Raw genomic sequence first — 68,520 nt, forward strand, 5'->3', positions numbered from 1 at the left:
ACGGCTAAGTTTGTTAAGCTTTAGCTTGAGCGATGAAAAACCAAATGTATGTCCAATCTGCCCACACACGAGGGTGGTTCTGTTGCGGTGTTAAACGATTAGAACCCAAGGAGACCCATTTAGCTGATCGCTCTACCAGTCCGTGATGGTCCATACAACTGGTCATTTTGTACCAATTTGGTGTAAAACTCTCAAACTTGACAACAAAAGGTCTTAAATGGGGCAGCACGGTGGCTAAGTGGTTAGCACTTCTGCCTCACAGCGCTGAGGTCATAAGTTCAATTCCCGACCATGGCCTTATCTGTGTGGAGTTTGTATGTTCTCCCCGTGTTTGCGTGGGTTTCCTCCCACACTCCAAAAACATACTAGTAGGTTAATTGGCTGCTATCAAAATTGACCCTAGTCTCTCTCTGTCTGTCTGTCTGTGTCTGTGTATGTTAGGGAATTTAGACTGTAACTTCCAATGGGGCAGGGACTGATGTGAATGAGTTCTCTATACAGCGCTGCAGAATCAGTGGCGCTACATAAATAAATGATGATGATGATTAAATTGATTTGGCCAAACCCAAATCTTGATTAAAAAACTCTTCCTATTTGTCCCAAACTTTAGCAGGCATCTTCAGTGTCAAATCTGCTTTAGCAAAGCTTGTGGCAGGGACAGGCCGGAGTGTTAGTAATGGGACGGCAGAATGGCAGGCCTCTAATAGACCCAGTCTATATATAACACTTATAGATTTTTGGAGAAATTGGTGCCTGGGGAAATAGGTTGACACAAGGTCAGAGAGCAGCTGAGCAGATACCCATGAGAGGAATGCGGAGGCCCGTGTTGAGCTGCCATCATACCATCAAAGGACTGCTCCTACGGCAGGAGGAATTGTTCTGTATTTCTGCCACAATGACAATTTAGCCGCTTTGGATGTAGATCAACCCAAGAGGAAAGTAAAAAACTGCATGCACGGGGGTGAGCGGGAAAACTACTGTTATTTATTAAGGAATATTAAGGAATCAATTATCCTCCAGTACTATAAACATGGAGTTATATTACATGTATGCTCTTTCATAAGTGTTCAGTAAAATATAGAGGCTAAATCTCTGCAAATCTTCCTGTATTTAGCTGAATTAGAGCTGCCACATCACTTGCTCTGACAAAATATCAGGCAAAGAACTTTACCAAGGAATAAAACAAGTGAAGAGAGCGTAATACTGTCATGATCATGATTTCTGCTATAAGGAGAACATTATATTAAACTATACTATGCTGTATGAGCTGGAAAATGTGCAGCCAATATTTGCATCAGGAAACATATGCTACAGCCAATCAACCAATGGCTCTCAACGCAGCGGAGAAATTCCTAGTGATTGGTTATCGTGGCGCCGGCAGAGTGGGGTATGTGGATACATATTATTTGGTGTTTTAGAGTGGTTTCTTTAACGTGGCATGTCTCTAACACTGCTTTAATGGGCATCACCTATTATTATAATAAATCATATCCATCACCTAGCCTCTATGACCTAAATGGCCACCCCCTTTCATTGGTAATCAAAATCATTTTTGGAAGGGTCTATAATAAAATATAATATAATAACTGCTGCAGACTAGTGGCCAAATACAAGAATTCAGAATAAGGCAAAGGGCTAGATTTACTAAGCTGCGAGTTTGAAAAAGTGGGGATGTTGCCTATAGCAACCAATCAGATTCTAGCTATCATTTATTTAGTACATTCTACAAAATGACAGCTAGAATCTGATTGGTTGCTATAGGCAACATCTCCACTTTTTCAAACCCGCAGCTTAGTAAATCTAGCCCAAAGAGTTATGTCATTCCCTTTGGGATGGAATAATAGACCAAAGGTCATGGGTCCCATAGATTGTGAGCAGGGCCCTCTTACCTCTCTGTCTGTCTATATTACACAGCATTGCTTTATTACTGTGTTTTCTTCCCAATTGCAAAGCGCTACGGAATTTGATGATGATGGGTTCCAGCCTAAGAAATACTGTTTTGTGAAAGTATTGTGAGAAATAATTATATTACACTAATGGCGCTCAGTAAAGAATGTTCTCTTAAAAGAAGACATTTCTATGATTTGTGCTCCCTATGAGTCTATGTAAATGGGGTGGTGTTTATATGAAAAGTAGCGAGGCTAATTGACGTGAAGCGCAGTGTGCCATTTACAACGTAACAAAACCTATGCTAATCATCATCATCATCACCATTTATTTATATAGCGCCACTGATTCCGCAGCGCTGTACAGAGAACTCATTCACATCAGTCCCTTCCCCATTAGAGCTTACAGTCTAAATTCCCTAACACACACAGACACACACAGAGAGGGAGAGAGAAACTAGGGTAAATTTTTGATAGCAGCCAATTAACCTACCAGTATGTTTTTGGAGCGTGGGAGGAAACCAGAGTACCCGGAGGAAACCCACGCAAACACGGGGAGGACATACAAACTCACCACAGATAAGGCCATGGTCAGGAATTGAACTCATGACCCCAGCGCTGCGAGGCAGAAGTGCTAACCACTTAATCACTGTGCTGCCATGCTATGCTAATCATGCACTTGTCCAACAAAAGCTCAGAACTTACATATGATAACAGCATTGTGCTTTTGTGGGCACTGCCATATTTCTACATTTAAATGCATACAATTTGCTTTATGCCCAAACACTTTCATCTGTTCTATTTTGCACAGTTGGTCAGAGATGCAGTGCACTTTGGCCTTGAAAAATGTTTTGGAGAAATGCACTATATCAGCAAGTCAGAAACATACACTATATACGGTATAGTGTATTTTCCCTATTTGGAACGAATCCCAAATAAAAAAAACGTTTAATTCGTTGAAATGCACAAGCTGAGCAGGAATAACACCAATCTGATAACTAACACCAGGCTTGTTTTGGTATCTACAGGGTTAAATCAGTGGCAGAACATTCTCAAGTGGAATGTGAACATTTTGCATTTCAAATAGCTGGTAAATTCTGCAGCTGTGCAGCCATCTTTAAATCCTCCGTCGCCCAGTAAACCTTACCTGTCTCTTCCCATAGTCCTAAAATCTGTCCCCCCCCCACCCCTCCCTGACTGTTTCTAAGATATTCTGGTTTGGTTATGGCAGGTGTACGGTGTGAGGCACGTGCCCTGGCTTTGGGTCCCCAGCAGCCGCTGGCACATCACGCAGTCAGCTTCATGAATATTACATGAGATGAGGAGGGGGGGAAGATGTGCCGTGGAGCTCACAACATCTGGTGAGTCTCAAGGGGAACCCAGCTCTGTGCAGCAAGGCAGAAACTGTGAAGTATGAAAAAAAGAAGGTAGAAGAGAGAGTGCAAAGAGACTCGCTGAGAGGGCAAACAGCGCGTGCGAGAGAGGAGGGGGGGGGGGCAATTAACGTTGGGGAGAAAAAGAGGGGGGGCAGGAGAAGGAAATAGAAGCTGGGGAGCAAGAGACGGAGCTGGTGCAGATGCAGTACTATGAGAAAAATAAGAATTAATTGGAGAATATCCACACTGATGTGTGTATCAGGATAAATAAGGGACATATGGAGAAGAAGAAAGGTTCAATGTTAGACAGATGAACATGGATTGCTTGAGCAGTGTAATGTGTAAACACACACAGATATATATATATATATATACACACACACACATATATACTCCTATACACACATATAACAAAACTGTCCCCTAAATCTATCTCTGGGTTGCAATGATCATCTATCGTTCACTACTAACTAGCACTATTACATAAATGTCATATACTTTTGTACGTTAATATAAAAAGTGAATCATTGCTCGCAGAACTACCCCTAGACTTTATATGCTTACAGACCTATAAATTGAGGATGAGATAACAACTTACATGCACTATATCACACCAACCTGCACCCAGACAATGCATATTAAAAACACATATTTTACCGCAAGCCCTAAACTGTTTGATTGGGGATAAGTCAATGAGAGAAATGTGAAATAAACAAACAAACTAATTTCTTTAAAGAGGAGAAGAAGCTGTGGGGGGGTCGGCAGTATGCCAGGGGCAGAGGGATCGGATACCCTGGAAGACGGATATTGAGAGTAAGATGTGCAGCAATCTCTAACTCTTGTCTGCTAGGTCTGAGCACTGCAGGCAGCACTGAGCCACTCTTTAGTTATTCTTAAACATCTCCTCTTCCCTATAGCAGATTGGTACTGAGCAACCATGCAGTAAATATATTGGCTATGTAGATGGAATGCAACGGATGCATCTGGGTAGGGTACAGACATTTCTGCATTTGACAAAGACATTGCTGGAAATGATATAATAAAACAGTAGATCTCTGCATTATAACATCCACAGTCTCAGCTCTGCCGCCCTACAGGTAAAATATATTTACGTCTCCCCCATCCTCTGTTTCTTTCTAAAGATTCAATGCAAAAGGGTAATAGCAAAAAAAAAAAAAAAACAACAACTAAAAAACAACAAAAACCAGCACCAGAGTTATCACCTAAAAATATATTTTAGTAGATCTAAAAATTAAATTTTTGGTAGGATAAATCTGATGCTGTCATTTTTTTGAGGGGAGCAAAAGAGCGTAACAGGCAATCCCGACAAGGAGAAAGCTGGCTGCTGTGGCACGTCCGCCATGGTTGCCAGTAAGAGACGCGACGGGGGTGACGCATCCTTGTTATAATCTAGCATCCGATATCTATATCCATAAGACGAGCCACTGATGGTCCCCTCGGAGGAATAAGGTATATCCATACACTGTGAATCCTAATGCAGAAATTATCTTTTTTCGCATCTGGAACATGCGGCCACTTCCACAGTGAGTCGCAGCGCTTCCGTGCAACACAAAATGTCGAGATACGGGAACCAAAGAGGCAGATGGGAATGTCTGGGAAAAGTGCCCAAATCCGGAGATATCCCTCTGTCTGGGTGTTTAAGAGGCCACAGAAAGCAGACACCCCGAATCCAAAAAGCGTCGGCGCCACCGTGCCGGTCTGCAGTGGAGAAAGCCCTTATCCATTTTGCAGCTGCAAGGAACGATTGAAGCAGAATCCCTTTGTATACGTAGGTTGCCGCTACCTGCTGATATGTCCATTATATACCTGCTTCGTCTCCCCCTCTCTTCCGTTCTGTGTCACTCTCTTCTTCCCTTCTAACTCTCTCTCTCACTCTCCCTCTCCTCTGTCTGTCTCGCTCACGTTGCATGTTGTGTCATCCTCAATGGCGCCTGTGCCAAACCACCCTCCCGCCTGCCTGGGTTCGCCGTGCCAGCTTCCCTGGCCCCATGCTGCCTGAGTTGGCACCTTCTCAGCTCCAGCTTTCTGTGGCATCTGTCCATCTTTGCTTCTGTGATCTCCCATCCTCCTCCCTGTCGCCTCCGGACCTGCGGTGCCAGTGCCAGCTATCTGCACAATTGGCAGCGACGAAGCCAAGTTGTTTTCCCACAGCTGCTGAGAGTTGGATTCCGTCAAAGGAAGCAGCAGAATTGGGCAGAAATGGAGGAACGGAGGCTACGATCCAACCAGGAACATGTCGCTCGAACAGGAAGGATGTGTAGATAAAAAAAAACTGCTACAAATACATAATCACACAGGCAGGCAATTTAGCTTGTGTTGCAGACACACACACAAAAAATACCCCACTAACTTCATTTTATACGCTGTTCCTATCCAGTGACCATAATCAGGCTTTTATAATTAGGAGACACCTGGCTGAGCACGGTCACAGAATGGACAAACATGGTTCACCCTGAACTTGGGCACCTGTCCAAGCATAGAGCAGGCGCACAGTCCAAAGTGCAGATAAAGTGGAACGGTATTTCTGCAAACCTCCCCGGCCACTCATGGGTTAACTCCTGCATGTTTTGTTTTTGTTTTTTTAAGTGTGAGATATTTATAACCAAATGTGCATAGACTAGTGATGTACAGGTATCCAACGTGTAACCTCAGACAAGAAGGGGAGATATACCCTGGAAGAATGCATCAGATATGCAGTGCAGGAACAAGCAGAGAGGCTCCAGCTCACTGCCTGGTGATGGAGGCACCTGAGCTGGGCTAAGTCATGTGACTCGACTTTGTGGTTTCTCTTGTAACTTCAAGGGCAGCAGCTGCAGAAAGCGGAGCAGGGAGGGGCATTTTCAGATCCCCACACCTGTGACTGTTGCCTAAAAAGGGGAATCCCCATCATAGCGGAAGAGAGCAACACAGTGCCCCAGTGGCCACAACCTGTATTTAGCAAACCCATGATTGTGGATACATTTTTACTCCAACAGGCCATGCTTTCAGGTTATCCCCGCATGCACACTAGGGGCTAGATTTACTAAGCTGCGGGTTTGAAAAGTGGAGATGTTGCCTATAGCAACCAATCAGATTCTAGCTGTCATTTTGTAGAAAGTACTAAGTAAATGAAAGCTAGAATCTGATTGGTTGCTATAGGCAACATCCCCACTTTTTCAAACCCGCAGCTTAGTAAATCTAGCCCTAGGGCTTTAACCTATCGATCTTAGATAGAATTCTCTTGGACGACAGTTTCTACTTTAGTGCAACAATGCATTATGTTACATAAATGTGCCCATTTGTCTGCCCATTTTTCACTTTGAGAAGTGCCCCCATGTAAGCACTCTACATGAACATATGTGGGTCAAGGCCAAGATGGGAATGCCCATTGCAACAAAAGAAAGTTACTGCCTATTATGACTTAAATATGACATTTCTTCACCTACAATTTTGCTCATTGGAGCCACGTTCAGGTCTTTATATGTCAGTGTTGGCTAATCTGTGACACCCTAGGTGTTGTGAAACTACAAATCCCAGCATACCTTTCCAGCAATAAGCTGCTATACATTGGCAAAGCATGCTGGGACTTGTAGTTTCACAACACCTGGAGTGTCACAGGTTAGCCAACACTGATCCATGTCATGAGAGTGAGGAGACATCGAACCCTCTTGTTACATTCCGACATTTTAATGTTTTTATGTAATTATTTATATATATTGTCCACACAAATGCGCGTTCCTGATTAAGTACACCGGGCTTCTACAAAAGACGCCGCATGGAAGATGTAGCAAACAATGGTCCGACCTGCTGAACTCCTTTCAGGGCAAGGGCAAAATGTTACAACCTCGTAGAGGTCACTAAGCCATTTGCGCAAATATAAGCGTATTTACTGTATATATTATATATTATATATATATATATATATATATATATATATATATATATATATATACACACAGTAATATATACAGTATTACAAATCTGACAGGTATGACATACAATGCTACAGACCAAGCCATTTCCCAGGCTGATGTTATTTCCTATTATTTTAACCACTGATTTTGAACCAGATCGGGGGCACGGCCTTGTTAATGGGGTTCCGGGTATTGCTGATCTGGGGCACGGGTGACAAGTATGTGTCAATTTTTCTTCTATCTTGTGATGTTGGGAGATATGCAGAACTGTTCCCAACAGGATTTCTCCACTGTAGTTCTCAAGTACCCCCAACAAGTTTTCAGGATTTCCCTATTGGGGACCAGGTTGTACGATTACTAACTCGGGTGTATAAATTCGTTATAGGCACAAGACTAAGGAGATCCTCACAACATTCACCGTTGCTGTTATATGAGGACTTATATTTAGAGACTCTAATTTAAGGTACAGATACGCTGCATTTGTTTGTGCATTTTGCACAAAAAGAGACAACATATCTTGATGCAGGTGCCTTACAGACAATGCTATTTTTCTGCTTTTGATTCCCATTGAAGAGAATGGGGAGTTGCTAGAAAAATATATAAAAAAGCCTCAACATGCTGCAAATAGATAAACGAAAGGTCCATCTGAGTGTGTGCCCTTAGCCCGATTCTGCTCCCTAAAAATGAGCACACAGGCGTCGAGCATTTAAGGGTATTACTGCTCCTCAACAGACGAATAGTCCAGAGGCTCATTAACTCCACTGTCACAGATTTTATCTATTGAGGATGGTTCAATTAAAAACAACAACAACAGAAAGCCATTAAAAACAGTGAGCCGCAAGCGAGAAAAAAAAAAAATACCCAACAAAACAAACAAGCATTAAAAACCAGGGAGCTACGGAATGCTTTCTTGTTTTCTGGCTTTTAAGTGCCTCTGCAGGGCCTGGTGTTGGCTAATTTCTGCTATTCTGAACTTTAATGAAGACTCCCCCCCGAAAAAAAAAACCGCAGCCTCATCTGAGCCCTTCCTGTGGTTGCTCTGGCAGGTGAAGGGTTAATGCCCTAACTCCAGTTTTCAGGCTGTTCAAACTGTTAGCTCCTTTCATTTCATTATTAATTATTCACTTAAATTGTCTTTCTTGTAATTCAGTGAGTGCGAGGTGGCAGAGTCGTTAACAGACTGCTGCCTTTAACAGGTATTCTTTTAAGTGGCTTTTGATGCTCCCTCATTATTAATTCATACTGAAGCACTAATGACTATAAATGCATTGAGTATTAATGGGTTTCCAGGAGCCCTTCTGGTGGAATGCAGCGTTAATTAACACTCAGATGCCAGGCAGGTCTAGCAAAGCAATAAGTTACAAAGTTCTCCTCCTTGCACCCCGGGCCTGTCTGTCTGTTTAACCCCATTTGTCAGCAACGCATCCCTAGAAAAAGATAACGGGACGTTCCACTTGGCCCCCTCTGATCCTTTGTATATAACCTGACTGCAAAGGGACAAGCGAGGACAGTACTCAATCATATCACAGAAATCAACTGTATAAATACAGTCAAGTAGTATTTAGAAGACGTAAGATTGTTTCGCTTTTTTTGGAGCTCATCAGTGAAGGATAAGGGTTTCTGCTTAGCACGTAAAGTGCTATATATAAGCAGAATCGCTGAAACAATCAGGAGAACACAACTAGGGACAAATATGCGAATAAACTGAGCTCAGGATATCAAGGTCAGACTGGGACAAAAAAAAGCAGCTTTAACATATAAAAAACACCTGCGCACTCCGAAAGTTTAAGACAAAATTTTGCTCTGCCTAATGATTTCACAGAAGGCTCCATTGCATCAACTGGTGCAACAGCGACTAAGTTAGTATCGAAGGTCGAGTGCAAGATTGTGCAGTGGCTGCAACATGCAACGATTTCATAAAAAGCTAAATGTTTAGGAACCTAAGCCAGTCCACTATTAGTTGACAAATTGCCAGGCTTGCTGGGAATTCTTTTTACATGGTGATTCAGTGCATGTGTGGAGACAAGATCCAACCTACCAAAAACAACTTTTTCACTCTTGAGGAAGCTCATCAGTGTAGGATACAATTTTCTGCTCATCCTTTCGTCAAAAACAACAAGCAGGGAAGCATGGATTTACAGTTTAGATCAGTGTTCTCCAACATGTGAAGAGGACCACGTTGATTATTTTACTATATATTTGCAGGAAGGTATATTATATACTACTCTATAGAGATAGATAGGGAAAGGCTGCAACAAATCCTAGAAGATTCCATACATCCTATAGTTGACCAGTGGAACAGAACTGTTTTAGATATCCATAGGCATGGATTTATTAATACCACAGGCACTTAAGCCATATTTCTTTATTAATATTTATACAATATGCTTGGTAAAAATGAATGAAGTTGATATCACTGAATATCTAGCAGGAAGTAAATTGTAACTTTAAGGGGTAGATTTATCAAACATTCTAAACAAAGAAAAGTAGAGGTGTTGCCTATAGCAACCAATCAGATTCTAGCTATCATTCTCTAGAATGTACTAGATAAATAATAGCTAGAATGGGATTGGTTGCTATGGGCAACATCTCCACTAAATAAATCTACCCCTTAACCAGGGAGAAAGTATGTGGTGAGAAAACATTCTGGCAACAGCCTTAGCCCACAAGAACAATACAAGTCATAGCTAAAAATATTAAGAACAATAGGATTAAAGAGCTAATCTAAAACACTAAGGGCTAGATTTACTAAGCTGCGGGTTTGAAAAAGTGGGGATGTTGCCTATAGCAACCAATCAGATTCTAGCTGTCATTTTGTAGAAGGTACTAAATAAATGAAAGCTGGAATCTGATTGGTTGCTATAGGCAACATCCCCACTTTTTCAATCCCGCAGCTTAGTAAATCTAGCCCTAAGATCCTGGATCGTATTACCGTAATAGACCAAGGAAAAACAGGGTCAATGTTTAAACCCAACATCAAAAGTCGTAGACTAAAATGAGCAGAGTTAATGTCACATAGCTAGACTAAAATTCAGTGGCAGTGTATACCCATAGAAGGGGTAACACAATAGGAACAAGATTAGTGACAATCCTAGACCAGCTGGAAACCCTAGCCCAGATTAAGAGGGTCAAGGTTACAATGAGTCTACCAATAGAAGATTCACAGCTGCTGACTAAAAATCTACGTTTTGTTTTGTTTTTCTTTAACCTGTCTTGTTGGTTTCTGAAGCATATTGCTTAGTTTCATGTCAGTGTGATTGCTTTTCAGAAATGGATTTGGTCTGAAGACATTAAAAATGGCAGGGGAAAGACCAAGGAAATGAGATCAAAACGATCGTACTATAGTACAGAGATAGCAATGTGTAAGTTCTGGGACAAACCATGAATCAAAAGTCATCTAGCTGAAAAGAAATCCAAGATCCAAAAAGTAGCACCAATGAAAAAAATCCCAGACACAGACTGGTGTCAGTTCCAAAACACTTAAGCTGGGTACACACTACAGAAATTTCGACCAACTTTTTATGCAGAGCGATTTTACAGGCGACCGATGGTCCGATCGCTCGGTCCATGGACTGCATACACACTAGCCTTGTTTAGGACGATAAAGGGAAGAGCGGACGTCCCTTTAGCGACTTTTTACAGCCATGTTGTGGTGAGCCATGTTGTAATTTCGTACTCACTGTTGTGGATCGGTCGGAAGTTTATACACACTACACAGCGGAAACGAGATTGGAACGAAAATATTAAACAGTACGACCAACCAAATGAGGCGATAATCGTCCATTTGGGCAGATTTTCGACCATCGTGTCACTGCACACACTGACCCGACTTTTGAATGAGCGGTCGTATGTCGGCTGTTTGAGTCGATTATTGGATGAAAACAGTGTAGTGTGTACCCAGCTTTAGAGAAAAGAAGACTTCACAATCTTCACAGAGGTTATGGACACTCTCCCAATAGATAGTGCATGTCACACCTAACAAATCACTATACTGCTCGCCTACTGTGCAAGTGAGTAACGAAGCATCATTTACAAAACTGCAAAAAGGGCAGCATAAATGCCATTGCATGTTATCATCCACATCACACCACAGCATTTGTTTGACAGGCATAGATTTACAGACCAAAATAGCTGCACCTGCAGGGGTTCAAAGTGTGGGCTATGTCATTGAAGAAGTAGGACAGACCATGGGTCGCCCTTCCTAAGTGCAGATCAGTCCTACGGCTGTACCTACTTTTGCACTAGAATGCAAAAACAAGATTTTGCAGCCAGGGGTTATTTAAGAAATGTATTAGATAAAGGGGTGTGAAAGGCACATTTAGGGTGGATTTCCATGGCATACAGCCTTTATCTTCCTGCAAAAGGATTCTTCTACTATCACCGGAGATTGGACCTCATCCTATACTTTTAATGGGATGGCTTTTGCACCGTCAAGCCGTGGAAAGCGTATTCCTAAGTAATACAAACATTCACACACAAAAGAGATGCAAAATAAACAGTCCTGACATCCCCCCACTCTCACGATTAAATTAACCTAAACTATGTAGTATTTTAGGAAAGATAATTAAAAGTTGTAATGAATTAAAGGGCAGTTACTAAAGTTGCAGTAGGTTGGAATGTGAAATGACTTTCTTACTCTTTCCACTATGTGCATTTTCAGGTAGATCCACAAATCTGCAAATCTTGGCTTACAATGAAGACCGTGCGCCTTCAAATGCGCTTAGCAGAAAAAAAAGCTCACTTGTGCAATGATTCAGTGCGAGCACACATGTTCGTATACCTTAAGGGGCCCATTCAATTATCCGTAACGTTCCGTAATAACGACAAGAGTATGTTTTTGCGCGCATTGCGATAATGAAAACCTTGCTTATTTTTTTGCTTGCACCTCTATAAATTGAGAGCAGAAATAAGCGTAGATAACTTAGCCATGAAGTTACTACAGAGCCTCGTGGCTAATTGGATTGACCCCTAACAGTCTTTACAAGTGCATGTGTTAAAGAGTATCCATCATCTACACAGAGGAGGGCTAAATCAATATTCATGACAATACGTCCCACCAATTCACTAGGAGTAAGTGACATCATCGAGATGAGACACACTTCGGAGGCAACCAGTTTTTGGTCTGAACCAATACTCCCGAGTACACAGATGATCAGTTTCGCTAAAAACCTGACATCACTGAGGCACGAGCTACGTATTGTGTCAGCGGCATGTATTCTCTAATGCAAGTACAAGATCTGACCTACAGCACTGCAGCTGGGGTGTCAGGTTTTAGGGAGATGAGACGTTTGCCAGCTTGAGGAAGGGTCGAGGACGGATAAGCTCCGATACCCCCTAGTGAGATGCCCTGTGTTCACACCCCAGACGCTTCATTATCATCATTAAAAGTGCAACCGAGTTATTAGGCTGGGGATTAGGTGTGAGAAGCGACGGGAGGGGGGGGACAGAAGGATCTCCAGATGGCTCGGGGCCAAAAGAGAAGGGGCCCAGTCACAGTGGAGTTAATTTGTTAACTCTTACTCTGCCACAGCCTGTCAACTACTAGATCAAGAGACCTCTTCACTGCCAGTAAGAACATGTAGTAAAGAAAAATAGTTCAGTCCTCGAAGAACACAGATAAAAAGTACATTTTAAATTAGCATCCACATAACCCAAGATGTCGTAGGCAATCTGTTATAAAGATGCAAGTTGCCATTGCCTGAATGAATAGTTTATTATTTGGATATAGATCCATATTTAAATAAAGTGATATGTTACTTAAAGTTACTAAAATACACTTTATGTAGAGATTTGTAAGTAATTAAAAAAGACTAATTTTTCTTGCCAACTGACACAACAAATAACCAGGTCCCCTACTGCTTATCCACTGTCATCATAACGGTTTAATGGCTAATGGTAAAAGCAGCAATAGGTATATTTACTAAACTGAGGGTTTGAAAAAGTGGAGATGTTGCCTATAGCGACCAATCAGATTCTAGCTGTCTTTTTGTAGAATGCACTAAATAAATGAAAGCTAGATTCTGATTGGTTGCTAGAGGCAACATCTCCACTTTTTCAAACCCGCAGTTTAGTAAATATACCGCCAAGACTTGCCACAGTATTCCTTTATTTTATTTTTTTACTATTTATGGAAATCTGGTGCAAAACTGCAAACTAAGAGCTTGTCTAATGCACAGTTTATTTTTGTATTTAATGTTCTTAGCATATTAAGGGACACATTCACAGCTGATTTTGTTGTCAACCTCTCTTCTACAATGTAGAAATGTATCATTATAGACACATAAAGTAATATTATGCAGAATGTATATGGTCTGTTAAGCTCTGCATAATATGATGGGTTCTATACAAATAAAGGTTACATTATAATAGATATAGGTATAGAATTTAAAGTTATAGAAAGTGTTTGCACAGTGCAATGGTCTGGACAGTCATTGGGCTTTGTCTCTATTGCGCAAAATAAACTTATTTCAAGGTTTCTGGCTGCAAAATGTATCTCCTGTAATAGACCTAGCGCAGTGTGTATACAATATATGTGTATAGACTATATAAGTGTGTTTCTGCCTTTCTGTCGGACGCAGGCTGTAGAGAGAGGGTGGGGGGGGGGGGGGGGGAGGGAATTAAACTGCAGATGGCTGCAGCCTACAAGTGCATTTAGGGATAAAGCCACGGACAGGGGGTGTGTGGAGGACACTAGGGCCGGACATCTGCCCAGGGACCCAGCTTTGCTGCCAAAGCCCCTTGCAAGAGTTTTCTTTATTGCTATAAGCGTAACAAACCTCTCTGAAATATACACATCCGTATATCATAGTAACATCCGTACACCGTGGTAACATCCGAACTCTATACTGGCAACATTTTAATATAATTTCTGAGGGTCTCTCCTTGCTGTAGAGCTGTTGCATCACTGACCTTGGTTATAATGTCCTTTTTTTCCAATTTTAAATACTCTCTTGCTACAAATATTATAGAGACTTGGGAATATGAATAGCGAAAACTGCATCCTGCATAGAGAAAAAGAGCAATTACTGCCCACTTCAATTCTGAAAAACAGGGACATTTCCATGGACGAATTGTAGAAACCCAAAACTGTCCCTAGAAATTAGGGACAGTGGCATCTATGCCTGCACGTCTATACAGCACACAACTGACTGTCAGGAAGAGCAGATACTAGGTCTAAGCTCCACAGAACAAGCTCCATGGTTAAGCTGATCCAGTGTCTGTGTAATCCTGTCCCCCCAAGGAGACAAAACAGTAGTGACACCAGCAGCACACTTGATGGTTAAAAGCAAAGTCTATTGTATTGTCTCATTTCACAGTCAATGAATAATAACACCCCACACCCACAAAGAAACTAAAAGGAACTTAACAACTGCCCTCCCCTTGCTCTAGAGGCTGGCGGACAGATGGCGTGTTAAGGGAGGACAAGCACTGCAGAGAGTGACAGCTGTCAGAGAGGTTACACTGACGCACGGCACCTTGCTGTCCTGGGCTTGTGTTAGTTCACTCACATTCTCAGCCGGGGACAAATATCACTGTGAGAGTGACAGCTGCTGCCTGTGTGCCCCCTGTTGGCCAGAAGAGCTGACAATCAGCATGTTGTACACGGAGCTTAGCAAGGCAGATATCCCGGTTTAATAACTCGTTTGCTAGTGGATTCAGTGACAATATATTATATTGCATTCTTGACTTTAACAATTTGAAACAAGAAGGGAAAACATTATTGTATATAGTGTCCTTACTCCAGAAAGTAGGAAACATGGCAGAAGCAAATATTATTATTATTATTATTATTATTATTTTACCAAGGAAGTACCTAGGCCATGGGCCAAATATCACAATATTTTAACAGGATACAAATTAGGACAAATCCTTAAGGATGACAGAACAGAATCTGATTATCATCCATTGGTGCTCAGTGACAGGCAATGATATATTATATGTCGCAAAAAGGGCAGTTGGCCACAGGCTATTAAGGGGGCGACTAATAACTCCCTTCTCTGGCAGTCTCCACACAGAGCACAGGATCACATGTGGAGCACATGGATGAGACTAATTGGTTAAGGGTTCAGCTAGTTAGTGCTGGGGAGCAAGCTTAAATAGTTGGACTTGTGTTGTGGGCGGGGCGACCGACACCAGCCAGTGGCCGGAGCGACCAACGCCAGCCAGTGGCCGGTGTCTAGTGAGTGGACTGTGTATCTGGCTCGCAGCAGGGTCGCATGGAATTGCAAATATTTTGGTTTGGCTTTGTGAATTGCTGGGAACTACAACAGTTGCTGTTTCTACCATCCTGACATTCCTGAATAGACTACAGCAAAGTAGCTCAGCATCCCTGTGTCAGCATTGTTTGCTTGGAGTGCTGTACACAATATATCTATACATACATATATATATATATATATATATATATATATATATATATATATATATATATCTATATAAAAATATATGATGGAAGTGTGTAGTGAGCAACATCTTCTTGTTTGAGTAAACAGAGCTGAAACAGAAATATAAGGTAGTACCATTTGCCTCCTCTAAAATAAATGTAGTACCACTTTAAAGTGTCCCAACCACCATGATATAAAGTTATCAGTCCATGCTTTCTATGACGTTGAACGGTTCCTTATTTTGATCTTTATGGGGGGAAAAAATAATAGATGTGCTAAATTCTATTTGCATGTGCTGCATTTGGAGGGTGAGATGTTATGGTAGTTGAATACACCAGTGTTTCTTAAACCTGGTCCCCAGGACCCCTAACAGTGCAGGTTTTCCATAGCTCTTTGCTTTAGCACAGGTGTATTCATTACTGACTGATACATTGTAACAGATCCACAGGTGGTATAATTATATCACTGGTCACCTGGAAAACCTGCAATGTTAGGGGTCCTGAGGACTGGGTTTGAGAAACACTGGTATAAACAAACAATGCATAATTGTACATAATATCAAGAGATAATCATACCCTACATCATCTGGTTGTAATTAGCTCCAGGTAGTGTTACCAGCCATCCAGTATATGTCAGTATGCCCATTATATTACCATGGCTCCTCCCTCTTTCTGCTATGCTATATCTGCATAGTTCCCAACATTCCAAATGTGGAAGTCTGGGCATTCTAGGCCACACCCTTGATCTGCGCTTTCTAATACATACTGTCTCGCTCTACAGATAAGTTATTCCATGGCCAATAGATCAGATGTCGATATAGATTTCGACCCATGAATGTATCAGGAACTTCTGACGTCAATGATGTACCGAGTCCATGGGAATACAACACAGGGGTGTGGATTAGTATGTGGCTGTCATTGAGCTGATCATGGGAAGGAGGATTTTTTCTACTAGTGATATCTTTGCTTTAAAAGAAAAATGGTGTCATTTTAACCATGATTGGATATAACATAAGTATAAAAAATAACCAACGCAGACATTTAAAGCTAGAACATTTGATTTTTAAAATTTTGCTCCCCCCCCCTAAACCTTGTTACTGGAGACAGAAGCCTCAGGTTACCTCTTGATGGGACACACCCTGGTCTATATCTATTTTTAGAAATGTATTGTGAATTAAAGAGGAACTGCAATCAAAACTGAAAAGTATATTTTGTTTGGTGCCATCATTGACCTGATTTCCACTTGGTCCCTGCCCCTGTTGTCTCTACGATACCTTATATACACACTACCACTAACCTGGCACCATTGACTGATCCTTCCCTTCACTGTGATCGTTCCCTTATTGGTCATAAGCCCGGTACAGAAGACTGGGAGAGATACATCAACTATCTCACTTGCCTGGGTAACTAATACTCTCTTTAAACACCCAGCACAAATCATACAGACAGCGGCTGTGCATAAAATAATACTTAACTTAAGTGCATTTAACATTAAACTTTCAATTTTTAGTGAGTTTTCATATATTGGCAGAAAACAGAACCACAAATAAAATAGCAAGTTAGCTGGAAGGATGTTAAGGTTGAAGAGTTTGCAGATGTTTTGGTTCACAGCTCACAACCTACTGATTTCGGGGAATCCCTTAACTGAAAATGAAGGAGAGTCACCGAGCAGGCAGACCCCGCTTTTCTGTTTGGCTGGCGAGGGAGGGTCTCATCCGCGCTGTGGTTAGAACGGATGCATACTGTACCTTGCCCACCTCTGTACTGTTATTGTGGCTTTTATGGTTTGACATTAATTATGTCTCTAAAAACAACAAAACAGCATAAATGAAGAATCGTCAAGACTCAGAAATAAAGATCTAGAGCCGCACAGTGTAACAATCTCTAGGTTCACCATGTACACAGTTTAGCAGCCCAGGCTAGGTGTTCACAGCGAGTTATGCATCCGTGTTACAGGTCAGTGTTCCGAATGGCCATATATTTAAACATCGATTGAACGAAGATAAAAATAGGGATTATACATGCAAATGGGAGACAGTGACAAACCCAATAATGTGTTTAGAAGACGTGAATACACAGCATGAAAAAAGTATAAAATAGAACATACTTTTTTTGCATTGAGCAGAATTGAAGAATGTGTTAACAGCTGGAAAATGCTGCAGAGTGGAATACAAAGAAATCACTCTATGCTGTTAGAAAACGCTATTCTCTGTTTTCTTGGTGCAGGAAATCCGGATACATGCACAGGTGTAGTGTCTAATTTGGCCACATACACAGGTGGCCAAAATGGATGAGATTTGGCCTTTAGGGGGTTGGGCTGCGGGATCTCTTCTGGAAAGTATTAGGACCTGTGACAGCAAGTGAAAGATGACCGTACACGCAGCCTGATAATAATTCTGATCAATAATATTGGGGTTGCTTTATAAACCACACACAGCGATATCGGCAGCGATCTCAGGTCATTTGCTCGTTACCGTAGCTTGTGTTGCTTATAAAAAAATATATATTATTATCATTTATTTATAAGAAGCCACAAAGGTCTGCAGTCCCATACAGTGGGGAGTAGAATAAACAAAAATGAATTAGGCAACACAGCGGGGTACAAGAGGGGGGACAAGTTGGAAGGAGCCGTGTGTGCAGGACCGTGGGTGCAACGTACAGGGCATGAAACAAAGTGGGAGACAGAGATCAGGCACAAAGCGACGGCCAGGAATGCACAGGTGGGTTAGATAAGGGTAGGCAGGGAAATAGGATAGAGGGCCCTGTCCATGACAGCTGACAATCTATTGGGAGGGGCAGACATAAAAGAGGGTGACACGGAGTGGGTGAGTAGGTGTGGAGAGTGGCAGCAATGGGAGACGGGTTAGGAAGAGGGCTGGTAGGCTTTGAAGCGTTTAAAGACTGATGGATAGTCTGAGCGTGGGAGCGAGTTCCATAGGAGCAAGTTACTCCTTTCAGATCTATCTCACAATATCTCACTCTACTAAATGATATCTTATTTTTGTATCGGTGTGTGAAAGCAGGCACATTCTGTATGGTATGCCCTGATATCCCCATGTCTGGCAAAGCTCACCTATCGTGCTGTACAAATACTTGCTTGTAATTCGGTAGTCAACGCCATCTTGCTGCCATCTTTATAAACAGGTGCAAAAGTACGATATCAGGCACATCAGATCACAAAGCAAAAAAGCAGAAGTGCGGTTCCTCTGTATTTTTCCACTTTGGTAAAATCAACAAAATCTCCTCTTTTTGACAATTGACATCTACATTAGCAGCCTGAAAGAGGTATAGTAATGCCAAAGAGTACCCTAGACTGTAGACTGAAAAGTACTTAACTCCAGAAAATGCTTGTGTGTGAGGACTACAGAATGTGTTACTGTCAACCTGCCACATGAATATTACAGTCCTATGGGACTCCAATCTCCAATCTACTACAGGGGGAGGCCAATTACGGGTTAACACCCCGCTGCAGAGTGGCGGACACCTTGACAGCCCGAGAATGGGCAATTATCAGGATCTCTGGACAGCAGTGCCCGCAGGCTGAACAGAGAGGGGGAGAACAGTACAAAAGCTTTGCCCCCACCCCAAATAAAAAGCTGATAATGAAACCATTTGTGAGTGTGCCCACTAATATATAGCTTCCAGCACATCACTTTCTGACACATTTATAAAGAAATAAGAACGTTAAGGACGTAGGCAATGCCCAATAGCATCGTACATTGCTCCTACTCACAGTGGAGGGAGCCATGTTATGGGCTGAACCAATATTTAGCCTATCAGTTAACAAGGAACTAGTGTGATCATTGAGGCAGGAGACATAATGTGTGTCACTGATGTCACTAGCTCTTAATGAATTCTTGATTGGCTGAATTCTTATCAATGTTGGTTCAGCACACACAATGACTGCAGTCACCGTAAGCGAAGAGGACACTTCATAGGTCTCAAGGTTCAAGAACTGAAAATATGGGCCTATTCTGTGGTTTGAAATAATTTACGCAGTTAAACTAATTTTTTCTCCCCAGCAACTAATAGTTCTCTCCAATAATTAACCCCTTTTGTAGTCATTAAAACCAAAATACGAAGTGATGAGCTCACGTCTTATTATAAAGCTTATCTCCCACTGATCTGGTATTTACCTGTTTTTGTTTGCAGGAAAATAATAAGACAGATGATTCTAGAGTGCCGAGGAAGGAACGCCCTGAGTCCACTCAACTCTTCTCATCGGCCGAAGCAAATTTCGGCCCCTCCCCTGCGCAATCGCTGCCATCTTGCTCTGCACACCACGTGATCTGGGTGTACACCGGCAGAGGATTTTATGTTGTGCCTCAGCAGTTGTGCTCTTTGGTGAGGGTACACCTTTATGAGTAAATTTATCAAGCTGCAGGTTTGAAAAAAAAAAAATAGAGATGTTGCCTATAGCAACCAATCAGACTCTAGCTGTCATTTTGTAGACTGTACTAAATAAATGACAGCTAGAATCTGATTGGTTGCTATACGCAAAACACTTTTTGAAACCCGCAGCTTAATAAATTTACCCCTTAGCCATGCCTAGCCTTTATGCTGATTGTAACCACCAGGTGGCATCACAGAGCACATATAGTGAATTTTCTCACAACACTTAATGGAGTTTTAAAAACACTAATTTAGACTAATTGTTAAAAAAATGTTGTTGTTTTCTAAGAAATATAGGATGGCATCCAGTAGTTTATGACAAAAAAATTAAAGCTCTAGTCCAGGCCTAGCCAACCTGTGGCTCTCCAGGGGGTAAATGTATTAACCTCCGGATTGTTGAACTCCCGCGAGTTTGCCGTCTTCAGTGCTTAAATTTAAAGCGGCGCTGCCTTGTAAAGGGAAACTTCGCGGGAGTTCAACAATCCGGAGGTTAATACATTTACCCCCAGGTGTTTATACACTACAAGCCCCAGCATGCTTTGCCAGTAGGTTGCCAGCCGGAAGCTGTCAGGGCATGCTGGGACTTGTAGTTTCACAACACCTGTAGAGCCATAGGTTGGTCAGGCCTGCTCTAGTCAATGTATTTATCTCAGTTTTACCTGTTGGGAATCACATTGTGTACAGGCCCAATGCAGGTCAGCTAGCCACACCCACTGTAATCCCGCCACTCAGCCAGGGACCAATAGGCAGGATGAACACACAAGAATGGCCCAAGCTGGGCGTCCTGCCCTATCAGTTCCAGCGCCATTGGGGCCTGTTTGTGCAGTTAGAAGATAACGGCTGATAGTCGTCAACTAACAACCACATTTACCAACATCCCTGATAGATACTGAGCCGGATAATGATCATATAAATGGCAATCAATATAAGGCATCGCCAGCATTAAGTCTCACTTGGTGATATCAGTTGCTCTATTCACAGACTGGGAATTGAGCAACACACAGCAGTACGCTAATTGGAGATAATGCATTTACCTATCATATTCCAGATCAATAAAAAGTGACAGGACATTGAGACCGAGACAGAACAATAAAATTCCAGAATACTGTGCAAAACTATATCAAGAGAAATCTGATAATTATTATAAATTAAACCATCCTCATCTATTAATCACACACACATATTATGCAGTTTGTATGATAGTTTAATATATAATGGTCATTAGCCATCTCAATCAGGGTTGTGTGTAAGTTTATTATCTTCAGAATGATATTCAATGTGAAAATTAATAGATATGTATGAATTCATGGCATGTTAATTTAGCTATAGTGCAAAGAAGGTATGTACAGATGTTTTCACTGTCTCCTGTCTCTGTTCAAAATGCAAAATGTTCTTCCCAACAACAAGCGGGGGATTTAGGTCGGCTTATATAGAGCAGATAAAGAAGAGTTCCTGTGTGTGTTCTATCTATATGGATTACGTGTTCTGTATATGGGTAACTGTATCAGGAAGTGCGAAGATGGTGACAGTGTATTGTAACGTGCACTGTACCCTCATGCCATTAAGCTGGCTGTTTCTATAAGCAGTGCACTTTAAAGTAGAGATGTTCACTGACCCCCGTGTTTTGGATCCCTATCTTTTTTTGCTAAAAGTTTTTTTGGCTCTTTTTTTTGTTTCTACATTATTATTAGCCTCAATAAGATTAATTTCCAGTCATTTTCAGTCAATTTTTGTCAAGTGACAAGAACACTCTCGTTTCTGTATGAGCAATGGCACTGAGCAATGTCACTGGAGACTGGAGAGTGACAAGAACACTGCTACCCCTCCTGTTTCTGTGTGAGCAATGGCGCTGAATCTCCTGGGGAGGGAGGTACCTATGGAATCCAAAACCCGCGAGATCCGACAACGCAACAATGACGTTTTGCCTCAATTCGAATGCGAGGATGCGCAAATGTACCGAGCCAGCTCAAGCGCCTGCTCGGGTCCTCTAAGTTCGGGTGGGTTCGGTTTTCAGAAAACCGAGTCCCAGCAACTCTACTTTAAAGTCATTACCAGCTTCAACGGAGAAAATACACCAAGGGGTAAATGTGTCAAGCTGCGAGATTCCCGTGGATTTGAAAAAGTGTAGATGTTGCCAATAGCAACCAATCAGATTCTAGCTGCCATTTTGTAGAACATACTAAATAACTGATATAATAACTAGAATCTGATTGGTTGCTATAGGCAACATCCCCATTTTTCAAACCCACCGGTTTATGTGTGCGGAAAAAATATATACATGAAAATGCAGTTTATCAATTAGCTCGGAACCAGTGACATCACTGAAACACACACAATGGGTGACTATACTGTGTATAGGGGGACGGGTGCATTTTAAATAGTACTAGTTGTTGTTACCTCTTTGGTGTTTTCTCATCTTCTCTCAGTGGCAGCAGCCATATTTTATTTTTATATTAGACAGAATGCCGCTGAATGTCTCTTCTACCTCTCATTGACATTCGGGTGCCGCCTGCATTCACTAGGAAATGTCATGGTAGATAAAAAAAAAAAAATAATAATAATCAGCAGTCGATATTTATAAATAGTTTTCTCTGTACTATAGTGCCAGAAAATGAACATGTCTATATATAAAGAAAAGTGTCCTGGTTGAATACAATATTGAAAAAACACAGCCATAGCTGAGAATCTGATTTGGATATATTATCAACTATTACCATGTTAGTAAGCATACAGGTGATGCTTCTTTATATCTGGCTGTTGATGATATTTTACAAAAAAAACAATATAATTCACATTCCCGTACTTATTGCCGCATCAAAAAACAGTAGTATAAAACAGGGACAAATGCAGGATTTTTCACCATGGAGTTTCCATTATTGTGTGTTCATCTAAAATGTCATATACGTTTTACATTTCCATAGAAAGCCCAGGAAAAGCCTACAAATGGCACTGTCTGGAGAAGCGGAGTTGATGGAACTCAGCAAAGATAGAAATGGTCGTGCAACAGCGCTGGTCTTTAAAACTGTCCTTTCAGTGCCTCTGTTGCATAGAAGTGAGAAGTGGCAGCACTCAGGTCTAATACACAGAACTTATCTATGATTAATTGCCTTCTGGAAAGGTAGATGTAGGGTGCCGCCCCCCCCACATGTTCTGCCTTGTACTATCAGCTTATAAATCAGGTAATCTGCATTAGAACTGAAGGCTCCCGTTCTGCTCTTCTGACATCTTCAATCATGCACGTGACAGATCCTAGATCTCCTCCGTTTAAGGAAGAAGCAGCATCCCTTAAGCCTTGGGGAATGTTCCCATTTTTAACGCTGGTCTATTGGTGGCATTATACACAACTAGAATCCCCCACCTTGTGCTTATCCTATATCATACTTCCCAACTCTCCCTGAATGTGAGGGAGACTCCCTGAAATAGGGGTGATCGCCCTCACTCCCTGAAGTTTGGCATTCTCCCTAATGCTAAGCCAGTACAAGACGTGGTTGGCTTCGCCATCTGTGGCATGATGACACTGTTCAGAAATTGTGTCCTATGTCCATGTATTAATGCCTAGGGAGGTGGCCATTTTCATGGAGACCAAGATTTAATCAAAGACTGACAGGTAAGACAAAATGACTTCAGTAATGGAGACAGAAATGTAAAAGACACTTCAGTCTCTAGAGATTCATTAGCTGCTTTTCTTTAACGCATAGTTACCTACTCTCCTGGAATGTCCCGGAGACTCCCACATTTCTGGGAGACCTCCCGGGCTCCCGGGAGAGCAGGGCAGCCTCCCGGTTCTCGCCCCCACATTAGATAAATGGCGGGGCTTAATGATGCAAATATTGCGTTATATTAGCCCCTCGTTTAGGGGGCTGGGCCAAAATGATGCGATTCGTCAAGCCCAGCTCCCGCACGCCCACCTCCCCCGGGATCTCCCTGAAGCCAGTGAGGAAAAGTTGGCAAGTATAACCTATGTAAAAAAAACACAAGTAAGCCTTGCTGCTTCTGCGATCTTAAATTGTAGTACAGGGATTGTTATTAGTATAACTTTACATGAGTCATATTTAGGTTACATCACCCTGGCCTAGGTTATCCACAGCGAGGATGAGCACTTGGGGAGGGACTGGTGGGGGTTAGTAAAAGACTCAGCTAATTGCTTTATGCATTTTAGTAAATTTGGCAAAATAAAAGAGCACTGACCCAGTCCTCCAATCAGCAGTCATCTTTCATTTTCAGACACCGCGCCAGGTTATAACCACTTCGGAGCTGCCCAAAGTCTCTCAAAGGTGAACAGCAGAGATCACAGCTACATGAAAGTGCCAGGACGCTGCTCAGTGAAAAAAAAAGAAGGCTGTTCATCTCATAGGAGGACGCGCCCACCCCCCCCCCCCCCCCACCCCACATAATAAATTGTGGATGAAAGGCATTTTTACAAAATTATAGCAAATGTCTTTTAAAACATATTTGCCAACTGTTCCTATTTTCCAGGGAGAGTCCCACATATTCACCCTTAACTACATGAAAATGTTGTCCCTATTTTTCAGTTTGGTTCAACAGCACAAGGCAATCCCTATGATCCAGTATCAATAATGTAATCCTTATTATGTATTTGTATGCCCTTGGCTTTATACATTAATGTTTAACAAACTGGAACATTTAAAATCCCCAACATGACATTATAGAAAAACAGTTCTTTTGAACCTGCGGCCCCTCTTTGTCTGTGTAAGTGCTGCCAAAAATTGGGAGGGTGGTAGAAAAATTTGTCTTTTAAAGTAAATCTTATATTGCTATGGTCTTCCAAGACGCAAGTAGACTCAGTGAGCTAAAGTGTGTTAGTTCCCACACTGCTGTATGACAACCAGACTAATATGAGTGCTATGGATAATATCATTCAAACATAGGTACGATTATAATATCCCAAAATACACACAGTGGTATATTTACTAAGCTGCGGGTTTGCAAAAGTGAATATGTTGCCTATAGCAACCAATCAGATTCTAGCTGTCATTTTGAAGAGTGCACTAAACAAATGACAGCTGGAATCTGATTGGTTGCTATAGGCAACATCTCCGCTTTTTCAAACCTGCAGTTTAGCAAGTCTAGCCCACAGTGTTTCAAGAGAGCCACTCACCTAATAAAGATAACAGGCCCGATTCATTAAGGAAAGTTAAGCAAAAAATTGAGTACGTTTTCTTACTCAAGTTTTCTGGACAAAACCATGTTGCAATGCAAGGGGTGCAAATTAGTTTATTATTTTGCATTTAAGATATATACTGTCTGTTTTTTCATGTAGCACACGAATACTTGATAGCTTATTTGTACACTGAAATTTAAAGTTGATCTAGGACATGCCCTACCCCAAATATAAATCTGCCATCCCATTTTAAAATTTACCTCCCCTCCAATGCAACATAGTTTTGCCTGACTTACTTATTTTTGCTTAACTTTCCATAATGAATTAGGCCCAACATCACTAGACAGCGACTCTACTGGTGCCTTAGAAGAACACAGGAATATACAATCCGAAATGACATTATAAAAATGTTCAGCAAACATGTCACCATGGTCCAACCTAGACAGCACTATGCAGGGCGTGATTAGATGTACCCACTTAGCAAGCAAAGTGTCCTTAGTATTTATTTTAACATGTTGGCATTAGGCCATAAAACTACACCCACATGGAGTTTGTTTGGCTTTTCAGCAGAGTATAGAGCGTGTAGAAGTGTGAAAAAATATATTTACATCATATTTCATGCTCCGTACCCAAGTTGAAAAGTCTATATGACATAGCCTAATGACAACACACATACTGGCTGCAGTTCACCATGAAAAAGTCTTACAGATGTCAAAATAATTGCAATATTCCAAGAGTGCTAGGTTAATGTGGCAGCACGGTGGCTAAGTGGTTAGCACTTCTGTCTCACAGCAGTGGGGTCATGAGTTCAATTCCTGACCATGGCCCTATCTGTGAGGAGTTTGTATGTTCGCCCCGTGTTTGCATGGGTTTCCTCTGGGTGCTCTGGTTTCCTCCCACTCTCCAAAAACATACTGGTAGGTTAATTGGCTGCTAACAAATTGACCCTTGTGTGTGTGTGTGTTAGGGAATTTAGACTGTAAGCCCCAATGGGGCAGGGACTAATGTGAGTTCTCTGTACAGCGCTGCGGAATTAGTGGCGCTATATAAATAAATGGTAATAATAATAATGTTGACATCATCCAGTTTAGATACGAATACTTTGCAAACCATTATGTATTTACAGCAGGTTGAAGAAATAAAGCAGATTTATTTACTAATGTCAAAATTTTTATTTTCTTGTGAATGTCTGTAAGTAATGTTATTCCTTAATTATGTTTTGAATAGTGGGGTAAGTGGACAAGAGGAGTGTAGCACTCACTGAACAACGCAGACAGCAATAGGGATAGGTTGAATCAGTCTTGGCAAGCATCTTGCAGCTGTTCTATCACCTAATGTTATCAGCATAAGGACTGGCTGGTATACTTATGCAATGTTTACATAAGGGAGACAGTAATCAAAAGCCACAGGTAGGTGACACAATAATCCGTGCTGGGATAATAACAACACACATATTTGTGTGTGCCAACACATGGCACAGCTGCTATCGGAAGAGGCAGATGTGCCCGACGTGTTCTGTGTGCCAAGTAGATCCTCATCTTAAAAAGCGGTGCGCTGTGCCAAGTGCTTGCTCATCTGCAGCTGACACCCCCGCCCCATACAGAAATGTATGTCATACTACACACACAACAGGGGGGGCTGGGAAATCCGCGGTGATCCCACTGGTAGAAGCTGGAGTTGGTGTACTGCATTACACCGATACACACAGTTCAACCTTGGCATCTTCTAAAAATAGTGACATTTTACTTATGGATTAATTCATTCATATTTCTATAAATCTACAAAATACACTGTTCGTAAATGTCCCTGGTTCAACAACCGTTAAATTTAAAATGCAAGTTGCATTATATAAAATAATCTTCATCTTCACCATTTATTTATAGAACACCACTAATTCCACAGTGCTGTACAGAGAACTCACTCCCATCAGTCCATGCTCCATTGGAGCTTACAGTCTAAATTCCCTAACACACACACACACACGTCAATTTGTTAGCAGCCAATTAACCTACTAGTATGTTTTTGGAGTGTGGGAGGAAACCAGAGCACCCAGAGGAAACCCAATCAAACACAGGGAGAACATACAAACTCCACAAAGGTAAGACCATGGTTGGAAATTGAACTCAAGACCCCAGTGCTGAGAGGCAGAAGTGCTAACCACTAAGCCACCATGCTGCCCAAATAATATTCACAGATATACGTAAGTCTCAGGATCTTATCTGAAACCGCGATAGACAATATAAGACTTTGATCATAGGGCATGTTGTTTTATTATGCACTGCCAATATGTCGAATGATTGACACCACATTGAGCCAATGGAAGTCTAAGATGGCTAATCCAGTGTGGTGGATAACAATATTACGTAGAATGCTAAACTCATAACTCATGTTAACATATATTTGAGAATATAACAAAATAACTTTTTTATTAGATTGGTTTTTACTTTAATTTTACTTACTTTATTGATTTAGCTTCTGTTTTAAGCACATGGTTTAGCATGGGGGTGAAACTTTAGTAATTGTTCTTAAACTACATATCCCTTGATCCATAGCACAGCTAGACCCTCCACTGACAGAGTACTGCAAATTTACGATGTACAGCAAGAATTAGGCAAAAACAGAGTTTGATTTTTTTCCGGTTTGGTTGGCTTCCTTTGAAGAGTTTATTAAGATATCTGGAGTGTAGTAAAAAAAAAAAATACTATTTTTTTTTTGTAAAGAAAAGTTATAGCTAATTTGCAAGTTGAAGAAAATGTTGTTTCATTTACATACATCAAAATAATATTCCCCATGCTGTCACAGAACAAGAAGGTGTTTGGCATTACATGTGATTTTCATGTACACTTTTAATGTCATGTACCTGTTACTATTTCTGACTGTGTAAAATAATGCTTTTGGCTTCATGGCTCACATAAAAGAACAGTCGTTAACACTACATATATAAGTAAAGAGAAATACATCTATGCATATTAATACTAATATACCTGCCTCTTCTCACCAACATCTTTTCTATGGTAGCTTTGGAATTAAAAAAAAAAAAAAAGAGATGTACAATTTGAAAAAATGACAGAGGTTGAGTTATTCTTGTAATAGGACAAATGGGTTACAAGTAATATATCAAACATGAATTGCAGCAATTAAAGTGACTCAGATTCACTATATGAAATAATATGCATGGGCCAGGCAGCGTTCCATTACATTATTTTCTTTCCTGACAGGTTTTGTTTTGACATATTATATGAAAGTCTAATAAAAAGACACAAAAACTTATTATATATCTGCATGAGAAGCTCAACAATAGTCAACATTTTACCATTGATGATTGGAGCTATATTGCATATAATTTTGAAGGTGACATTTTACTGCATCCATTACAGTGATCATATACTTACTGGCATACCTCATAACATGATGATGATGATGAAAACATAGCAAAAAGCACTAGAAAATGTAAGATTTTTTTCAGTCATGTAATAAATAAACACGTTCATCTGCAGACTTTTGAGAAATAAATTATCATAAAATATAGTTTACAATACACAGGTACCAGACATGTCATAATCTCAGCCTGTACTGTGTGCAGTCTGTCATATATTTAGCAGACAGACACCTTTGAGGAGTTTATCAGACCAAAATGGCAGATTATGAGGAAGAAATGAAGCACAAAGGGACATGATTGCAAAATAAGTATTGTACCCCTGAAATAAAGAACACGTGGGAGCTTCCCCCTGTCACAGATACAGGTCACATGGAAGTCTCCAGGCGCGGAACTAAGTGTTCCGGGTTACTGTTTCCATCGGAGTTGTGCGGCGACGGACAGATCCCCCTGTGACGGTCTAAAGGTAACGGCTGTCAAACTTGCATTTTAAAAAGATATCTCGTTACATATGTAGTATGTATCATCTAGCTCACTGCTTATTGGAACACGAAAAGTTGTAGAGCCACCCTATCAGTATGTATGTAACCTTGTCACACCATGCAATCATATTTATGTATGTAACCATGTCACACCATCAATCCTATCAGTGAGTATGTTATCCTGTCCCACCATGCAACCCTATCAGTATGGATGTAATCCTGTCACACCATCAATCCTGTCAGTATGTATGTAACCTTGTCACACCATGCAATCCTATCAGTATGGATGTAACTCTGTCCTTTGAGTGTGGGTGTCACCCTGGCCCCTCAGTGTGGGTGTCACCCTGGCCCCTCAGTGTGGGTGTCACCCTGTCCCCTCAGTGTGGATGTAACCTGCTACTTCTTACATGATAAGAGGATGTGAGGGATTCCCTGTTCCCTAGTGCATCTTTAATTGGCCATGAAGTAAATTTTTTAGGCAATTTGATACCGAAATATAAACACAATTTCTGGTGTGACTTTGCTGCTCAGCAGGTGCAGGATTCCCTGTCACTAGTGGACATAAAATTTACCTAGTTTTCAGGTTGACACTACTCCAGACATCATCTTTTGGGACATCAAGGAATTCTATAGAGCGCTTCAAGGCGACCAACGGATAAGCACAAATAGATAATAGACCGCTATATTCAATAAAAGTTGTATTGTGCAGTTGATCGGCATGGACCATTAATATTGATTGATAGTACCCTTGTATGAGAGGAGATTTACATTTCAGTAGGGCAATGGCTAAAAGCATACAGCAAAAGCCACATTGGAGTGACTGATATATTGACTGTAAACCCATTGAGGATCTGTTGAATGATACAACAATTTTTGTTCACCAACTTCTACTATCCAACCTGATTTAATTTGAGCAATATTGCAATAAAGAGTGAATGACAATTGCATTGTCCAGATGCGCAACTATGGTAGAGATCTGTTAGTGGTACAAATTCCTCAATAAATCCATTTTGATTCCATAATATAAGAAAATAAAATGTCAGGATACTTTTTATAGCCACTGTATACACAGGTATTGGATTTATTATTCCGAATGCTTGGGACTTGGCTTTTTTCCCTTAATTTAAAGCCCCATTCATAAAATATACTAAACATCAATTAAAAATTCATCCCCTTCTTTCCCTGCAATATTCTCAGGTTTCTCTGCCTTATAAAATTGTTTCGTCCTTGTAAGATTCCTGCTCGTTTACCCGCACCAAGTGACTTAATTATGTTGGAAAATGGTAGGATACGACTCGGCATTGTCACCAATTTTGCAAACAAAAATCCTTTTCAGTTATTTCCTCTAGTAAAAGTGCATTGTTCCTTCATTCGTATAAGGCTAATATCAGTACTCTAACCCTATCAGTGTGGATGTAACCCTGTCCTATCAGTATGGATGTAATCCTGCCACACCATGCAGTAGTCGGTACTCTAACCATGTTTATTAACGTGTATATGTGTATATATTTAATATCGCTCTTTTTCCCTTTCTTTTGTGTACTCTTTGCTTTCCTCACTGCTGAACTCTCTTGTGTTTGTTAAAATGAAAAAAAAAAGATCATAAGAATAATTTTACAGAAGAATTACTACTATTAATATTGGGTGATATATTGTGTTATGTTATAAAAGAAATAAAGTGTATTATCCCCCTAATAACCCTATAAGACTGTTGAGTATTATGTTAAAAAAACAAAAACTTGTGTGCAAAGCATCCGTAAACATCAGTAAAATATAGGATTATTTGATAGTTGCCTACTCTCCTGGAACGAGCTTGGAGTCTCCCGGATTATTTACGGACCTCCCAGGGAGCTATGAAATTCTCGCTGAAGATCACTAACTGAACAGCCAAGTGGACAGCAGTGTTTCATAATCAGACGCGATGATGTGATTTGTTGCGTCATAGATTTTACCACGCCCACTCACTGATGCAAATGACACCATCAAGCCACGCCCACAACCACTTTCATACTTTCTCCAGGAAGGGAGGAATGAAAATTAGATATGTATGGTTTACTTAGGCTGATTACCCAGCAGGTAACAAATGTAAAAGCAATAGACATCATTCCTATAACTGTTTATATGCTTTTATTAGCAATAGAAAGTAGTGAAAATTTTGTTTACACCAGTGGATAAAGGGGCTGTACAGACTGACGCCAGCTTACTGCAGAAAAATGTCAGCGTTCAATTATATTGAAATATGTATTATTTTGTGATACTTTGGTAATGTTACAAACAGACAGTGATTGTAACAGGAAGTGACTTTTGGCTTTTGTGTTTGCAGCTTGGATTCATCAGCCCACTGGAACCACATATCCTAAAGATGAAATGATCTTGCTATTAAGAACTGACATTATTCCTTTTTGGATCTGTTCTTTCAGCTGATTGAAGCCTCTGTCCTCTGGTTGGGTAATGGCTGCGGGATGCCGTCTACTAGTATCCCAGTTAAGGTTGCACTGTCTTCGTAGACTTTCCTGCTCCCTTCACACACACGTCCCCAGCCATGCTCAACCTTGGGCTCCGGTGTTTTGCAAGGCACCGGCCTTTGGTAACAAGACGGCAATGGTTGATCATCATGGACAGCACAGTTACCAGGATTTATATCTCCGGAGCTGTGCGCTGTCCAAAGAGATAACTCAACTCCTGGGTAACCCTGGAAACGACATCCCCCCAGAAAGAGTCTCCTTCCTTTGTCCCAATGACTCCTCATATGTGGTGTGCCAGTGGGCTGCTTGGATGAGTGGCGCCATCGCAGTCCCGCTGTTTAACAATCACCCACTTCCTGAGCTAGAGTACATTTTGCAGGACTCCCAGAGTGCACTGGTGTTGACAGAGAGAAGTTACGCAGGTTTCATCGGACCTCTGGCTGATAAGTTGGGCATCGCTAAGCTCACTGTGCCTAGTTCTCCAAACTTGGACCAAAAGCCAAAAGCAGAAGCCGTGCATTGTGACCTGGACTGGAAGGAGAGGGGAGCTATGATTGTCTATACCAGCGGAACCACTGGACGACCAAAGGGTGTCCTCAGCACTCACCACAACCTAAGCGCCATGGTGAGAAGGAATTAGATAACATAAGAGGGCATGTGTCGTAATGGAGAAGGGGGTGTGCTGGAGTAGAATTGGAGAAGGGTGGATGCTTACACCACAAGTATTCTTTGTCAAGAACAAATATTTGTTGTATAGTACTTTTAAATTGGAGGCGTTCTGCAGCATTTTTTTTAAAACTAGCTGCGTCCAACAAGCTCATTGTCCCATCACTTTGCAGAAAGGAGACATCTAAAAAAACGTTTCTGATTGTGGTGCTTTTCTGTTGTGCATCGTTAGGTCTAAAGCATAATACTGTGTGATTGGTTGGCAGTATCCTAATAAACAGATGCTTTGTACAGAATTTGGAGCAACACATACTTCATGGCTAGTGTGACAGACACAACTGGCATCATTTAAGCATCTCTTGATCTGCTATCTAAGGGCCGTGGAATGTGGTTGATGGATGTGAAGTAAATACGCCATCACTCTTCTAGTAGCCGTAGAATGTTAGCGTTAAACTGAATATTGCATTTCATGTCTAAGTTTCCGTTTTTGCATTTACCGTATTTCCCCATGTATAAGGCGCTCCCATGTATAAGACGCACCTTAATTTTGGCCCCGAAATTTGAAAAAAAAATATTACGGTAGATGTCAAAAAAGGCAGGTAGAGTGTAATGGCAGGCTGCTTTGATAGTGATCAGAGCAGCCGGGCAGCACACTCTCCCTGCAATCGCTGCCACTGTGCCTCTGTCCCCCTCCTCCTGGATCCCCGCTGACACTCTGCCTGCTGGCTACTGCATCCCCGCTGACACGCTGCCTGTCTCCGCCTGCTGGATCCTTGCTGACACTCTGCCTGCTGGCTACTGCATCCCCGCTGACACGCTGCCTATCTCCGCCTGCTGGATCCCTGCTGACACTCTGCCTGCTGGCTACTGCGACCCCGCTGACACGCTGCCTGTCTCCGCCTGCTGGATCCCCGCTGACACTCTGCCTGCTGGCTACTGCATCCCCGCTGACACGCTGCCTGTCCCCGCCTGCTGCATCCCCGCTGACACACTGCCTGTCCCCTTCCTCCTGGATTACCCCCCCCCCCCCACTGCCCCTGTAACGCTACCCCTGTATCGCTACCCCTGTATAAGACGCACCCAGGTTTTGGACCCAAAATTTTTGGGAAAAAGGTGCGTCTTATACATGGGGAAATACGGTAGTTGTCTGTTTTGCGTTAGACCGAACTGGCTTAGGCAGGTTATGACATGTTATTTCACAGCGATGTTATTTGTGAGTTAAGCCTGCAGTAATTAAAAATGTTCATTAAAAAAAAAAAGTTTGCTTTTTTTTTTTTACCCTCTGCCGCAGATTCTTTCATCTGCCATTTATTCTCCCACACAGGTCACTGCTCTGGTGGAAGAGTGGTCGTGGACTGCAGCAGATTGCATTCTGCATGTGCTGTCTCTTAACCACGTCCACGGAGTGGTCAACAAGTTGCTCTGCCCTCTGTGGGTAGGTGCCACTTGTGTTATGCTTCCAAAATTCTGCCCAGAAAAGGTAAGGAGAGTTCTGAGAAAGATCTATCTATACTGATTTCTTTCCCTGCTTAAGTTTGTGAAGTTATAGGGAAAATATTTCCCCTTATTATCACATTGGCGTTCCCGCTGGGTGCACCTGGTTCTCTGATGCATGAAAGGGATCTTCTATGCAATATCGCTCCTATAAGCCCTGAGATAGTTAGGGGCATATGAGGCAGATAGCACTGCATTACCCATAGCCTAATATTATGGCTCACGGATCCTATATACAGCACACTTGAGCTGAAACAGTCACTGTCATAGGCAAACAGAGGGGGGGGGGGGTATCCTAGTGCCTGGAAACCCCCCTCCAAGCCTGGGGCATTGTATAATTGAGGTGTCTGGACCCTGCCCCCGCTTCCCACGGCTCTGCTTGCCCATGTATATTATGGGGATAGGAAGAGTTGGAGAGCAGCCAAGCACTGTCTAAAATTATAGCTATGCCCCCATGCATGCTGGTCACGCCCACTGGCGGCGTGGTGTGGAAACCCCCCTCTACAAATCCTGCATTTGCCCTTGACTGTAGAAAGGATTGCTTGTGTGACCATTAGCTCTACTATACTTCAGTTAGTATTGAGCACCTAGGAGGCAGACAGCTTAGTACCCCCTTAGATTATGTATGATCACCTTACAAGACTTTACGAATCTAGCTATATTATTAGGGAATAGCTACATTGTTGTATCTAGACCTCTTTCCTGCTATACTCGGGGGCATATTCATTTATGGCTATATAAGAGGCAGCTAATTGAGCATTGATTCAGTATATTAATTTGCATGCTCTCCACTTAAGTTATAGCCTACAATTAACCCTTGTATTGCCAATATAGGAGAAAGCAATAAGTGCACCCAGTCATTTTAATTGCACATTATTTGTTTTTATTAGCTTCATATCATTTTATACTTCGCTGGTTTCTTTTAGACTAACTAATAAAAGTTATATTTTAGTGGATGGTAATTTAGGGATATTCTGTGCACCTTGTTAAACTAACTCTTGTTTCTTTCCCTGCATTATACTGATATCATCATCAGCTATTTATATAGCGAAACTAATTCCACAGCGCTGTACAGAGAACTCACTCGTGCAATCTTTATTTATTGAGTGTTGACGTATTAAGGCAGAGACCCTAGCATACATCTGTTAACGTTATAATTGGCAGGGTCATTTCATGGGTAATTGTAAAGTCAACAAAATGAACTTGTGGGGAAAAGTATATTTTGGGGTGGATGGGACAGGGGTAGGGAAGAAGAGATGATTGGGAGGATAGAGTCTGCAATTGCTCTGACCTTCTCCAGTTGGGGCATAGCTTGATGTGCTCGTGTCATAGTTTGGCAAGTTCCTATTGCATAATTGGATGACCTATTGTTGTGTTCTGTGAGAGAACCTATCTATCTGTATAAAGTTGTCATTCACGCCAAGGGGGTAACATGAATCAAGTTTAGCAGGAAGCTGGAGAGGTGGCTATAATTGGATGTTTCCTTGGGGTAAATGTATCAAGCTGAGAGTTTTCTGGCGGGTTTGAAAAGCCAATCAAATTCTAGCTATCATTTATTTAGTACATTCTACAAAATGATAGCTAGAATCTGATTGGTTGCTATAGGCAACATCTCCACTTTTCAAACCCGCCAGAAAACTCTCAGCTTGATTTATTTACCCCCTTGACTTCTAGACAAGTAGATATTAATTATCTATGTTGATATAAGACCGAAGAAGTTATCTCTTCCACTGTCTCAATATTTTTACACCAACTCTTTTAATGTATGGGAGGGGGGGGTATTTCTAGTGTACAGGTATGACTGCTTTATCTGAGTTACTATGGGATTTTAATGGTGATTTTAGAAGACAAACTTTAGAGCCAGCCAGACCCTCTCCATAAATCATATAGCCTCTCCGCATAATGCTGCGAGCTTGGGGCAAACCCACCAAATACCAGTTTCTTGATCACCAAAACATCTCTGAGATGATGGGAAATATTTTAAACGGTATGCTAGGGCATCCGTACCAAGGCAAAATAATTTTGAACTGTGTCTATATTATAGGGATTCTTTGTGAACAAGCATGTGATAATTTAAAGAGCATTAGCCATTGGCTCTCCCCCAAGTTCTTGTTGCAGACCTCCTATCTCGGGAGGGAGCCAAAGATTAAGAGAGATAGTTCTCTAAGATTAATTTGTAATTACAGGAGATAGAGTATTGAGGCTCCCTATAAATGGCACAGTGAGCATTTCAAAAGGAGTTTTTTCTCTATTTAATACATTGTTAGGACTCCATAATTGTTTGATGTGTGACTATTTCCAAATTGGTTTGGATGTGATAGTTTTCTCTGAAGTCTTTTGTAGGGATGAATACCCACCGACCGACCGACCGGCAGTATTGTCCGTATTTCAGATATTTTGGAGGTATTCCCAGTGAAAACTTGGGACTGATCACGGTGTAGTATTCAAAATACATTTGAAATCAATATATCAATGTTTGAGATCCAGAGGAAGCATTTCTAGATTCCTATCCACTGTTTCACCTTTGATCAGGTCAACTGCATAATTCTGTTTAATATGACAGTATGTCTTACACTAAGGGTAATTGTAATCCCCTTCACCCCCCTTACCTTCCCCCCCAAATGTTTGCACTCAGGTTTTTTTGTCATAGAACGCTCAGAACGACATTCCGGCACCCATGGGTTTTCAAAGTTTAATTAACTTTTTAACATTTTTTTTTTCTCTGCGGTGCTGAACTAGCACCGCATCTTAGTGTGTGTCCTGCTTCTGGCTCTGAGAAGAGCCGCGATCAACCAGAGAAGCATGAAAAGAAGCATAGAAGGTAAGTACAGACTACAGAAAGTGGGAAGGGGACAGAAAGAGAGGGCTACAGAAAAATGAAGGGGGCAGAAAGAGTGGGCTACAGAAAAATAAGGGGGGCAGAAAGAGTGGGCTAGAGAAAAATGAGGGAGGCAGAAAGAGTGGGCTACAGAAAAATGAGGGGGGGGCAGAAAGATGTGAGTTCCGGGACCTTTTTACTTACACTAAAAGCACTGTTTGCACTTATAGAGAATGTCATGTATAAAATGTGTCCAAGGATAGAAATTGAACCTGAGTCCTAAAAGATTTTTATTGCTCAGAATCCACCCAACGTCAAACTGAGCCATTTAGAGTCACTTTCTCCTAAAAGATCTCACAAGAACAATACTGGCCACTGAAAAAAACACAAGAGATTTGTTTCTTTTTCAACTTATTAGCCAAATCGACTAGTGAAAAGGATCAGGTGGGAGTCTGGAGGACAGAATCCACCAGAGTAAAAACTCAGACCAAGAATTGTTTGGCTTTGGGAGAAGTCCACCAATTGTGGAATAGTGTGTGACCTCGGAACACAGAGAACTATGACCTGGGAGATATTTAGTAGTTCTGTAAGGGACAATATACCAACGCTGTCCCCCAGTTATTTTGTCACTCACACATTTGATTACAGATCAAATCCTAGATTATCACACAAAGATGGTCCTGGATGGTGAGATGACACAACAATATGAAGCTTTGTATGAATCCGATAACCTACTGGAATGCTGCATTATAGGGTCGGTTATATGGAAACCACAGAAGAGTATGCACACTAATGGGAGTAGAGTTCTCCTAAATCAATGATACACCCAGATCGCCCATCAGCCAAGGGGCCCAAATTCGTTTACAGATAAGAGGCTGCAATTTACAGTTGATATACTTTACTTTGTGACATATCTACAGATGATTTCTGTACAACAATATGAAAGGGTCAAGTAAGATAAAGGAACCTGGGGAGAGTCGTCATGCGCAGGGCATGGAAATGACTATAACAGTACTTTTCCACCCTGTAGATTTACCAGTGTGTTTGGGGTTTCCCCCGACATCAATAACTTGCAGTTAGTGATCAGTCCTATTGGCACCACTTGGCCAAGCCGGCAACTTGCCAAATGCAAGTGTCAACTGCACACTGACTTGGTGCCCCCAGTTGTAGGTTTAGCTGCCACCACCAGGCTCCATCACCGCCACTTGGGACAGACTTACCTAATTTTCGCCCGGTGAATCGTAGTTCAGCAACCAGACGTCCGCTGAGCCCTTCTTCCAGCTCTCGTTCTGGTGGGTTCATGAAAGCTAGTGGGGCACGACACTTCACGCTTTTATTCACCACTGTTGGGATCGTAGAGCGGCGCCTCACTCCACCGAGTCGCCACTGGGTCACCAGCCTAAGCGCTACATTACTTTCATTAAACATTGGTTGAATACGTTACTACCGCGCTCTGTGCCGAAAACTACATTATAACCGCTCTCTGATTTTCACACCGTACTGCATACATATAAGCATTAGGCACACACACATGTATTAAATAAAATAAAATATTTTTGCAGCTTTGACCATGATTCCAAGTTCTTCTCAGTAGACCTAAACATATTAGAATTGTTTATGTTGTACAGTAATTAGCATGTTTGACAAATTAACGCCTAGGTAATGGCTACCATTTGAAAACCAAAATTAAGTCGTAATAATTTACGCATAGATTCCGGTAAAGAAATTTAAGGGCCTCTGATTTGGAATTTTTTTATTTATTTTTTAAAGGCTTTATTTATTCGGGGATCAGCAGTAGTACAGCTACTAACAAGGGTAGACAAGATGTCAAGAACACTATTGTGTCCTTGGAGTTATTATATATGTGTATAGTACAAGCAAAGGGTCACAAAATTATATATCTATCATCTATCTGGGAGGCAAAATTTGCTGATCTCATGTTTTAACAATAAGTGAAAGAAGAAGAAAAATAAGAAGGAGAAAGTGCAATGACAACATAAAATAGGTAAGTTAAGTTAGGGAGGTGGTGTGGCTTAGTGCCCTGGGGTGGAGAGAAGAGGTAGGAAAGAAAGTGGGGACCACGTCTAGAAGGTTAGGGAGCTATATTGAGAAGGGGAAGGTGTATGTGAAAGTATAAAGCCCATGGTTCCCACTATTGAATGACAGTGGTATTATGAAGAAGACCGGTGATGTTCCGTTTTTGGTTTTCAGTCCAGATATCGTAGACAATGTAATTAAAACATAAAATAAATTATGTAGGAAAAATAATGGCATAGTGATATAAAAGAAGATCATCCCCATATAGACACGGTTTAGGATCTCCGCACCAAAGATATTGGTATTGCCAAAAATTTGAATTGCCGATGGCTCTATAGCTGACACAGATAGCAACAGAGTTAGAAGACAGCCGTAGAGTGGACCCCTCAGGATCAAAGCGGGCGGGAGGGCTGAGTGACAAGAAACCCATATGTCAGACACAAGCCGAGGCAGAAGAATAAAGGAATAAAGTTATAGCCAAAACCCCATCTCTGTAGCACATAATAAAGACAGTCCCATGAGAGGGAATCAAACGTTTTGTATAAATGAAGAGATAACCGCATTGAGGGAGTGTTCTTATGTGTGGCAGCCGGTATCCCATGTATCGCCCTGTGTCCTACAAACAAATCCCCCCCAGATCCTTCTGAATAAGGGAGGACATCAATGCATCCAGAAGATCAACAAGAATTGTAGCTGGAATTTTAATATTTATGTTAATTAGTGATATAGGCCTAAAATGATTCCAATCCGTGTGATCCTTGTCCGGTTTGGCGACTACAGAAATTTCAGCTGGTAAGGATTATGAATGAAATCTATCACCTTCTAATAGCTCTTTGAAAGCTTTGATCAGACATGTTTTATAGTAGAGCCCCCAAAAACCATCCGGTCTCGGCATTTGGTTACTAAAAGGTGTTTAATTGAATTCATGTTCTCCTTCGCCGTTATTTCTGCATAACGGCGAAGGAGATCTTTGATCTGCCGTCACGGGGGGGGATTTGAAAGTCAACCCAAAAAACGTCAGATGGTATCGTTAATGACCAATAATCTAAAAGGTTTGAACCCCATGTGAAGTCTGAATTGCAGATACATCTTGTAGTGAAATGATTTAATGTTCCTCAAACACAGGACACGCTTACACCTTCATTCTGCATTTATTATTTTACTGTCTCTCTGCACAGATCCAATCTTTTCACATCATCTCCCCGTTCTGTTTTAGAATGTTGCAGACACTAACTTACATTCTTTATAATGTGCCTTGGAATTGTTCTGCCAATTAAATGTCTGACGACCGCGACCTATAGATTTGCCATTGTTGTCGAAAACACGCTAAGTAGATTTTCCAACTTTCGTCTCCTGGTCCAGCTGCGCGGAATTAAATGGCTGCTGGGCGGTTTTGATGTCTCTCTCAGCTGCAGTAAAGCAGGGTAATACTTGCAGTGTTTTGGAGAGAATTGTTCAGGAGCAGCGGTGTGAGGAACAAGGAGGAGGTTGTAGGGGGGGGAGAGGAGACTATAAAGAGCTCCTGGGAATATGAAGCCCGGAGTTCTCTGCAAGAGCACTGAGGGCGTCTGTGTGCTCAGGCAGTGAGAGATTCACCTTTAATCAGTCCACGCTCCTTTCCCCTGTGAAGGCTTCTGCTCGTGGCACAGTGTAGGAATGGGGAGGCCTGTCAGGATGTGTTAGGAATCACATAAATCAGCACGGTGGGGGGGGGGGGGGCAAGGTGATGACAAGTTTATTTTGTTGGTTTTTTTTTAAATGCAACAAGCAGCGCAAACCAGAATTTACATTTGTCGATCTACCCTACAGGTGTAGTCATGTGACTGGTACAGATAATCCCCCTTTTTTTTTTTTTTTCAGATTTGAATAATCGGTTTGGTCTGTTTCGTTGACCACTTCCACTTTCCACTTAAGGGGAAACCTTCTAAAAAGAAAAAGTGGAGGTGTTGCCCATAGCAACCATTCAGATTCTAGGGCCTGATTCATTAAGGTTCTTAAATGAAGAGGATCCTTATTTCAGTCTCCTGGACAAAACCATGTTACAATGGAAGGGGTGCTAATGTGTCTTCTGTTTTGCACATAAGTTAAATACTGACTGTTTTTTCATGTAACACACACATATCAACTTTAAATTTCAGTGTACAAATAAGCTATCAAGTTTTTGTGTGTTACATGAAAAAACAGTTAGTGTTTAACCATTGTGCAAAACAGAACACACATTTGCACCCCTTCCATTGTAACATGGTTTTGTCCAAGAGACTGAAATAAGGATCCTCTTCATTTAAGATCCTTAATGAATCAGGCCCCTAGTTATCATGTTCTAGAATGTTTTAGATACATGAAAGCTAGATTCTGAATGGTTGCTAGTGGCAACACCTCCACTTTTTCCTTTTAAGAGGTTTTATTAAATCTACCTCTAAGTGCTAATGCTGTGAATGTAATGACTGCAACTAGACAGAACCTACCAGCTTCAATGCAGCCTGGGAACATGTGTATTCCATGGGAGTTTGGTTTTAAATGGACGTTCCGGTTACCAAATAAAAACTATTACGCAATCTATATATATATATTTATTTATTACATACTCCTTACTTGCTCTATACGCAATGTTCAGCATTAGCCCGGGTGACACAGAGAAGACTGTCAAAACAGAGACCGTAACTCCAGTAACAAAATAATCTCCTATTTCACACTAATAACATTTTATATCTTTTGGCAGAGAAGAGCTTAAATAAAATGACTAGAAAATAATAGTAAAGTCTCCCTGGAAAATGTTTTACACTATAAATAATATATATTTTGCATTTCTGTGCTATGATGCCCCTATCATGCTTTATGTAAAGTATCAACATTTGTACATCAGCTGCGTGCGTGTTATAAAGCATTATTAGATTTACCACCGGGGTAACTATGACAAATCGAGAAATGTTTTGCATTAAGAAAATGTACTTTCTTTAATACATGACCTTCGTTGCGGTGCCCACCAAAACTTGGTGCCTGCAGTGTTTCCCTTATAAGAGGCACATCCCTGGGTTAGTCCAGGCCTGGACTTGTCTCCAAAAGTTAGGAGACAACGCTGTTGTGAGGATCGATTTTGCCTGTAATGCTTTGTACATTGTTTTTCATATTGATTGATTCATTGGGCAGCACAGTGGTTAGCACTTCTGCCTTACAGCACTAGGGTCATGAGTTCAATTTCCGACCATGGCCTTATCTGTGAGGAGTTTGTATGTTCTCCCTGTGTTTGCATGAGTTTCCTCCGGGTGCTCTGGTTTCCTCCCACACTCCAAAAACATACTAGTAGGTCAATTGGCTGCTATCAAATTGACCCTAGTCTCTCTCTATGTCTGTCTGTGTGTGTGTTAGGGAATTTAGACTGTAAGCTTCAATGGGGCAGGGACTGATGTGAGTGAGTTTTCTGTACAGCGCTGCGGAATTAGTGGCGCTATATAAATAAATGATGATGATTGCTATACTAACTTAACATCTTGCCCAATGTTGATCACCATATAATTACCTAAAATATCTATTGTACAGGGGATGTAAAAGTCTACACACTCATGTCAAGTGAAAATCAAATACACATTTTAGGAAAAAGAATTGAAAAAATAAACCCACAATACACTGGCTGCATAAGTCGACTATATGTTTTCTCTTGAATTTTGTTGGCTGCAAGGTCACATTAAAGGTGATTTATCTTGATTTCCAGGTTTACATCACTAACGCCTGCAATTTCAATAAGGGTGTGTAGACTTTATATATCCACTGTACATCCCAACACATTATAGTCAACCTGGCCTTTTTTTTTATTTTCTGCAACTTAAATATATACCCACTACATTTCTTACTACTGCTCGACTGTCCATAGAGTATTACTGTATATGTTACATAATATCATAAAGGTGTTTTGTGTTCCTGTGTCCTTTAGATATTTGTAACAGGGGATGGTCTTTGTATATATAGAGCTAATGATAACACAAGTGTTTTAATCTTGATGCTCATTCATTAAACACTATCACTCAATGAAGGGGGTATTCACGTTCCAGAACTGTGGATAAATGGTTTTTCAAAGACATTAAAGTTTAAATCCAAGCATCGCTTCTTATTTCCTCTGAAAATCTTTTATATACAGGATATTGATCAGTTTTTTTTATTTTCTAACAACTTGTACACTATGGGAACATAAACGGAGGTCCCAATCACATGGAAGAGATCTCTCTGTGAGGTGTGGAGGAGCCCCAATGTATTCATAAATACACAGAGATCTAGGCAGTATATATCATAAAGCAGAGTTGCCTACTCTCCCGGAATGTCCGGGAGACTCCCGAATTTCTGGGAGTCCTCCCGGACTCCCAATAGAGCAGGCACTTTTCCCTGATCCTCACCGGCCGTGTAAACTAAATAGAGGGGGTGGTGCCTAGTGACACAATTGACGCGTCATCGTGGTCCCGCCCCTGTTTTTATTGGACCAGAGTAGTGATGTCCGTTTTAGGGGCGGGGCTAATGACGCAATTCTTCGACCCCCCCCCCCACACCCAACTGCACCCCGGATCTCCCGGAAATCATCTTACCCATGTTGGCAAGTATGTTATAAAGAAATAGCTAAGGAGTAACCTGGTAAAAAGTCCTCTTTTCAGTTAAATTATCGTTCATGAAAAAAAACAGTGGACTGTCACCCCACATAAATCCACAGTATTAAATATAGTGGGACTGATACATTAAGGAAAGTTTAACTAATGTAAGGCTAAACCATGTTGCATTGGAGGGGGAGGTACATTTGAAATGTGATGGCAGATTTATAGTTGGGGTAGGGCATGTCTTAGATCAGCTTTAAATTTCGGTGTGCAAATAAGCTATCAAGTATCTGTGTGCTACATGAAAAAACCAGACAGTATTTTCCTTATGTGTAAAAATAGTAAAGGCATTTGCACCCCTTGCATTGCAACATGGTTTTGTCCAGAAAACTTGAGTAAGAAAACTTACTAAATTTTTTGCTTAACTTTCCGTAATGAATCAGGCCCAATATGTTGGACAAGATTTTCTCTAGTTATTATCAAAGGGTCCGCGGCACCGTACATAGAGCAGAAATTCAGCTGAGAACAGGTGCACAGGGCAAAGAGGTAAAAGTGAGTTCCAGGGAACAGGTAAAATGGGAAGGGAAGGAGGTTGACCTGTGCCCAGTAGTGTAGGCGCCACTAGCAGGCTCAGGGCAGTGATGGAGATGCAAATGCAAAGGGGTGTATAGAGCATTATGGCTCAGTGATGTCAATAATTCTAATTAACAGGCTGCACAAATTGGCTGCCTGCACTATACGCTAAATGCAGTAAGTGGCTCTTACCTGTTGTAAAACTCACCTGAAAAATAAAAAAGAGTAATTATAGATTAGTTGTATGTCCTTATCAATCCTAAAATGATCATTTATGATGAACAGTCCACTTTAACCTTTAACATATATGATAAGGTGTTTTTAGATTACTAATCACATGTGTTGACATATTGGGGCAGATTCAATTAACGAGACACTACGTGGCGATTTTGTTTTCTTGTTTTGTTTTTTTTGGGGGGTTTTTTAGTGAACGTACCACTGATTGTTGTTTGCGCCCCATAGAGACACAAGCAAAGGTCAGACAATTGAACGCCCCTCATTGAATATTATGCAAAATGTCTTTATTTGGGATTTTGTGGGTGTCATTTTACGCTGATCCTCTAGGTGGCAGTCTAGCATTTGGTCTTTAGTCTGACAGCTGTCACCTAAATATAGGAATTGGTATATGCAGAGCAGGTATGTTCTCTAAAAAAACAGTATGTACACAGTCCACTGTATGTAAAGTCAAACAAGTGTTCGTTATAATTGTTGATCTATATTTCCCCATGACCTTGTTTTGGTCGTCTAACTCCTACCTCTTTACCTCTAGGTCTGGGAGCACTTCCTTAGCACCGAAGCCACTATCAATATCTTCATGGCTGTTCCCACGATCTACAGTAAACTTATCGAATACTACGATCGTCACTTTATTGAGCCAAGCATTCAGGACTCTGTGAGGACGATGTGCCAGCGTAACCTCAGGTACTGCCACTAATTACAGACCAGAACAGCGAGGTTTACAGTTATCTGCCCCCAGTGGAGGCAGCCATTTTGTGGAATGAACCAATGTTCAGAAGAATGCCACTTATCAATGTACTGAGAACCGTGTTTCCATTCTACCTCAGGTTAATGGTGTCGGGCTCCTCGGCACTTCCTGTGCCCGTTTTGGAGCGGTGGCGAGAAATCACCGGTCACACCCTTCTGGAGAGATACGGCATGACAGAAATTGGCATGGCTCTGACCAACCCACTTCAAGGACCACGTGTGCCAGGTACCGAAATCTGCTTCAGTGTTCTTCCACCTTGATTGTGGCAGCTTTTACCCTCAAGCTTTAACTGTATGTCTTTATAACGTGAAAAGGGTTTTACACATATTTGCCAACTCTCCCGGAATGTCCGGGACACTCCCGAAATCCGGGTAGGTCTCTCGGACTCCCGGGAGAGCAGGCAAGTATCCCGCATACTGTAATTTACTCGCCAAAATGCCGCAATTTGCTGTGAATCGAGTCATTTTGGCCCCGCCCCCGAGACAAAATTACATTTTTTTGTAGCAAGGTTGCAAAATGATGCGATTGACTGCCCCGCCCCCTCCCGACCTCCAACCACGCCCCTGCCCGGGATCTCCCAGAATTTACTATTCAAAGGTTGGCAAGTATGGTTTTACATCTTCAAGTTTGTTCTCTTTTAAACTCCCCCCCCTCTTCCCCCAAAATCGTCCCACCCCTTTTTAATTCACTGGTCAACGTCCATAACAGTCTCTGACGGCTAGAAGATCTGAATAAGCGCTAGAAAATAACAGCCTGGTTCTGATTGGCCGGCTGCAGCGCTCTAAGTCAATGAGTTGGCTGTCATTTCTAGTCAAACGTCAGATAATCCCCTCTCCTGGCTCTTCAAGAATTATTACAGAGGTTGGCCAGCAGGGGTCCCCGTTCTTTGTCTCAGGGGAACGAACGCCACAGAATTACTACTGTGCGGAAAAGGGGATGTTAAAAAATAAAGCTGGAAAGTGTAAAATCCCATTAATTAAATTGTGATGTATAAGGAAATATATGTAGAACCTGCGTCGCTTCCATTTTTAAAGCAGCAATCCCATGAAAAATAGCAGTTGTGTTTTTTATACATCAATCATTATTGCAGACATTAAGAAGCAGGCTGGGTTGTTTCTTGAGGCAGCTATTCATGATTTATAAGCCGTCACGGTTTTCACAGTGTCACGTGACTTCCATGGTGACCACAGTCACATGATGTAGTGAGCAGAGAGGCTTCGGAGCACGCCTCTGAGCTCTGTGCACTGTAAAATCCTTCCCCTCTCCCATGCTTGAGAGTCTGTGTGTGTGTGAATGGCAGCCATGTTTGTCGGCCCAGAGAGAGATTTTGAAAAGGACTAAGAAAAATGACAATATGATACATGCTAAAAATCTACTTAACTTGCTATTTAAAGAAAGAAAAAACAATGTTGGATTGCTGTTTTAAAAAGTTGAACAATGTTAAGCCAGTACCCCGCTTATTTTTGACTCTTAAGTTCAGTTTAGAGTCGGGTTGAAATTCTTTGCAGATACTTGTGACCTTGGACCATGCCCCTATCGCTCTGTAGGTTACAAGGTGATTGTGCCACGTCTGGGTACAGCACCACCTACGGTGCCCAAGGTTTTGAAGAATGAAGATCAAATAACCATTCTCTCTCTGTTACTCTGTGTTAGTAATTGAGCTTTGGAGCGCGGAAGGAGTTAATTCTGCTGCATTTTGAGTCTCTCTCCCCTCCCTCCCTCTCTGTTCACGCACAGAGCCATGAATTATTCATGGGCAGCTCACGCCTCGTCGGGTCTAATCAGCGCTTTAATTGGAGGTTTAGATCACAGTTGGCTAATGGCTGCTCCAGCGGGGACCTGGCGCGTTGTGACAGGCGGATCGCAGTGTGTCTTATCACCGGCCTGTCTCTATCCTCCCAGGGCCCCTCAGTACACAGCAGCATGTGGACCCCCCTGAGCCCAGCACATGCAGCATCCTCAATTACACCGCTCTGCTCTCGCAAGCAGCCTCCGAACGCCGCGTGCACCAAGGGCGCGCGTCTGTTCTGTTTACTGAGGGGCTGTGTGTGTGCGCTGGATATTAAGGATTTAGTCGTTTGTGTGCTCGCCCTATAATTACAATGAGCTTTATTTGTTTGTCTTGTTTATATCTTTATTTTTTTATGTTTGTGTCGTCTCACTTTATGCTGTGGATCTCTGAACGTGTGATGACTTTTGTAGATGTTACCGTTTATACATGCATTGTTTCAGTGTATAATTGTCATAAGCCCAATGACACAAACCTTTACGGCTTACTAAATAAAACCGGCGTGCAAATCTTTAGTGAACAGAGCTGGCATTTTGCATCTTTATGTCATGCCCTTGCTTCTCACTGCCCTGGGTATAAAGGATTTTATTGGTTAGGGTACAAACTTGCCAATGGCGTGGCAGTGACTATGTGAGGCTGAATTACTACGAATGAAGCTTGAGGCCCGGCCTGGTGTTGTAAAACTACATGCCCCAGCATGCTTTGCCAGTAGATAGCCTGCCGTTTGCTGACAGGGCATCCTGGGACTTGTAGTTTTAATTGGAGAACCATAGGTTGGCCAGGAGCACCGTTAAGCACTTCTAACTTAATAAAGTTATAGAATGATGTACGCCAGTGTTGGCTAACCTGTGACACTCCAGGTGTTGTGAAACTACAAGTCCCAGCATGCTTTGTCAATATATAGCAGCTTATTGCTGCAAGGGTATGCTGGGACTTGTAGTTTCACAACACCTGGAGTGTCACAGGTTAGCCAACACTGATATAGACTAACATTTAAGTATATCACTCGTGTACACCCTGAGCACTGGTATACACTTAGTCCTATACTGCACAGTATAGCGTCGCAGAGATGACATGCATCTCAATGACGCAATAGTCAGCGATGAACAGAGCAGGGTTGCAAAGATGGATGATGTTTGGTCAACCGCAGCTTCTTATCTCTTTACCAGGGTCGGTGGGCAACCCTTTGCCTGGAGTAGAGGTCCGCATCGCCACCGAGGTACCTCCGAAAGAAGGCAGCTCCTATACGATCCTCGCTCAAGGAGATGTGTGTGGTACAAAGGTACGTGACGCACATCGCTCACACCAGAGAGATCACAGTGTCCCCCCCTGGCTGTCCTATTACTGCACCCACCAGTGATATTTCACTCCGAGACTTAAATCTGTGAATGAAGAAGCATCTTGCTGAGAGCCACACACCCAGATGTAAGCAAAGCAGGAGGAGTTCAGCTGAGGTTAATGTAAAAAGGTTTCCCAGGCGAGTTGAGTCTTTCATAAAAAAAATACAAATATTTTAGACATTTCCCGTAACTCTGAGAGGCGTGTAAAACTCAGCAGGGAATGAGGTCAGCTCCTGATTTTATTTATTCGTTCAACAGATGGCTGTAAAGGAAATGACACTATTGAAACTTGTTGATTCGTTTTTATTTTCCCCCCTGTAGAAATATTGCAGCATTAATATTAATCTGAAAATAAAACTTCGCTGCAATTTTATGTTTACGTCTAAAGAGCAGGACCAAAAAAAACCGCAGCAATTGTATTACGCGCCTCTCGTCCTATTGCCTTGGAACGAGAAACAAACAGTAGGCTCTGTTTATTTTATTTTTTTAATGCTGGCAGGGAAGGGGTTAACTGCGCCAACTCAGAGGGAGGACGGGATCCTTCGCCAACATACGGGATGCGAGTTTTGTGTTATTGTTTTCTCGCCTCTCCTTTTCCAACCCTCACCCTTCTAATTCTGCCAACTGGCGCCAGCCTGTGCCAAGACTCCCAACTGGCAGATGCCGCGCGGCAGCAGATGTTTTCCTAAAGGATGTGGGAGCGTTACCAAAACTGTAGGAATTGTGCGAGGTCAACACCAGCTGCATAAAGGGAGTGTGTGATGGTGGTGGTGGGGGGCTGGGGCGGGCGGGTGTTGTCTGGCATAGGTTAATTCCAGGTGTTGCTCTCAAGGTCTCCCCAGGTTTGGAGAACAAGGAAGGGGAGCTGCAGGTACGTGGCCCAGCCGTGTTCAGGGAATACTGGAGGAAACCCCGGGAAACCAGAGAGGCTTTCACTCCAGATGGCTGGTTCAGAACAGGTAATGATGGAGCTATAGGACCGATCATAAGACAGAGCAGTAATGATGGACCTGTAACTGTACTTTTGTCTTCTTCTGATATTTTAAGTGAATAAATAGCCCTTCAATTTACTGCAGTGAATGAATACAAATAGTACTATTATATCTCAATGATGCAATTATGCATTAACCTACAATAACCAATCGGCAATGAGCATTCATCTTTCTAGTGCAAGTATGACATTGAGAACCAATCTCTGATTGGTTGTTATTGGTTTTAATCTGAATATTGAACCTTCGAGCAATGTTAGTGTTTAGCCATTGCCATCAATTTTGCACAAAGATCCATTCTCTGCATATATACATTTATAATTGTGTTTATGAATGCATTGACTGGAGCGGCTATACTAGGGAGAAGTCGTGACTCACTACGGCATGAAGGATGAAATATCTCCATAGACAGCAAATTGCTATTGAATCTTCACCTTGCACATGTTTTAGTCTATATATTTGCTAAACTGCGGGTTTGTAAAAGTGGAGATGTTGCCTATAGCAACCAATCAGATTCTAGTTATCATTTCTTTAGTACATTCTACAAAATGTCAGCTAGAATCTGATTGGTTGCTATAGGCAACATCTCCACTTTTTCAAACCCCTAGTTTAGTAAATATACCCCTATATCTCTCTCACATTTTTTGTGGCGTTTGTGAAAATAAAATACAAGAAAATAAACTTTTTTTTTTTTCCCCCAAACTATTCTAGTAGTTGGTTTATCTCTAATGTTTGTTCTGTTTTACATTCTATAACTGTGTCATGGCAACATCAAAAGGTCAATTAGTAAAGTGGAGTTTTCATGTATGAAGCATGATAGCAGCAGTCACTGTTCGGTCTTACTCCGTCTTTACATGGCAGCTTGGTTCAAACCACTGGATACATATCCCACATCTTGGAGTTTGCTGATATCGGTCAATAAGCTCAAATGACAAAGCATAACATGTCAGTTATTACTCCCTTTGAAACTTGCAATGACATTGCTTATAAGCCTAGTCAATTGCCCAGCCTGCACGATGTGTTTTTTCATTAAACAGTCAGTCACTGGAATCTATGAAACGTACCGCTTCAGTGCACTAAAGGCCTCCGTCTTGCAGAGTGACTCCTCCCACCTTCACTGCCTTAATTATGTCAGCTTTCAGCAGGGGGTTGAGGCATATAAGCGAGAGGGTCTTTGTACCTAAGAACCGCAGCGCAAAAGCTTTTTTGGCCAAGTGAACAGATCAAGGGCATTCCTTGCAAAGTCCAGATTAGGTGCCTGAGTGAAATATCTCTACGCTAGTGCCGTAACGACATTTCATTTTGTGGGGCGCGATTATTTAAATGAGATAAAGGGCAGATAGGGTACGTTTACAAAGGCTTTGCCGGGAGGGCGCACAGTCTTTTCCTCCCTGATGGAGAATTCTGTGCCATCATTGGGCAGCACAGTGGCCTAGTGGTTAGCACTTCTGCCTGACAGCGCTGGGGTCATGAGTTCGATTCCCGACCATGGGCCTTATCTGTGTGGAGTTTGTATGTTCTCCACGTGTTTGCGTGGTTTTCCTCCGGGTGCTCCAGTTTCCTCCCACACTACAAAAACATACTGGTAGGTTAATTGGTTGCTATTAAATTGCCCTTTTAAGTGTGTGTGTGTGTGTGTGTGTGTGTTAGGGAATTTAGACTGTAAGCTCCAATGGAGTGAGTGAGTGAGTTCTCTGTACAGCGCTGCGGAATTAGTGGCGCTATATAAATAACTGATGATGATGATCATGAGGTCCCAAGGATCGGTTCTCATTCCCGTACTTATGATAGCGAGCAATTTGCACCTTCCGTCCAAAAAGAGGATATTTGTAGACGCCCATATGATGTCCCCTCATTCTCATGATCAATTTAAGTCATAAATGAGTGTAAGTCGAGGTGTACAGTGTTTCCGTGACGTGGTAAAGTATTGATAGATCTTTTTGGATTTTATGCTAATATAGTACATTACTGTATTCTGCCACATCCACCCGATTTATGTAAGTGATGGAATAAGCTTGCAGTGTGCTCCTCTTATCACACTAGGTATTTCATGGATTCCTGCGTAGTTCTGACCTGCCGGGGTCCCCAGAGGTACCGCCTCCCCCCCTGTGTCCCTCTCCGGGCAGATTCCAGCACTGTATCAATCTTATTTAATAGAGTGAAAGGGTTATTGTTGGGTGTCAGGTCTCCGGGAGCGGGCGAGAGATGGATGACTCCAGTCCCCCCCGCCGGCCGCGCTGATGTACAATGAAATATTTATGATTTATTCCGGCTAATAAACTGAAATGAAGAGTGTGATGTATGGGAGCAGATGGAGGAGTATCGATGCGGCTCCTTATGTGTGAGAGAGGGGAGGGTGGATGCCACACGCACGTACCAGAGAGACAGTCAAACTGAATCCTGCTCCCCACTGTAAAGACCGAGAGAGGTCGAGCACCCCCCCCCCCCCCCAGTGCATTACCAAATACAGGGGGGAAAATGCCTATTCCTATGATGCATCACTAACGTGCACCTGGGTATAGGGTAGGCCATTAATCATTTTGTAAAATGCTCGTTGTCATAATTGATAGCAGCATTTCTTTAACAATTGGAAGACGGCCAAACGGTGAGTTCTGGTATTCGTGGGGAAAAAATGTGGGTTGAACTGACTGACATTAAAAGCAGCTTTATAATAAAACATACTCATTTTTATGTTTTGAAGGAAAGAAAAAAAAAAAAGTATATTTCAGGTGCCATGATGCACATTTTTTCTTTTTGTGGCTGCCATGTTAATGGATAAACTGATATGTCTGAGAAGACAGACTAGCAACGACTTGTGCCTCAGTCCTGTCGGTGGTTCATGGCGATTTGCTAGTTTTCAAGAGTTTTGGTTCTGCCATCAAAATGGCTGCCGTCAGTGTGCCCCTCGGTGATGTCGCTGCTTCTCTGGTAATTGATGTTTAGTAAGCATTGGATCTACCAACAAAATGGCTGCCTTCAGTGTACGCCTCGGTGATGTCACTGCTTCTCTGGTAACTGATGTTTAGTAAGCATTGGATCTACCAACAAAATGGCTGCCATCAGTGTACGCCTCGGTGTTGTCACTGCTTCTTTGGTAACTGATGTTTAGTAAGCATTGGATCTACCAACAAAATGGCTGCCGTCAGTGTACGCCTCGGTGTTGTCACTGCTTCTCTGGTAACTGATGTTTAGTAAGCATTGGATCTACCAACAAAATGGCTGCCGTCAGTGTACGCCTCGGTGATGTCACTGCTTCTCTGGTAACTGATGTTTTGTAAACATTGGATCTGACAACAAAATGGCTGCCTTTAATGTGTGTAGCAAAGGGTGCACTTTAAGTGTCCTGATATTTAATAAGTTTTCTTTATCTTCTATTCCTTGCTATTTTCTCAGAACAGCTGTCCTTTTTTTGTCTTTAGATGGGTATATATACTTTCTGAAAATGATGCCACATTGTGTCCTAATTGCCCATTTGTGCATTGTTCTTTTAGGTAATAAATGTTCTTCCTGCCCCACGTCTGCTTCACTTATGCCGGTAGAAATACCTTATTTTCTTTCAGACGTTAGGGCGGTGGGATAAAAACAATGGAACGTGACCAACCTGGGAAGACTTGTGCCCACCAACTTTGTGTAAACCGTATATTAAATTAACCTTCCTGCATGTAAAACAGAGAAAAAGTTTACCCTAAATTGTTTTTACATTTACTTGATTGGGGGTGTAGGGCCACATCCATTCCAGTTGTGGAGACTGCTGATTCCATGACACGGACGGCTGTACACGGTAACGTCCATCGTCACGGGGTGATCCAAGTGGTGACATGTGGGACCCGTCTATCTGTGAAGGGTATTTCCTGTCTGTCGCCTCATGTATGTAACTTAATGACTAGGACACAGTCTGGTATTACAACCTGTCACTCAGGTGTGATAAAGGCCTGTACTGTATGCTTCCCGCGGTAGCTTGCCATAGACAACAGCGATCTACAGCGTGATCTGCACGTCTACAAGAGAACTGTCTGTACAGTTGGAAAAGCTGTTTTTCTCAGACACATCCCAGTGGCTTTATCTCCAGTCCACAGTTACGTCTACAACTCCAGGAAAATAAATGATGTGAAAGTCTCTTAATTCATTCTGAGCCCCCCTTCCTTCTACCCTGGGGAGCGCTGTTGTGTTTTACTACCTCAGAGACTAGAGGCGAGGGATAGATTATCGTTGTGCCTTTTACAGGCTAGAATGGATTGCAGTGCACAGTACAGGGCAGACAGGGAGCTATAGCTGTAAACAGGAAAGCCAGAGACTGATAGCTGTGTATGGGACCCCTAGGAACGGACTGTTGTGAATGGACTATATGGTTCAGGCTGCTGTAAGCAGGACTGTCTGGGGGCGGACGTTTGTGCGCGCAGAGCGTCTGGGGGCGGACGTTTGTGCGCACAGAGCGTATGAGGGGGCGGACGGTTGTGCGCGCAGAGCGTCTGGGGGCGGACGTTTGTGCGCACAGAGCATATGAGGGGGCGGACGTTTGTGCGCGCAGAGCGTCTGGGGGGCGGTCGGTTGTACGCGCAGAGCGTCTGGGGGGCGGTCGGTTGTGCGCGCAGAGCGTCTGGGGGGTTGACGGTTGTGCGCGCAGAGCGTCTGGGGGCGGATGGTTGTGCGCGCAGAGCGTCTGGGGGGCGGACGGTTGTGCGCGCAGAGGGTCTGGGGGGGCGGACGGTTGTGAATGGATTATGTAGTTCAGGCTGTTGTAAGCAGGACTGTCTGGGGGCTGACTGTTGTGCGCGCAGAAGGTTCTGGGGGTGGACGGTTGTGCGCGCAGAAGGTTCTGGGGGCGGACGGTTGGGCGCGCAGAAGGTTCTGGGGGCGGACGGTTGCGCGCGCAGAAGGTTCTGGGGGCGGACGGTTGCGCGCGCAGAAGGTTCTGGGGGCGGACGGTTGCGCGCGCAGAAGGTTCTGGGGGCGGACGGTTGCGCGCGCAGAAGGTTCTGGGGGCGGACGGTTGCGCGCGCAGAAGGTTCTGGGGGCGGACGGTTGCGCGCGCAGAAGGTTCTGGGGGCGGACGGTTGCGCGCGCAGAAGGTTCTGGGGGCGGACGGTTGCGCGCGCAGAAGGTTCTGGGGGCGGACGGTTGCGCGCGCAGAAGGTTCTGGGGGCGGACGGTTGTGCGCGCAGAGCGTCTGGGGTCTACAGTACTCGGAGTGTAAAGTGCGTTGGTCCATGCACCTCCTACTTGATGAATTAGTAAATTATTTTGTCACTACTCAACATAGATAATTGTGAGTCTTCTACTAAGTAGAAGTGACTGAAGATCAGCCGTCCATTCTCTCTATGGAGTAGATGTAAATGCTGCTGTCTGTTCTCATATATGTTTCTCTTTAGGGGACACTGTAGTGTACAAGGACAACTCTTACTGGATCCTTGGCCGAACCTCTGTCGACATCATAAAGAGCGGAGGTTACAAAATCAGCGCCTTGGAGGTAGAGCGCCACCTCTTGGCTCATCCTGGCATTACAGGTGTGTAAAGCCCTTCTTCCAAGAAAAAAGTATCGGTACAAATTAGGGGCACAGTAGAAATGTTACAGACAGGTTTTTCTTTTTCTTTTTTTTCTTTTTAAATGACCTTCTTCCCTGTACGACACTCATGTTAAATGGCTTCTATAAATTGGTGCCTTTTATTGTATTTAAAGCCTCCTGCACCGGCCGTACTCCAGGTCTACAGTGAATATAATTGTACAGTTTTTCTGGGTCTTGAAAAGGTTGCAAAACGATCTTAGACATAATTTTTATTAAATATGCAACAAGCTCAGCACGAAGTCGTGCACAAGACACTCCAATGTTTTAGCGGCAGGATTTGGAACAAGCTGCCCCAGCAGCTCTCACAGATGCCCCCTATTAAGTTTCCATTTCTGCATTAATTGTCCTCCTGTGGCCTAGATGTCGCTGTGATTGGAGCTCCGGACGTGACCTGGGGGCAGCGTGTGGCAGCCATTGTGACACTGCGTGACGGCCATACCCTTTCTTTGAAGGAGCTGAAGGAGTGGGCGAGGTGAGTAGATGCAGGTAGAGGTGAGCTAGACACAGAGGAAGAGAGGAGAGTAACAATTAATATAGACCGCCATCCATCCATCCAGGATCACACATCCCATTATATCTCAAACAGAGAGATCTACAAATCCTGATGACTAGTTAAGAACAATCCCATAGTGCACAGTAAGATGGGGATGTGCAGGATGTAAATCCTATGGGTAGAGGGTTTAGTATAGAGCTCATGCAATACAATAGTTACAACAGCATCATCTAGATCACATACAGGAATGAATGGGCAGTAGTCCTTTTATAGCAGATTCCAGCCTGCTGAGACTTGTAGTTCCACAACAGCTTGTGTGCCACGGGGTGCCCACCTCTGGTCTATATTCTTAGTGCCGTTCTAACAGCAGGTTCTGAAAAGGTTTACGTCTATGTTTGTGAATGTTCCCACCGCTCTCTGTGTCCTATAACACTCTGTGCTTCCTGTACAGACCCAGCATGCGTGTGATACAAGTCATTTAGCTGCTCTCTTCTCTTATTTAGGGCAGTCATGGATCCGTACTGCATCCCTGCCGAGCTCATCCAGGTGGAAGAAATTCCCCGAAACCAGATGGGAAAAATCAATAAAAAACAACTACTGGCTGACTTCTATCCACAGTGAGAGTGTACCGGCCTGAACACACACTGAATACAGGATCTCTCTACACTATCCACAGTCCTGCAGAGCTTAGATGGAATAATACCAATCCACCTTTAGCTCAGTGTCCCCCATAGCCAAGGATGAAGTCTCTGCAATCATCTCATCGCCTCATCCCACAGCCTGTTCCCTCTCCGTCACTGCTTGCCCGCCTCGGGCTCACGTCTCCATGGACAGGGAGGCTAGGTCAAGGAATGGGGTCTGTAGCCTAAAGGAGGATGGGAAGGTGCCTGTATTACTCAATTGGCACCTTCCCATCCTCTTTTAGGAATGCATTCATCTCGCCAAACCTAAAGGAAACATCTCTTGACCCTTCCTCCCTCTCCATCGTCTTGCCTCCCCTTTGCCTCCAAACTACCTAAGCGCTTTGTGTACCATTACCTGTCTGACTCTCTCCTCCCGCTCTCATCTTGGCTCTGTAATCAGACGTCAGCCCCCAACATTCCATTGAGACTACTTTATAAAAGTGATTAACAATCTGCGTACTGCAAAGTCTTCCGTTTCACATGTCCATACTCATCCTCCTGGACCCTCTGCTACTTTCCACCCTGTTGATCACCCTCTTCTGTACACCTTCGTTGGACTTCATGATCCAGTTCTTTCCTGCTTCACTTACTAACTATTCAGCCGCTCCGTCAGTGTCTGTCCTTTTAGAACATCCCTCATTCCCACTATCGTTTGGGTCCCACAAGACTCTGTTCTCCGCCCTCTGCTGTCCTCATTGTACAACTCTTCTTTGGATGAATTAATTTGCTCGTTTGACCTCATGCACCACCTCTATGTTGACGACAATCAAATTTATCTCTTCTCCCCTTACCTCTCCCCTTCTGTACTATCTCATGTGACCAACTGTCTCTCTGCTATTTCCACGTGGATATCCCAACACTATCCTAAAACTCAACATGTCTAAAACAGAATTTATTATCTTCCCTCCTCTCGTAGTCACCACCTCCCCTTAAATCTCACTCACCCTCAACAACACCAAAATGTCCTCAGTTTCTTAAGCCCGCTGCCTTGCTGTCCCTTGGCTCTGCCCTCTGCTTTATTCCTCAAATCCAGTCTTTGTTCCAATCCTGTCGCCCCCCCCCTTCAAAGTATGGTTAGATTATCCCCCTTTTTTTTTTTTTTTTACCCCCCGATGCCACATAACTCATCCATACTCTCAACATCTCCCACCTTGACTACTGCAACCTCCTCCTATCTGGCCTCATTCAGTCTATCCTAAATAGACAGATGCTTCTCTCGATGCTCCATATACACCCCATCACACTGACTCCCTCTATCCCCAGAATCCAATTGAATTAGTCACTGTCGTCTGCAGAGCCCTCGGTTACACAACACCGTCCTACATTTCAAACCTTATTACAATTCCTTCTTAGATCAACCTGGAACCTGAACCTCGCTTACTCTCCAACCAGCTCTCACTGTCGCCTGTTAGACTTCTCTTGTGCCGCTACCAGCTTATGAAAACCCTGTGACACCTGATCATAGAATCCTCCTCTTTACTCCAACCCTACTCCCACCTATGCTACGCTCGCTGGTATTTCATCGCTAGTTTCTCAATCTTCACACTGTTGTTTATGTCCATGGAGCTGTACAAGAAAATACAGATCTAAAGCAAAGATTACACACACAAATAAGAGTAAGTGAAATAAACGCAGAGATCGGTAATCGTTAAGCATTTATAAACATAAAATGCTGATTTCAAAACCTCACTTTAGGTAAGAAAAAGTTTGAGAAATGTGATTTTCTTGTACCAGTCTGGTGAACTGCAGGTTGGATACAAATGAGCGCTGTAAACACACAGGAGGTTATTTACAAAGCATAAAACACGTCCTGGACAGGGCATAACCAGCTTCTGGTCTCGTTGTGTTCCTCATTTTGCACGAGTGCTAGATTTCTGCCAAGGTGCATTAGTGTGTTGGAGCAATATGGCAGTGTGTGCACAGGCTCAGTGGTGGAGTAGAGAAATATGGCAGTGTGTGCACAGGCTCAGTGGTGGAGTGAGGCTTCCAAACTAACGAGTAGGCATACTCGTGCACCTAGTGTTGGGGGGGCAGTGCAGAAACTAGATTTTCTGCAAACCTAGGCGCACTTTTAGTTTGAGAAGACGTCTCCCGAGAGGAGAGAGTAGACGCCATCCTTATTGTGCGCTAGTCGGACCTAGGTGTTTGGCGGTCTGCATCGAATGGCGCACACTGCAATACGTACACAATAAGGCACCAAAATCTATGCAGATGGTATAAATGTCTGAGCACAAGTCTCTTAAACCATAAACGCCATGCATCTTCCTGCTGAGATATTTTTACATTGTTTATTTTATGAAAGATTTTAATTACATTTTAAAGTAATTGCAAAAAATTCAACAATTTTTGTTTTACCTGTAGAGCAGTCCTAGAACATGCAGAACTTTATACTATGTAATTACCTGCAGAGAAGTCCTATAACATGCAGAACTTTATACTGTGTAATTACCTGCAGAGCAGTCCTATAACATGCAAAACTTTATACTATGTAATTACCTGCAGAGCAGTCCTATAACATGCAGAACTTTATACTATTTAATTACCTGCAGAGCAGTCCTAGAACATGCAGAACTTTATACTGTGTAATTACCTGCAGAGCAGTCCTAGAACATACAGAACTTTATACTGTGTAATTACCTGCAGAGCAGTCCTAGAACATGCAGAACTTTATACTGTGTAATTACCTGCAGAGCAGTCCTAGAACATGCAGAACTTTATACTGTGTAATTACCCGCAGAGCAGTCCTAGAACATACAGAACTTTATACTGTGTAATTACCCGCAGAGCAGTCCTAGAACATACAGAACTTTATACTGTGTAATTACCTGCAGAGCAGTCCTAGAACATGCAGAACTTTATACTGTGTAATTACCTGCAGAGCAGTCCTAGAACATGCAGAACTTTATACTGTGTAATTACCCGCAGAGCAGTCCTAGAACATACAGAACTTTATACTGTGTAATTACCCGCAGAGCAGTCCTAGAACATGCAGAACTTTATACTGTGTAATTACCTGCAGAGCAGTCCTAGAACATGCAGAACTTTATACTGTGTAATTACCTGCAGAGCAGTCCTAGAACATGCAGAACTTTATACTGTGTAATTACCCGCAGAGCAGTCCTAGAACATACAGAACTTTATACTGTGTAATTACCCGCAGAGCAGTCCTAGAACATACAGAACTTTATACTGTGTAATTACCTGCAGAGCAGTCCTAGAACATGCAGAACTTTATACTGTGCAATTACCTGCAGAGCAGTCCTAGAACATGCAGAACTTTATACTGTGTAATTACCTGCAGAGCAGTCCTAGAACATGCAGAACTTTATACTGTGTAATTACCTGCAGAGCAGTCCTAGAACATGCAGAACTTTATACTGTGTAATTACCTGCAGAGCAGTCCTAGAACATACAGAACTTTATACTATGTAATTACCTGCAGAGCAGTCCTAGAACATGCAGAACTTTATACTATGTAAGTACCTACAGACAAGTCATACAACATGAAGTACATTATACATAATTACCCACAGAGAATCAAATAACATGCAGAACATTAAACTGTAATTACTGGTGAAGAAGTCAGACATGTAGAACATGATGCTGCAATTACCTGCAGAGCAGTTATACAACATGAGGAACATTATACTATAATTATCAACCGAGCATTATACTGTAACTACCTGCAGTGCATTTCATATAACTTATAGAGTATACTACCTGTCATACAACATGAGGAACATTATACCATAATTATCTGCAGAACAGTCATATGTCACGCAGCGCGTTATACTGTAATTATCTGCAGAGCGATCTTATAACATAGAGAACATTATACTGTGATTATCGGCAGAGCAGTCCTATGATGCGCCGAGCCTCATACTGTATTTACTGGTAGAGCACTGATGTAACATGTTAAATATATTGTACATAAAATTGTATTATTATATAATATGTAAAAAATAATATATACTACAGTATAAAGATGAATGATATATAACGAGGAGCAGGTCCACTCTTTAATTACTCTGTGTGCTACGAAGGGTTTTTCCCAGGGCTCCCATCCCCAGTGTGGCCCCTGATTTCAGTGACATCTCCCGGACTTGGCAGCCTGATCAATACAGCGCAGCAGAGGCTCATTCATAACTGTTCCTGTGACAGGCAGGACCCAGCAGGGAATTAATAGCAGGCCAGCCACTAACGATCCATCTCTGGGCCAGTCCAGCCGTAGGTAATGAAGGAGAATGTGTGTAAGGAGGGTGGGTGGAGACTGAGGGGGGGGGGGGTGCTAAATCATTAATATAATTCCACAGAAATCTGTTTTGATAAATGGGACCTAAAATGAGGCGTGTGGGGCTTGCCGCACAGCAATTAACCTTCTAACCTAGCCACGGGACTAGTGACATGCCACTTCCCCCCAGTAGAGCGATGACAAGTCTAATTCCTATAAGAGTAATGACATGCAGGGTCTAGGGTCAGTGATTCATAAAGCCGCGCGCTTATAATGCGCAAGTAAGCTACCGGAGGAACCTTAGGAGTTCTGGATGGGGTCAGTGTATAGATCGCTTCAGTCTGTAACGAAAGGACTTGCATACTTGTGCATGGTTAGCAGATAAGACGGTACTCCCATTTCAGTGCGTTAAAGGAGGACTAGATCCATAGTTGTAACAATTAACTCCTTGTTTTCCCGGCAAAGGTTTGTCGACTTGTCCGTTTCATTGCTTTTAATACATGAAGCAGAACCGCAACACTTAAACCCTCTCTGATGTACATTTTGTAGTTGTGTATTATAAACTAATAAAAGAATGTTCTAATTGCTGTAACCCTGTATTATTAACTAGAAGGAGCAGCCACAAAAGATGTACAGGTTATTCCTCTAAATAGATCCTTGTATTTAGTTGTGTGGCGTTGCGTTACACAACCGGTAACCCTACGGTCAAGCGCAATGGCTGTGGTAAGGAGCGTCTCCGGTTGGCAGGTTCAATAGAGAATATTCCATGGATGCCAATGGGTTCGAGTGAATGCAGTGTGGGAAATATGACACCACAACGCAAACGCTCCCGACCGAAAGAGAAAATGCTGGTGGGTATAGACTCTATATAGGCTTGGCTAACCTGTGACACTCCAGGTGTTATGAAACTACAAGCCCCAGCATGCTTTGCCAATATATAGCAGCTTATTGCTGGAAGGGTATGCTGGGACTTGTAGTTTCACAACACCTGGAGTGTCACAGGTTAGCCAAGCCCGGTATAGAGTCATTGGGACCAATGACGCTGGTTGGTAAGAGGCCTTGGTAAGAAGAGACATACATGGAGTCAGTTATTTAAAGTGTACCCATCACCTACATACCATGAAGGCAGCAATTTTATGAACTGAATAAATATTCATGAGAATGTGGTCAGTTCACGAGGAATCAGTGACTGAGGTACTTTGTCAGGTACACAGAGGAGGCAGCCATTTTGTGGGAAGGACCAATACCGAAATGCAACCTATCAGTTATTTAGGAAGTACTGACATCGCTGAAGCTCTTCGTGCGTTATGTGAAGGAGGCGGCCATTTTGTGAACTGAAGTATTATTGAAATGCAGCCTTTCACTAGGAACTAGTGACTGATGCACTTTGTGATGTCACTAATTGTTAACGAAATGATAAATTATTCACAGAAATCTTGACTAGATGACCCAATGTCTGTCACCACGGTGTGTAGGCTTCTGGTGCACATTAATATTTTATCAAAATGACTGAAATCAGCCTAATGTCCTGTTTAATGGTTACAGTGATATGGCTATTTGCACAAACTACACAAAGATGGTTCAGTATTAATATGTATAATTTCTCTGGTGGTGGTATGCGTCTATTTTGACTATCAGCTACTGTCTGTGGTCACACTGCCATTTTTCTGAGAAATTGTCCCAGGATCATTGAGTATTGATCTTTATAGGTCTACTACTATCTATAACAGTAAGGACCCTCCCTGTAATTGGCAGAAATCCAGTCCACATGGGGCTGTGCTAATTTATGTATTGCATGTCATGGGCAGCACGGTGGCCTAGTGGTTAGCACTTCTGCCTCACAGCACTGAGGTCATGAGTTCAATTCCCGACCATGGCCTTATCTGTGTGGAGTTTGTATGTTCTCCCTGTGTTTGCGTGGGTTTCCTCCGGGTGCTTCCTTTTCCTCCCACACTCCAAAAACATACTGGTAGGTTAATAGGCTGCTATTAAATTGACCTTAGCCTGTGTGTTAGGGAATTTAGACTGTAAGCTCTAATGGGGCAGGGACTGATGTGAGTTCTCTGTACAGCGCTGCGGAATTAGTGACGCTATATAAATGATGATGATGATGATCTTTGGGATGTCTACACAGTATGAGACAGTCTTCCACAGTTTCCAATACTTTGCAAAAAATTAAACTGAGGATACAAGCTTGCTGCATGCGCACTTTTTTGAAATTCGCAAAATCCGAATGTTTAACTTTGATTGTAAAAGCAAACCATGTTCGTGTGTCTTCATGTTACTTCATGTATGTAATGTATTGTAAAACCGTGGACAATACTGTATGTGATACAGATATGCAGCTTCTCTGCAGTCTTGACCATCTCGGATTTGTATGCCCAGTCTGGTGTTTTGTTTTCTGGTGTTCTACCCTGTGTGCTTGTTGCGCTCAATGATATATTTCTGACATTGTGCCCATTGACGTTCCTTGCCTGTGTCTGTATTGTCTTGTTCATATCTTACGTTTTGTCTATTGCTCTGGACACTATCACAAGGAGTCTCTGGAGCTTGGTCTTCTGTAAGCTGCAGCTCCGCTCTCTATATACTATGATGTACCTATTGTGATCCCACTGCTGTACTTCCTTGGTAAAATGAAACCTTACTGCCCAAAGGTCGGAGCTGCTTTTGCCTCTACTGCCTCCTGCCCTGCGTGCTGTGTGCCCGCTATAATGTTGCATGCGTTCTGTATTGTGCTGTGTGAGCTCCCTGCCCGTGCTGTGTTTGAAGCAATCAGCAGACGGTGGAATGTGTGCCCGGGGGGTGCTGGGCTTCCAAGTTTCTTTATAGCTGACATTATCTTTTATTGCCAGATAAAAATTCCAGGCTCGGCTGGTTTTATTACCGCTATATGTGCAGCTCATCCGATCCTCGCAGGATTCTTTCCCCTGACAACGCACTGTACACTTCTGTTACTCTGCCATGGGGGGGCTGAATGTCCCTCAACCTCGTTTTATTAGGACACAGACCCTCATCTATATTTATATGCATCGTATCACAGCTACAGCCAGTCCCCCTAATTACCCACCAACACCACAAGGTATGAAACGTGTCATCTGATCTTGTAACCTTAGCAAGGAATAAACACAAAAGGGGTATCTTTAAAATCAGGCACACATTATGAGCTATTATGTCATAAAACTATTTAAAAGGTAAAAAAAAAATCGAGGCATACTTATAATACACAATGCACACTAGTAATAAATATAGCATATCATTTGCACAAGTGATGAAAATATTGCAGATCAGATCATGTGATTATTGGTCAATACACTGATGTCTGAAATGACCACTTTATTCTCCATCCGATAAACTTATTGCATTCTCTGTGCAAATTATTATTTCTATTAATTTGCCCTGACGCCGTGATGGTGCCAGAGGTGGTGACGCCAAGAAGATTGACCTGTCATTTACACGTAAATAGTATCTCAGTGGTACAAAATACAGTGGCAGTTAGACTGTATTAGACATTCATGTAGCACCTAAAACACTGGCACCCAGACGGGTCAGCAGGCATGGGCACCAAGATGCTAAAAGAGACACTGGCACCTACATGGTCCAGGCAACATGGGCATTACTGTCCGTTCTAACACCTGGATAGTTCTGGAGACACTGCCACCTAGACGTACAAGAAGCACTGGCACCTAGATGGTTCAGCAGGCATGGGCATCATGATACAGGTGGCATTAGCACCTAGATGGTTCCGCAAGCATGGGCATCTTGATATAGGTGGCATTGATGCCTAGATGGTAGAGGTGGTACTGGCACCTAGCTGGTTCCGCAAGCATTAGCAATCTTGATAGAGGTGGCATTGGCTCCTACATGGTTCTGCAATTGTGGACACCTTGAGGATAGCGTGGCATTGCCACCTATTTGGTTCTGCAAGCGTGTATCCCTTAATAATACAGGTGGCATTGGCACCTAGATGGTAGAGGTGGCACTGGCACATTAATGGTACAGGAGAATCTGGCACCTAGACGTTACTGGATTACTAATCAGCCTCAGCCGTAAGCACAACCAGCGATGTATTGCAGAATCGCAACATAATATTGCGCTATTAGAGGCTCTGTGCTGCATTGAGCTGGATATATGGTATGTTCTGTTTCCTAGTCTAGCAGCAGGCAGGGGGTGGTAAGCAGTGCAGTTCTGTCTTTCCTTTTGTGGCGTTAGTGCCCAGGGCCACGTGAATCCTTCAGCTGGTGTGGAGGACAGACAGAATATGCTTTGTGCTTCTCTGGCATGATGTGATGTGATGTGGCCGTGCCCAGGCTGAGGAGCAGTGCCAGTGGCAGGCAACATCTGCTCAGTTACCCCCATCCTGCTGGGCAGCAGCCGGGTCAGCGAGGAGGAGAGGGCCGGTGCCTGTGGCTATAGGACGAGCTTCGATGTGAAGCGCAGAGTGAGATGTGGGGGTGTTGTAAACAGGATCTCCTGCTGACGTTCATCAAGGGCACAGAGACTTTATAAGACTTGCTGAGAGATAGCAGTGATGACAGATAGAGGGAACAGAGACAGCTGTGCTGATATATACAGGAGAGTGACATCCGTGGTGACAGTCAGAGAGTTATAGTGACAGCTGCATTGACAGGTAGAGGAAGGAGAGTGACAACTAATGAGACACTTGGTCACCCAGCTCTGGAATTTCTGTTACTCTCACTTAAATACATGAAATGCTTAGAAACGTTCCGTTACGTAGAAGCTTTTGTTCTGATTTTATGCGTTAACATCTACCATATAATTTATAACCTGTGTACAAGCTGAATCTTAAATCCAGTCAACTCTCTGTAGTTTACAGCACTCTGTACACCCCTGATCTCTGTTTATGTATCCCTCTGTACACACTTGTCCATGACATCTCATCTTTTACTAAATCTCTTCTTTCTGAAATTTGTCACTAACTTTGGAATGTACCAAACCAATACAATAGGCAGGGCCACACAATGAAAATAAAATCGACCATATATGCTGCAAATTAAAAATTTATTTTCTGAGTGAACCAAGGCCATGGGGTATATTTACTAAACTGCAGGTTGGAAAAAGTGGAGATGTTGCCTATAGCAACCAATCAGATTCTAGTTGTCATTTAGTAGAATGTACTAAATAAATGACAGATATAATCTGATTGGTTGCTATAGGCAACATCTCCACTTTTTCCAACCTGCAGTTTAGTAAATATACCCCCATGTCTCCCTAACTGAGAATCTGAGGCGAATAAGATATCTAGATGATAATGACTAGCGAAGGTATGAATAGTAGACCATCCAGCTACTTTGCAAAGATTCAGTGCAGAAGCCCGAGCCTTGCTTCCTTAAAATGTTGCCGCTGCTTGTCACAAGGGCACTCAGGATTTCTTGATTAATGTGATATATAGACACTACCTTAGATTGAAATTCTGGATTGGCATTAAGCACCCCTCAGTCCACAGGGACGTTGAGAAAAGGCTCCTTGCACTGCAGTGCCTACAATACTCCAGCTCTGCTACCCGGAAAAATCACCTTTGGTGTCATACGTCTCCATGAAACTTCTTGCAATGGTTCAAAAGGATCAGACATCGGCATGTTTAGAGCTAAATTAAGGTTCCATGGAGCCACAAATGGTTGGATGGAGAGATGAATCCTCTTCACAGCTTAGAAGAAGCGAATAATCAAATCTTCTGTGGCTAACTTACTATCTAATACAGCAATCAAGATAGACCTTTGTACCTTTTAGTGTAGATAAAGCAAGACCTTTGCTGAAACTATCCTGGAGGAAGTCAAGGATCTGTGGAATGGTTGCTGCTGCTGGATTGAGTTTAGAATCATGTCATGTGATACATTTCTTCCAAATCCTGTAATAGATAGAATATTTCTTCTTCATTGCCTTTAACAGTGTGCTTTATTCTTGTTCTGAGATCCCCTTTTTCCCTTTTTCCGTCGGTATCCATGCCATCAAAGCTAGCCCCTCTGGATTTGGATAAAGAACTGGGCATTGGTGCAGGTTGTTCTTTGAGCATCTTCCAGGCTACCAGACGGCAAGACCAAACAGAAAGAATTGCTATTACTTTTACCCTTTTTTTCCCATCTTTCTTCGCATGTGTGTGATGAATGAAAACTGAGGGAAGATGTACCCCAGGTAAAATATCCATGAAATTGTCAGACACATCTATTCCCTGTGTTGAGAGAAGAACCTGGGATCTTTTGCTGGTTGCAATGATGTCCACTTGATGAAGTCCAAGGGGTAAATGTATCAAGCTGAGAGTTTTCCGGCAGATTTGAAAAACCAATCAGATTCTAGCTATCATGCAATTAGTGCATTCTATAAAATGATAGCTAGAATCTGATTGGTTGCTATAGGCAACATCTCTTTTCAAACCCGCCAGGAAACTCTCAGCTTGATACATTTTTACCCCCAAATCTTTGTTTTATCAACAACTGGAACGCCACCTTTTGAAGGGACCATTTTTCTCTGTGAATCTGCAGTCAGCTGAGGTCATCTGCTTATACATCCTAATTACTCGGTACATGCAACCAGTAACTTCAGGTTTCTCTCCACCCATGTCTGTTACAAAGTCTGGCTTCTAGTGTCTCCAGGACTATTTATGAAGGCTACTAATGTCCTGCTCTCTCAGAATATTCTGACATACTTGCCTTTTAGATAAAGATGAAAGTACTGAAATGCTTTCCACATTGATCACATTTCCATGAAGACGTCTTGTTTTGTGCCTTGCACTACTTGATCCTGAAGGTGATCGTCCCAGTCTGTGATACTGGTTGCTCTTGTGAAACCCTCCTTTCTGGCTCCAAAATTGACACTCATTCTATCCTTAACTTTGGGCTTCTCTAGTTCCATTATCACAGCCAGCCCTGTCCTAAAGAGAGCAGGTCCCACCATTGCAGTGCTTCCCATTGGTTAGTCCCTCCCTGGCTGCATCAAATTTCAAAGGAGTTCCGTACAATATATAAAGAATCTTAAAACAACACTCTTCCTATGCATGGCATCTCTGTAGGACCCCCATCTTCAATACGGATAGTATTTCTAAATGACATACTAGCAACAGGTGCATCCATTTTTAGAGCTGTGCTCCATTTTTGAGCCTCATCATCTCTGATGGATACGTATGTTCTTCAAATTAGAGTGACTCTTGTCCACCTGAGCTCGTTCTTTAGAAATTGGCTCCTTCAACATCTGAACGGATGACAGTCTTCAAAAGAGAATTTATGAACCTCTGGAAACCTGTTTCTGATCCACAAGATTTGTAAATGTTTTAAACAGAATTTCCACATTGTCCAAATTAAGCATCTTAGGTGACTTCTTAACCTCTTTGGATTGATCACTGGAGAAATCATCCAAATAAACTGGGAGATCATTCTGATTGAAAACTTGTCTTCTATCTTATGCTTGTTCTCTGTAAACCCTGAATGGCACATAAATCTCCTTAAGTCACAAAAGCTTCCTTATACTGCTCAGACGCTGAGTTTTACTCTTGGGTTGAGAACTGTGTGTTATGAAAATGACTCCTTCAGCCACATTCATTAACAGCTTATCACATCGCTTCTCTGCCTTTTGGCTAAGATCAAGTGAGTACCTGTCTGAGTAAGGATTCCTGCACCTGAAAGGGCCATGGGAAAGCTTGGTCTGGCCAGAAGGCCTGTAGCTTGAAAGCTGGGAACTAGTGCCCCTGGAGTGGTGACCCAGGGGTGCCCGACTTCACTTGGGGATTGGCACCCTCACTTGATGATGGCACAGAGCACAAACCCCACTTCAGCTACCTACTCTTCCTTGCCCCGGCCTTCTGGCTAGGCAGGAATAATTTTTATCATCTCGGCCGGAAGGCTGGGGCCGTTATGCACGGCACTATTTATTTTACCCTCACTGTTTTGTCACTTGCCTTATTTTTATGTTACTTTTTCACGGAGGTGGTATGGTAGCCCTTATGGGTCCTATCCCCGAAAATCTAGGGGAGGTGGTGTGGTCCTAGTGGCTCCCACCTCCCTGAACCATCTGAGGTCTCCCCTTGGGGGAGGCAGAAGATTTCGATGCCAAAGGGAAAGCTTCGGCGGAACCCTTGGCAAAAGGGACCCCCCCCCTAGCCTTGCGACGAAGGGGGTCTGAAGACCCTTGCTCCCCTAAGGGGCCTTTTGGCATAGGGGGGTCGGGGATAAAGGGGCCCTTCCTCTTTTGAGGAGGGTCTGAACCGTACCCTTATGCACGTTTTTAAGTTTTACACTTTTTTCGAGCACTAGGGTGGAATCACGTTGCTGGCTTTCAATGATAAAAATAAATTAAAAAAAACAGCTTATCACAGACTCCACAAACTTTATGCATCCTGCTGTCCATCTTTTCACTGGCTCTAACAGTACTGACAAGACCTAACATCACTAACAATAGCATGCAGCACCCCTAACTTAGGGGCTGATCTAGTACAGGTTTCTTTCCACTGTTTGGGGCTGACTCCGGTTCCATTATGCTCCTTGGTCCAGGTGACTTGATTAGGATCCAGGTAAAACGTTTCCCAGAGGCAGGGAACATTTGGCGCAATTCCAAGCTTCTTGCTATCCTGGTCTCCGTCTGCCAAAAAAGGTGCGAAGGTCAAAATTGTTACACCTGATCTGTTCTCGGAGGTATGAGACTGGTGTCCCCCAGTTAGCCAGGCCGGTCCTCTGCTTGCAACATGGAATGGTGTGTTGCCAGGACACATGGTAAGCCTGTGCACTACAGAAAATAACAAAACACTACCTGCCCTACCTATTCTAGAGATCTAAAAGACTTAGACAAACAGAAAAACCTATCTTATATACCATCGAAGGTGTATTTTTTAACCTGCCTCTACCCAGAGTTATGGCTGCCATGGAGGATTGAAGAAGAAATAT

General features: G+C 42.6%; 1 protein-coding gene across 3 annotated transcripts; it reads left to right on the top strand.

The window, feature by feature from the left end:
- Positions 1 to 28,856: 28,856 nt before the first annotated feature.
- On the top strand, positions 28,857 to 60,219 carry ACSF3 (acyl-CoA synthetase family member 3). Of its 3 annotated transcripts, none has more exons than XM_075189051.1 (10): positions 28,857 to 28,915; positions 31,255 to 32,021; positions 33,387 to 33,542; positions 44,328 to 44,474; positions 44,618 to 44,768; positions 47,502 to 47,614; positions 48,505 to 48,631; positions 54,031 to 54,165; positions 54,586 to 54,697; positions 55,222 to 60,219. In XM_075189051.1, the coding sequence occupies exons 2-10, from the start codon at positions 31,383 to 31,385 to the stop codon at positions 55,337 to 55,339; spliced, it is 1,698 nt and encodes a 565-aa protein (XP_075045152.1). In that variant the 5' UTR covers positions 28,857 to 28,915; positions 31,255 to 31,382; the 3' UTR covers positions 55,340 to 60,219. The 3 variants fall into 3 exon arrangements, with proteins under 3 accessions (XP_075045152.1, XP_075045154.1, XP_075045153.1); XM_075189052.1 differs by lacking the exon at positions 28,857 to 28,915 and adding an exon at positions 29,009 to 29,029; XM_075189053.1 differs by lacking the exon at positions 31,255 to 32,021 and having other exon boundaries at positions 28,879 to 28,915.
- The last annotated feature ends 8,301 nt before the right edge of the window (positions 60,220 to 68,520 follow it).

Source organism: Mixophyes fleayi, chromosome 10 (assembly GCF_038048845.1).
Source record: "Mixophyes fleayi isolate aMixFle1 chromosome 10, aMixFle1.hap1, whole genome shotgun sequence".
Lineage (NCBI taxonomy): Eukaryota > Metazoa > Chordata > Amphibia > Anura > Limnodynastidae > Mixophyes > Mixophyes fleayi.

Excerpts from the sequence above, each read along its gene's own strand:
- ACSF3 (XM_075189051.1), top strand. The coding sequence starts at position 31,383 with ATGGCTGCGGGATGCCGTCTACTAGTATCCCAGTTAAGGTTGCACTGT. Across the intron at positions 48,632-54,030 it reads AGATGGCTGGTTCAGAACAG|GGGACACTGTAGTGTACAAG; the intron begins GTAATGATGGAG and ends GTTTCTCTTTAG. Across the intron at positions 54,166-54,585 it reads GGCTCATCCTGGCATTACAG|ATGTCGCTGTGATTGGAGCT; the intron begins GTGTGTAAAGCC and ends CCTGTGGCCTAG.